The 70,611-nt window shown below is 51.4% G+C and overlaps 1 protein-coding gene across 1 annotated transcript; it reads left to right on the top strand.

Moving 5' to 3' along the window:
• The first annotated feature begins 10,518 nt into the window (after window positions 1–10,518).
• Window positions 10,519–44,550, top strand: LOC142019967 (Krueppel-like factor 5). Its single transcript, XM_075007419.1, has 5 exons — window positions 10,519–10,746; window positions 30,311–30,355; window positions 33,609–34,503; window positions 39,492–39,551; window positions 43,776–44,550. The coding sequence occupies exons 1-5, from the start codon at window positions 10,579–10,581 to the stop codon at window positions 43,952–43,954; spliced, it is 1,347 nt and encodes a 448-aa protein (XP_074863520.1). The 5' UTR covers window positions 10,519–10,578; the 3' UTR covers window positions 43,955–44,550.
• The last annotated feature ends 26,061 nt before the right edge of the window (window positions 44,551–70,611 follow it).

A 70,611-nucleotide genomic window follows, 5' to 3' on the forward strand; every position in this document is an offset into this window, starting at 1 on the left:
TGTGGTTTCATTCTTCTCATAAGCCAGAGGCATTCATTGTCTTGGGGAACTGAGCTCTGAGCTGGAAGCTTGTTCACAACTGTTATGTCTCCTGGATCCCAGCCATGGAGCAGAGCCCTTGCCAACAGCTCCTGTTACAACACAGGCCGGCAATGCTATCTGTGCTAGTCAGTGAACCTGCTAGCCCTACCCTGCCGAGGGGAGGCGTGGGCCATCTGTCCCGTCAGAGATTCTGCGGCCAGAAAGAACCATTGGAACCTTTGTCTGACCTCCCGTGTGACACAGGCCAGAGACCCGCCCTGACAGAGTGTAGAGTGGCCGAAGCCCTTTTCATAGAATCATAGAACACCGGGACCGGAAGGGGCCTCGAGAGGCCATCGAGTCCAGTCCCCTGCCCCGACGGCAGGACCGACCACTATCTACACCATCCCTGATAGACATCTATCCAAACTGTTCTTAAATATCTCCAGCGAGGGAGATTCCACAACCTCCCTTGGCAACTTATTCCAGTACTTGACCACCCTGACAGTTAGGAACTTTTTCCTAATGTCCAACCTAAACTTCCCCTGCAGCTTAAGTCCATTGCCTCTTGTTCTCTCCTCAGAGGCCAAGAAGAACAAGTTTTCTCCCTCCTCGTTATGACACCCTTTAAGATATCTGAAAACCGCTATCATATCCCCCCTCAATCTTCTTTTTTCCAAGCTAAACAAGCCCAATTCTTTCAGCCTTTCTTCATAAGTCATGTTCTCCAGACCTTTTATCATTCTAGTTGCTCTTCTCTGGACCTTCTCTAATTTCTCCACATCTTTCTTGAATTGGGGTGCCCAGAACTGGACACAATATTCCAGCTGAGGCCTAACCAGCGCAGAGTAGAGCGGTAGAATGATTTCTTGTGTCTTGTTCACAACACACCTGCTAATGCGTCCCAGAATCATGTTTGCTTTTTTTGCAACAGCATCACACTGTTGACTCGTATTTAACTTGTGATCTACTAGAACCCCTAGATCCCTTTCTGCTGTACTCCTTCCTAGACAGTCTTTTCCCATTCTGTATGTCTGAAACAGATTATTCCTTCCTAAGTGCAGCACCTTACATTTATCTTTATTAAACTTCATCCTGTTTACTTCAGACCATTTCTCCAATTTATCTAGATCATTCTGAATTATGACCCTATCCTCCAAGGTAGTTGCAACCCCTCCCAGCTTGGTATCATCTGCAAACTTAATAAGCGTACTTTCTATGCCAATATCCAAATCATTTTGCCTCTTATTGCGGTGTTCCCCATGCTCCACCAGCGATTCCATGTCTGAACGTCTGTCTCCATCCCTGGGGAGTCTCCTTTGTCTCCAGGGACGTCTCCATGGCTCCTGATCCAGCCACGGTCCTGGCCTCCTTCAGACCCCTCGTCTCGATTCACCGCTGCTGTGTGGCTGGGTTTGATGGCATCAGGGTGCCCTGATTTTCAGTCACGCCGTCAGTTAAGAAGTCATTGTTTTTCTCTGAGCGTTCTTTTGAGATCACCTTTTCACGCACGCCTCTGGCCTCTGTGCTCACCTGAGTGTCATTTCACCAGGGCCCTTCGCTTTAACTCGGACGTGTTGCGGCATACATTCTGTTTTCTAATTCGCTTGGAAGCACTTCGGGGAAGGGGGCAGGCCTTCTCGCGTGATTGTGCAGCACCTGGCGTAACAGTGCTTCTGGGTGAACGCTAACACTCAGTATATTGCTCATGCCCTTGTATTACGAACATGCATCCTGCTTCTGCTGCTCTGACGGGTCAGAGGATTTCATGTTAATTACAGCCTGGCCTTTCCAGTTGTATACGCTTGACTGATGATCCCAGGGTCTTCTCTTCCCTGGGATCCAATGCTCGGCCAACACGCATTGGGGATTAGAGTCGATTTGCATCAGCTGAGGAACTAGACATTGAGTTTCTGCTTGTAGACCACACTGCTGTCTGCAGCCCCAAAGCTGTTCCTGGGCAGGCTACTGGCTTCCTTCCCTTCCACCCTGAGTCCGCCCGGCCCTCCGCTCCTCCTGTTCCATATTGCACAAGGCAGCGCAGGTGTGTGGGTTTACATTCGCTCCTTGACTCTTGTCAAAGTGGATTCCTGGAGCGATTGGACTGGTTGGTGACCGGAGGAGGGAGCAGGGTTCCTGTGGAGTCATCCAAAGAAGGACTTGTTGGATGCAAATTTCCCAGAGTGTGGTGAAGAGGGGAAACAGATGGCTGGCTTTGTGTGTCCGTGGCAGAGTTGGTGCGGGAGGCGGGGTTGGCCTTTCTTTGTTGGGTAAGTGTTAGGAATCCTTCGTTCTAGTTGTGATGAAATACACGCCCTACGGGTGAAATTCTCCCCAGCACGTACACCTCATGGAAGCCCCAGATCAGTCGTAGAAAGATGAGGGGACCAACGTGAGTTCTCTTTTTATGCTGGTACAAACCTGGACCTCTCATCTCAGTGCCAGGGGATTGCTGTGGGCACCTTCACCCAACAGAACGTGGAGCAGTATGTGCCCCCTACACAAGGATTTAGGGGCAGAGGCTCGTTTGCAAGCCAGGTGGCCCCTCTTGAGCAGGGTAGAGAGCACCCCCATGTTTCTGCAGAATTGTGGCACTCCCCAGAGACGGGCCCAACCCATACAGCAAGGACTCACACACAACGTGCCGGCTGCGGCCTGCTCAGGAAGCCCGTACGCTGGCCGAAGCAAGGATCAGTGTATCTCTCGTGAGAGTCTCACCTGTTCCCGGAAGCCCTCTGTTGTGTGTGTGTGTGTGTGTGTGTGTTTTTTCCCTACCCAACACAAACACTGTGGAGCAATCTCAGGGCCGGTTTGGATCCCGAAGAGCTGGGCTCACTAACCCTACACAACGCACCAGGGCAGGCTACGTGCATGCTGCCTTCAGACTGGTTTGTGGCGGCTTCTCGCACGCAGTACAAGGTGAGCATCATGAAAGGGCTCAGAATTTATTTAAAGGGATATTACTTTATTCGCAGCTGCTTCTAGGACGCTGTCCAGGGAACTGGTGGAAGGGGAGTAAATTGGTATCCACTGCCTTGTCCCATGGGCTGTCCTCCACTCCAGAGCAGAGTGAATCATTTTCTCTCTGTGCTGGAAGAAATTGACACTGGATTTTCACTCTTGGCCCCATGCAAGAGAGCCAGGCCCTGTTGGAACCAGACCGAACTCCCCTGGATGTTGAAGTAAACCCTCCTGGTGACTTGAGAGCCTGAAGGTGGTGGATCAGGCTTCTGGGGGGCTGTAGCCTCTCTTTAGGAGCTGAGCACCCTGGGTGCATGTTTGTTCCAACCCCCAAGAATAAGGTGTGTGACCACCAAGATGGGAAAAGTGTCCCACACAGAGCGGGGGCCTAGGAGCAGTCTGTCTATGGAGGAATAGCATAAACACTGCTGAGTTGTCTCAGCCTGGGAAGGGTGTTGAATGTAGGTTAAATCCTGCCCCTTGTGTGAGCGGTGCCCCAGTCACAGCCCCCTGGAGAGACTGGTGGGCAAGAGACAGTAGGGATTTCAGGTATATCTCACACCGGTGGGTGGCTAAGTTAGCAATAGAAGGTGAAAGGGGAGCCGAGCCCCAAATTCTAGTCCAGATCTAAATTCATAATTCCCAAAGCTTGGGAGCTTCATGGGTTCATAGATGTTTAAGGCTGAAAGGGGCTGTTATGGTGATCTAGTCTGACCTCCTAAGAGCAGCCACATGGGGTCAGACCATGGGAGCCGTTCCCAGCCTCTGGCGGTCAGAGGGTTAGAGTCGTTCTGGGCATCCCTGCACATGCTGGCTAACATCCATAGGTGGACCGGTTCTCTAGGCGCTTGTGTAGTTCTTGTCTGAATCAAGTTGTTTATTTGGGCTTCACAACATCCGGCTGCTGGGAGTTCTGCAGCTTCATCGTGCGTTGTCCCACACAGCACTAGCTTGAGAGCCTCACTCGGTAATTCCTTCATCTAGCTCAACAACTTGTGGTTGACCCAGGGCTCCTGACTTGCGATTCCCTCTGCTTTGCTGGCTAGATTCTGTACCCTCCCCGTGCCAGCCAGGAGTTCTGCTTCCCAGATCGCTTCACGCCAGCCACTAGATACCATTTCTCCTAAATGAGTATTACAGGCAGACTTCAGGTGTGGAGTCTTAGGGCCCATCTCTGAATACAATTCAGGAGTCATGCCAAACAGTGCTAGGAAAATCTCCGGGCCATTTGGGGGTGGACAGTCTTCACCGTATATGCCTTTGATCTAAAAATCCTCCCTCCTTTCTGTATCAGGTTTGCATGGAAGAAGGGATTTTACCAGCACTGCTCCATGGCTGGTGACATACAGGAAGACATCCAAAGTACAGTGACAAGAGAATGTTCGCGCCTATTTATTCTTTGTTGAACACAGACGTTGTCCTTATTCACAAACCTGTCAGTCAGCACTTTAAAGGAGTGGGCCATTCTGTTAATGACCTGAAAGTTTGCATCTTACTGAAGAAGAATTTTCATAGCAGTTTGGAAAGAAGCTGCTGAACTCTCTTTTATATTTAAATTCGACACATTAGCTTGTGGTTTGAACTGGGATGGGAATTTTCTAGGTCATTACAGGGGCTCTTATGCATACTTGGCTTTATCTAATTCTTGACTCCCCCCGGCTTTCTGCTCCTCTACTCTCTGATTTGCTCACCTTGATAATATTTTTCTGACTTGTCAACCTGATTACTATTTTTGGTTCTCTGTGCCTTAAATATTGAGTCTGTTCTGGTATGGCTATGGTCTGAAGAAGTGGGTCTGTCCCACGAAAGCTCATCACCTAATAATTTTGCTAGTCTTTAAAGTGCTACTGGACTGCTTTTTTGTTTTGATAGTATACAGACTAGCACGGCTTTCTCTCTGTTATGTCCTTATTGCTGTGTGAGTCACAAAGATAAAGGGCTTTCAGAACAACAGCTCCAAGAATCCCTAGTCTTCGCTTAAATAGAATCAGGGCTTATTCCTCAGAAGCAATATCTGCTTTTAAGTTGAAAGGTGTGGTGCAAACCAATGACACTTTGCATTTAGAGACCCAAGGCCATTTCCTTACAATGGACTTGATGCAGATAAGAGCCGTGCAGATTGCTTTGTTGTAATGCTGAAATCAAAAGCGCCTCTTGCTGGGAAATCATTGACAGGAATCAGTGTGGTCCTGAAGGAGGCTAGAGTTTGACTGAATGATTGCCAAAGGGAAATGCCTGCAGGTTTTGCCAGATTCCTAGGGGGGCCCAAATGTGAACGAAATGCGGTGGGGGGTGGGGGGGAGCAGGGGAAGGCGAGTGGACAGGGAGCAATGAAAGATCAATTTCCCTGCATAGCAGAATGTCATTTAGCCTTTAAATGCCAGGACTGATACTGTAATATCAGACGAGTGTCTTCAGGTGTGTTGTAGTAAACCTTCTAGTCTAAGAAATGCAAGAAATTTTAAAGCTCGAATTTGCTTTGAGCTGTTTATGCTCTTTGTCTACATTTCACTTGTCCTGCACAGGGGAAATAGACTGGTCAGTTTCACCTACTCAGTTTCACGTCCTCAAATTCTTAAGTAGGGCTGGTTCACCCACGTTCAAAAATTCAAACGTTAGGTGAAAATTTTTCACAAAAAGGATCAAAAATCATCTGTAGAAAATGTTTGGTGTCTTACCACCAGCTTTGCTTCTTGTGCAGTTCTGGTGTTCTCAGACTAGCATCTTGGCTTCCTGGTCTATAACAGGGTTTCCTAGGTGTTACAGCAATACGAAGAATTATTACTGATGAGAACAATAATCGCAGATCCTACAGGGGAAGGTTTTGATTGAAAATAAATGTTTTTATTGATATAAAAAAGCCCTGGAAACCTTTCTGATGATAATCGCTTTTATGCAATGGTTTGGCAGTATCCAATGCGGTCTCTGTAATATTAGGACTTTGACTTATTTAGCAGACTGGATTCAGAGTTCTTTAAGAGCGTATAAGTCCGCTGGTGAGTGCACTGCAGTACAAAGTCTTGCATGTGGTATGAGCTATTTGTTTTGCATATTTGTTGTGTGTTCTGGCGAAAGCCTGGGGCGCTAATAAGGACAGAGGGATTGCTGGTGCTTTTTGGAAACCTTTACTATCAGTGTTTGCACTAAAGAACTGATCTTGTGAGGTGCTGAATGGTCTCCATTCCCGCTGAAGCTTTTGCCGGCAGTGCGGAAGCGATTCCCGTCTGGGATCTGTCTTTTGTCCATGTCATATGCAAAGTAGCAAAGGTCATCTTCTCCCTTCCCTTCTTCCTAAGTCTGGCCCCTGAACACAGAGCTTTAGGGACTTGATTCCCCTGCGAAAATAACCTGGCCAGAGCCTCCACTGGTGCCAAATGGGGCTACACTGATTGTGGCCCATGAATTGTGCTGATTTACACAGTCTACAAATATTGTGGATGGCCGAGTCTGAGCAGGGGGTAGAGGCACAGCTGCCACAAATTAGTTGCGGCAGTGAGGGACACTACAATCACAAGACTGAGCCTCTGGGTACGTTGACGTGGAGCTGGAGGTGCAATTTCCATCATTGGTGCTAACTTTGAGTGCATTTGAAATAGTGCAGTTATGGCTGCGTGGACGGCAGGATCTAATGTTTCAAAATGGGATTGTACTTGGGGGTGGGGGGTGAGTCCTTCCCACCGCTTGCACTGCTATTTTTAGTCTCTTAGCTTGATCAGAGCTAGCGCAGGTATGGCAACGTGTGCTGGAAATTATCCCTCCTGCTCCAGTATAGACAGACCCACTTTGTCACAGTTCCCCATCCAGAGCGAGTTTTCCTTCATCCACGGTGCTGGGGGGATGCACGCTGCATTATCCCAGGGACATGCCGCATGATGCAATGTCAGAACATGACAACATGATGCAAACCGGATAAACCTCTAGTTTCCTTGGAGTTTCAGTTTGTCGGACAGGGCACAGAAGTGTGAAAATTGTGATCGTTCCCAAACATTGTATGGCAACGGATGACTGCACCTCAGCAGCTTTGGGGAGGTAGTTCTCAGAAATGTTTGTGATCATCCTCTCTTGTGGGTCTGCAAGGCTAGAGACCTTCTGGGATGAGGATTTCCTCTTTCCTGGGAGAATTCTGATGCTTCCTGTTTCCACGTGAGCTGGAAATAAGGGACAACAGCCTTGGTCCATGTGGTTCATTGCGCTGTTCCTGCTTCTGCTGCTAGACACAGCAGAATAGGAGTGAGAAACATGGCTTCATCTTGAATAACTATCATGACTGTAGTTCCAAGGAGGCTGAGCCGTGGCTTGGGGGAGAGGAGCATGAGGGGTGCCCACATGTGGGGTCTAGCCTCCCCTCCATCCAGGCTAGCTGCCTTCCCCACTCTCCCCACAGCTTTCCACAAGGTCTGCCCTCAGGAGTTGGGTGTAATCCACCTCCCTGCTGTTCCCCAGTGTGCGGACTCACCGGCCAAAGCTGCAGTGCTGCAAGGTTCCCCAAAATCACTTTTTTTCTGACTCCAACACCCTGGCTTTTGTGAGTCTTCTTCCTTCTACTGCATGCGTCCGCGCGTGGCAGTGGTCTGCTGGGTTTGATTTCTCGCACCTACAGCAGTCGACCCCTGTACGTCTCAATATCAGGAAGAGTAAGGGAGGTCGACAGAAGAGTTTCTCAAGTTGACCTGCTTGTGTGGGGACGGCTAGGTAAGTCGATCGTAGGTAGGTCGATTTGTAGAACAGTCTAGTCTGACTATGCAATTAGTGTAGCTAGACTTGTGTATCTACAATCAACTTGCATGTCTACTGTTGACCTGGCCTGAGATGAGGCACAAGTAGATGCCAACAGACCAATGGTGGTGCTCAACAGTCGTGGTAGATACTTACTCTGTCAGACTAGATTGGCTTATATCTGTTGTGGTGAACTGGGGAGTCGATCAGGGCTGTTTGAAACGGTGGGTTCTGAGAAAGGAAGAACCGTAGTAATTTGTAAGTTTCCACTTTCTTTACCCTTTTTAAAAATGATTTTTGACATGAAATGTGTTGGAGCAACTTGGGAGAACGTGTTTAAAAATCAGTTTCTTTTGAGATGTTTCGTTTTGGGTTTGGATTTTCTTTCCTCTGTCTGTCCCTCCACTTTCCAGTGGAAAAGAGAGAACTTTTCCCACACTTCTGCACTGAAAAAATTTTGAAACTTCAAAAAAGTGTCCCCCATCCTCACTCTCTCTTTTAAAAAATTTTTCCAACTTTTCTGGTGGGGAAAAAAATTAGTGTCTTTTCTTCCCCCTTTTTTAACCTTTTCCTCCTCCTTTTTTTTTTTCCTAGTGGAAAAAAAGTAGGAAAGAGTTTAAAAAAAAAACAAAAAACCAGAAATCAGAATTTTCCCATTATCATAAAAGAAATTTCAAATCTTTCTGTAGGGTTTTATGAATGATGGCCAGGAAGGACTAATGCCTCTCTGCACATCTCTACCCAGTACCCAGCCACTCTGATTCCTAACCTCTGGCTGAGCTACAGAAGTCAGATCTTGATTTAAAGAATTCATGTTACACAGAATCCACTTTTGCAATTCTGCTGGAGAATTTGTAGAGAAATTTTTTTTTTGGAAAACAAAACATTTATTTTTACCTCCCCCCACCTTTCTTTTAAACAAACCCCCATTTATTATGAAAAGTCTTTTGGTCAAAAATTGTTGGCCATTCTTACTTAGTTAAATGACTTTGCGCTACAAGATCTGCTGTGTCGTGAATCCCCCAAAGACAGGATGATGGCCTGGCGCATTGCTCTGCTGGAAGCCAAGCATCAAGTCCCAGGGCTTAGGTCTCAAAATCTGCAACCTGGTCGAGCATTCAGCACCCAAGGATGGAACTTGGGGCCTGGCTCGGCTAGCTCCGCTCACTCAAGGAGTTGCATCTACCGACAAGTGAGTCTTTTCCTGGCTGAGAGAGTAGACCTGTGCTGCTGGACCAGGCAGTATTTTCATGGAATCACAGAACTCAAAGCAACCTTGAGAGGTCATCAAGTCCTGTCCCTGCACTCAGGGCAGGACCCAGCACCATCTCTTCTAGACCATCTCCGACAGGTGCGTGTCTAACCTGCTCTTTAAGGATGGTGAAGATTCCACTACCTCCCTAGGCAATTTATTCAAGTCCCTAGCCACCCTGACAGGAACCTGTTCTTAATGTCCAACCTAAACCTCCCTTGCTGCAATTTGAGCCCGTTGCTTTTTGTCCTATCCTCAGGGGTTAAGGAGAATATTTCCCCCCTCCTCCTTGTAACACCTTTTAAGGTATTTGAAAGCTGCTATCATGTCCCCGTTCAGTCTTCTCTCTTCCAGATTAAATAAACCCAGTTCTTTCAATGTTCCCTCATAGGTCGTATTTCCTAAAATTGTAATCACTGTTGGGATGATAACACCAGAACTAAGGGTCTCCGAATGAAATGACCAGGTAGCGGGTTTAAAACAACAACCCAAAAGAAGAATCAAAAACATTGAACTATTTCTTCATACAACACACAGTCAACCTGTGTAACTCCTCGGCAGAGGAGGTTGTGAGGACCAGGGCTTCAACAGGGTTCAAGAAAGAGCTAGATAAATTCATGGAGGATGGGTCCATCAGTGGTTATTAGCCAGGATGGGTTGAAATGGTGTCCGCTACCACTGTTTGTCAGAAGCTGGAAGCAGGTGATAGGGTCACTTAGTGATTCCCTATTCTCTTTGTTCCTTTGGGGCATGTGGCATTGGCCCCTGTTGAAAGGCAGGACACTGGGCTAGAGGGACCTTTAGTCTGATGCAGGGTAGCTTTTGAATGGAGTACACACAGAACTGGAAGGGACTTCAGGAAGTCATCAAGTCCAGTCCCCTGCCCTCTTGACAGGGCCAAACATCATCCCTTTTTCTTAAATCTATTTGTCCTCCATCCCTAAATGGCCCCCTCAGGGACTGAGCTCACAACCCTGGGTTTAGCAGGCCAGCACTCGAACCACTGAGCCTTTCTTATGTTCAGTTTTTTTTTAAGGTGGTATAGTGTATAGCAGTTTCACAAGTGAAAGATGTTACACTAGAAAAAGGACATCTTTGCTGGCACAGCTGTGTCTACATGTGAATGTTTTGCTGGCATAAAAATGCCGTGGCGAATCACAGCCCGAACTGACATGGTTATACAGGCAAAAGTTTCTTGTGTAGCTCTGGCCTCAGATTCTCATGAAAGCGTTTCTCTCCCCCCCACCCTTTCTAGGCAGACCCGCTACAGGTAACATGGCTGGTGGAAAGATTCACAGCTCTGTACTCATTGTTATCTTCTGTTGCCTTAAGGAGATGTCATCTTGCTCATTGGTCAGAGCAGCGTTAGCTCCACTCTTGATTGGCTCAGGCAGCCTGTCATTGAAGTTTTCCAGGTTAGTGTGCCTCCTACTTCAGGACAGGTAAGACTTTTCTGTAACAGATCAGACTTCTTAAGGCTACAGTGCACCTGGATTCCTAAGGATTAGCACCGGGCTTGCTTCCGAGGTCTTGAATCTCTTTCAGCTTTGTCCAAAAGCTTTTATGATTGTTGAAGATTTTGCTTTGTAACACTAAGAAGGGGAGTGGAACAGGGGGCTGCAGGAGGGATGAGCAGCCGTGGGCTGGTTTTGAGCACCCCAAACCTTGAAGAAAGTACGGTGTTTGCACAATTAAAACCAGTCAAAATGTCCGGGGAGTCTGCAGAAGACACCTCGGTCTTTGAAGACATCAAACCTGCTATAAGGATCTTGGAGAACCAACATGACCTGTCACAGGTAAGCGAAACCCTTTGCTGTTCTCCTCACACCTCAGTATCCTGACTGATGTGGAATAATGAGGCGTTGGATTACCCTTTTTCAGAGGTTGATTTTTATTATTTGGCATTGTGTGTGTGTGGGTGCGCGTGTGTGCGTGTGGGGTTCTTTTTTTTTTTAAAGAGGTTTTATAAATGATCAGAGTAAAACCAGATCCAAATGCTTGCAATGAAGTCTGTTCTTCCCCAGAGATCGCAGCTTGCAAAACAAGCCCAGTGGGGGGAAACAAAAGCCTGCATCCTCCCCTCGTGCAAATTGGTGAGGATCCAATTGAAGTTCTCAGATGTGCCCTGATATTTACCAGACGAGGATCTGGCCCATTGGCATTTAGTTATGAAAACTCCCCTTCTGTGAGTGCTAGGCTGGAAGGATTTTCATGGCATGTCCTTTCATCAGAAAGAATCTGTCGGTCACTAGGTGATAGAGACACGGGTGGGATTTTTAAAGAAAAAAATTGCTGTTGGATTTTGTTCTGTTTTTGCTGCTTCGATAGAAAACTCCCTCACCTCCAGTTTCTTCCAGTTTTTTTTGGGGGGGGTGATTTTAGGGAGTGTTTTCTGCCGGGTATGGAAAAAATGGCTTGTGAACAATATCCTGGAACATAGTTCCTGGTCGTTGCTGTCTGATAGGAGGAAGTCAGTGAGGAGATATTGAAGTTCTGTAGGAGTTTGTTGAAGTTGATTTTTGAGTCAGAGGAGCAGTAAGAGTGAGAGTCCTGTTTGTAAAACAGAAAGGGTCACTCAGGAAAGGCTCCTGGAATGGAGACTTTTCCTGGAGCTGAGGCTCCTGATTTTTCAAATCGCACTAGTGGAGACAAAAATTGAATTCTCCTTAAAATTCCCCATCCCTGCTGTTTCTCTCTGAACAGCGCAGCCAAAGATAAAGCAGTGGAGAAGCAGCCTGGAAATCAGCCCCGGTTTACCCTCCCCAGAGCCACAAGCCAAGATCCCAAACACGGAGAAAATTGGGAAGAACTCTGGGGGCAGCTCGCTGTGATTGCGGTGATGGGGGGCGCAGTTGTGAAACGCAAACACGGGCGGTGTCCTGCGACAGGCGGGGGAACCATTTTACAACAGTAGTTTTGCCATCTTGCTCTTTGGAGGGGGAATGCGTTTCCTTCGGTGGCCTTTTAGGAGGGTTCGCATCATCCTCGTTGACCGTCGGAGTGGAAATGAGCGAGCCTTTTGGAATGCTCTTTCAAGGAGTTCTGGGAAAGACGCGAAACCCAATGGGGCAAATCTCCCCAGGTGTAACCCCCCTAGTGGCAGTGGGGCTCTACCCCAGGGTCAAGTTGTCCCCAAGGAATGAGCCTTTGTGGGAAGGTGAAAGGAACCCTGGGACCTGAATGACTTTGGCTTGTGGTTTTGAGGCTGGGATGGGTCACTTCTTGGTGCCGTGTCCCCGGTTAGTGATTTGGCCCTGTTCCCTGGTGGCTCCCAGCAGTGGGGAGGTTGGCCCAGCTTTGCGTTGGCTTGTTAAGTCAGAGCGCTAACCCAGCTAATGATTAACCCTGGTGCACGCCTGCCCAGCGCCATCTTGTTGCAAGCACTGGGAACTAGACCGGGTCTCTCTGCTGGACCGGGGCTGGAGCTGGCGGGAGGGGAGCAGGAAGGCTCTTAGCGCATTTGGAGGGCGAGCGTGGCTCTTTCAGGACAGGGCTCGGTGCACCGTTGCCTTGGACCTGACTTTGCGTGGGCAGAGAGGGAGAGCTGCGGAATGCGATGACGGGTCCAGCGATCCCCTGGGCGGGTTGGATTTTCCCCTTAGGCTTGCGTCAGGATTCCGGCTGGGGACCCACTAGCTCAGGATTGCTGGCGTCAGGACAGAGCGTGGCAGGAATTTCCTAGGAGGAGTGGTCGCCCTTCACAGCCTCTTCCCTGCAACCCGGTGCTCGGGGAACCTTGTTTCTCAGCAATAGCGAGAGGGACCCTCCCCTGCATCCCACCCACCGCCCAGTTGGGGTGTTCTGCAGCCAGCCCTGGCCTGTGCCAGTGACCCCTCTGCTGTCTGAGTGGGCACAGCGCATGCCCCCTGCATCTGTTGGGCCAACCAGCCTGTGATCCAGCCCCCGATCTTAGTAATGGTGGCGCCCCGGCCAGGGTGGGGCCAGGAAGGTGGGAGGCAGTTCAGTGGGCCCAGGAAGGGAACTTGGTGGTGAGAGCACCAGTTTCATGCCCCCAGCGGTGGAACGTGCGCCAGAGCAATGGGCCGGAGGCTAGAAAGCAAAGGGTGCGTCTGTGACGCCGTTCAGACCCCAGCACAGCTGGGAACAGAGGGCAGGGGGCAGCCAGGGGGTGATTTCGCTCCCAGGGAGGGTGGCTGATGCGATTTCCCTCGAAGAGCTGAGTTAAGTAAGGGCTGAGGCCCTGCCTGGCCTCTGCAATTCACAGGCGGCCTGCTGTCACCCTTTGGCAGCGGGATGGGGGTGGGGGGTGCTGCTCAGTGCCCCCCTCCAGCAGTGGGACCAAAGGGGAACCCAGCGAGCTGGTCTGATCTCACACTGGCTGGTGGGGAGCAGCGTCGCCCTTCAGCAGCAGGACAGAAGGGAGGCTGCAAGGTGGCCCTGGCTTCTCCTTTGGCCTGGGTATGCCCAGGGCGGGCCCAGCCTCATTCCATTGTGGTTATAACTGTGGCCCAGGCCAGGCTCGCTTCCCCTCTGGGCCAGCCCGGATGTGGCTTAGCACTAAGACAGTGGGGGGGCTGCCCGAATGGTCTGGCTCCGGGGGCAGAACCAAAAGCGGGAGCTGTCAGCATCCCACCCCCGCACCTCTGCGGCAGGCCGGGGACCCCAAGATCCTGGGCTGCCCCGGCTCTCCCAGCCGCAGACAGAGCCGTGGCTGTCCCGCGGGCTGACCGCATGCCGCCCCTCAGCAGGCTCCCCAGGAGGTACACTGGGGCACAGGCAGGCGCTGGTGACCCTGCAGCCAGCTGGGGAAAGCAGCAGAGCGAGCACCCTGGCGAGGTGTTACCTCTGGCGCAAGCTTTCCTCAGGGCTCTGCCCGGAGAGGGTTTGCATGCACGTGTATACCCAATGCACAACGTGTACACGTGCTTGTTCATGCGCTTCCACCCGTACCTCCTGCGTACAACGTGAAGGCATTCCCACAGCCCCACGCCCCCTCCCACACACACCCATTCTCCTCCCACACAGTGTGACAGCACCTCTGTCCAGTGGAGTTTTGGCACCGACTGCAACAAGAACAGGATTTCACCCAGGAGATCGCAGCTTAGCAATGCCCCAGACAGAGCGGTGTCTGCTTCTCCCTTCCCTGGAGAGCCTGGCTGGGGCGTCCGGGAACGGGCTTGGAGCCGCAGCGAGGAGATCTGGAGGGGAGGGGAGACCAGAATTCAGGGCGATCTTGCTAGTGACGGGCCCCAGCTGATAGCTAAGTAGTGTGGATCTTGGTCTCATGTATGTCCTGTTGTGGAAGCTGTTTAAAGCCCAGCACAGCTGGGAACACAGGATGGGACGGGGGCGGGGCTGGCAGCTGTGGAGTTGATTCTTCTGTCAATGCTAAACTGCCAGTGGACTTCAGATCGGCCGGGAGTGCCAAAGACACTAGAAGGCTCGAGCGCTGGATTCCCGTAATGTCTGGTGAACTAGAGCACCACTAACGGGACGTACTGTGGGGTGTAGCCTGGGGAAATATGCACCGTATGTTCTGATACCACCTCAGGCATGGTGAGACCAGGCAGGGCTGTGACTGTGCTGCCTCACCAGCTCGCATGGTGCGGAGAAGGGAGCCCCACCCTTGGGAAATCCAGGCTCAGAGATGTGTAGCTGGGGAGTAGCTTTCTACCCTCCCAGCTCAGTGATGTCAGCGAGGACACGCGTGTGTCTCCGCCCTGGGCCCAAAGGGGTCTATGAACGAACCGTAACGATGGAGTAGAGAACAGGCCGGGTTTGCCAGCGAGGGAGTCACAGAACCACAGAACACTAGAACTGGAAGGGACCTCACGAAGTCGAGTCCAGTCTCCTGCCCTCGTAGCAGGACCAAACAGCATCTGGACCATCCACGTTAGATATTTATCCAACTTCTTAAATATCTCCAGTGATGTAGGTTCCGCAACCTCCCTAGGCAATTTATTCCGGTCATTATCCACCTGGACAGTCAGGAGCTTTTTCCTAATGTCCAACCTAAACCTCCCTTGCTGCAGTTTAAGCCCACTGCTCCTTGTCCTGTCCTCAGAGGCCAAGGAGAATGATTTTTCTTCCTTCTTATAATCCTCTTTCAGGTACTTGAAAGCTGCTATCACGTCCCGCTCAGCTTTCCCTTTTCCAAACTAAACAAACCCAGTTCTTTTAATCTCCTCTCCTGCGTCATAGTTTCTAGACCTTTGATCATTTTAGTTGCTCTCTGGACCCTTTCCGTTCCTCCACATTTTTCCTAAAATGTAGGGCCCAGAACTGGACATGATTCTCCAGCCGAGGGAGGCGATTCCCAGCTGGAGGAGACATACCTATGATAGCTCTTAGCCATCTGTCCTTCTAACAATAGCAATGTGCAAAGAGCACTGGGGGTAGCTGCCCAGGGTACAGTCCTTTCCAAGATGCAAGGCTCATACTCGGAGCCGTTACCCCCTCATGCTGCTTGCACCATCATGGCTGCACTATTTCTGGTGCACTAGCGCAGTCGTAGCTAGCACGGACACGTCTCCGCAAGCTGGGAGTTGCACTCCAGCTCCAGGCCAGACATACCCTTGGCTGCAGGAGCTGTTCCTGCTTTGCACCAGTGTAAGTGCCACCTCTCCCTTTCACATGGGCTGTCTGGGGTTGACTCCTGGCATGAGCTTTTAGTGCGGGGCCTGGGAAGGAGGCAGATACAGGCAGTGGTTTGTGTGCTGCAGTGGAGGAATTCAAGGAAACCTCTCTCCCATGCACCTCAATCCCCTCTCATCCATCCATTCCCTGGCACTAGCCATTCAGTAATGGCCCAGCCAGGGAATGTGTGCCCTCCTGCCGTCTGTGGTCTGGAACGCGATAGCAGTACACAGAACGCTCGTCGTCTCTTTCCTAAGTAAGGACAAAGAATTGGCTTCCTGTGAGATGCATGGCGTATACACACCAGAGTTTGATTAAAACCAGAAGTACTCTTGCTGGAAGGATGGAACCTAATACAGCTGAAACCTCTCTAGTCCAGCACTCTTGGGACCTGCCCAGCACTGAATGAAAGAAGTTGGAGGACTACAGAGGGTCAATATTGTCTAGTAGCATTGCCAACACTTTGACTGCTCACTGGGCTCTTAGAAGACATTTAGGGGTAAATTACAGCTAAACAACAGCACAAAACGCTGAGAGCCAGGACTGGGGACCGTAAGCAAACTTGACAGGACCACAGGAAACTTGGCCACACCCATGATAAGTGGTTGTCTGGCTAACTAAAATCATGCTGGATTACGGAGGTTGCCAGATGAGAGCGTGCCAGACTAGAGAGGTTCAGCCTGTATTGTGTTATTTCTGAGACTTCAGAATGGTAACACAATCCCCCCTCCCAAAGAAAATCGGGGAGAGACAAAGCAGACTGCTCTCCTAGGGTGCAATGGCGGAACTCATCTGTCCTTGCTCTACACTTGCTGTCTGCTGACTGTTGCACGGCGTGGAAGGCGGGCTGTTTCCACAGGCATGCCACCGCAATCAGGGCTGGCTCCCAAGGGGCAAAGCAGCTGTTGCATGGAACTTAAAAGACCAAAGCTGAGCTTGGATCCAGGTGGTGTCCCAGGGGCTTTTGAGGATTCCTGGGGCCCTTGGCAGGAGGAGGCTGGGTTTGGCCAAAGGGGAAGGAATTTTGTGGGCTGATTCATGACAGGTAGCTCTGCCTGCCATTGGTAATGGTGGCAGTGTAACTGCTGACAGGCAGACTCAAACCTGGGATCTCTAGAGCTTAGGGCAGGAGCCTCTCCAGGTTGAGCTAAATGCCCCTGTGTACTTAGCTACAGAGGAAATTAATCTTTTGGCTTAGTAAGTGTTCTAGGTGCCTCTCCGTGGCAGAGTGCACCCCACCCCGAGGTGTGGGCATTACAGCAGCTCAAGGCCGGCCAGGGTCCCTGCATTGCACAGTGGGGACCCCCTGTCAAAGCCAGGCTGGAAAACACAGGCATCAGCCCTTGGTTAATTTGTTCTTTGATCTCAAACAAGCCAGGAGTTTGCTCTTCATTAAGGGGCCATAACCCAAGTGTTAAGATGATTAGCCAGCCGGACTCAAGGTTACTCATCAAGGGGGCTACCAAGGAACCACCCAGGCAAACAGAGCTAGCCACTCTGACTTGTTTTACATTGAATCTCATCATCTCTATATCAGCACTGGGCAGAACGGCTGCCACATCCCCTTTCATGACCTCTGGCTCCTGCCTCGTTCTGTCGCTGTGGGGCTACAGTCAATCAGATCTCCTGTGTGGAGCTTCATGCACATTTTCAGGGCTGCCAGCCATCAGGAGACTGCAGAACAGTGTGACTCTTGGACCGTTTGGTCTATTTTTCTGTCCCCCACCCATGTCAGATCTCTGGGCAGTCAAACCCTGTGGATCCGTCTGCTCTGCATGCCAAACCGTCTCATAGCCCAGGTGTTCCTATGCAGATTGGACTTTGGGATCTGAGAGCCCCGATCCTGGATTCAGAGCCTGAGCGCCAGACAAGTGAAAACATCTTCATGTCTAATTGTACTGCCAAAGCTGAGGACCCTGAGACTCTCGGCCGTGGATGGCTTTTTTTTCTTTTGCCACGCAGAATTTTCCAGGGTCTCTTCTCGAGTGACCCAGAGGCAGATGAAAGGCAGAAAGGGTGGCCTGCCCAATGGGGCATCATACTAGTGTATAGAAGCGGTGCGTTCCGTTCCACTGTGGCTGTGGATGGATTGTTTCCTGTGCATTGGTTTCCCCACCTCTACAATAGGGATCACGCTTCTGTTCGTGGGAGGGCTGCTTTGAAGATGAAATTCATTAATGGGTCTGAGTTGCTGGGACACTGTGGTCTTAAAAGGAGAGAGGTCCCTAGATCTACAAAATCCTGGTTAGCCTTAGTGACAGAGAGATAGACGTGTTAGTCTGTATTCTATCAACACAAAAAAGCAGTCAGCTAGCGCTTTAAAGACAAACCAAGTAATAAATTATTTTGTCAGTCTTTAAAGTGCTACTTGACTGCTTTTTTTGTTCCTGTTACCCATGTGATAACAGCGACATGGCTGTGAATTCTGAGCATCCCTGTCTCAGCCTGGTGATTAAAATTCTCCCGTATCAGGCTCTGGGATGTCCCAGGATAGGCTGCTCCAGGAGGCAGCTGTGTGTGGAGAAACACTTCTGTTTTATTAGCTCTAAAAGAGATAGGGTTCAAAGCTGCCTTTTGATGATAGCTGAAGGTCTGTACAAATAGGAGTCTGGGAGATTCTTGCTTGGAAGAATGGAGTTTTCTGAGCTATTTGGTGGGAGTTGATTAAAAAGGTTACTCCCAGTGAGTGACTCACCAGGGACTTAAGAGACCCAAGGCACTAGCCTAAAGGGCATCTCAGCACATGCAAAACTAGTTTTCCCCATGTCTCCTCTGTTCCCGACACTGGACAGAAGTTAATTTTCTGGTGTTACAATCTCCCTAACTGTGGCCAAGGGTGGTGGTCTTTTTCATTCAATAGTTTGCTCGGGTTTGTTTTTGGTCAATATGGAAGTTGTTGCAAAAAATGTTGGTCGGTTGAACCGATCTCCTTCCCCTCTCTCCATCCACACAAAGCAAAAGTCCGTTTGATCTGATTTGAATGGACTCAAACCCTTTTTTGCTGTGCTAATTTTGTCCCCTGTTTTTCATTTTCACTTGAATGGGACAGACTCGAAGGGGAGCTCTGTTGTAAATCAAAGTGTCCGTTTGGATGGAAAAACCGAAAGAGTCGGTGGAAAATTCCAAACCGACTGACAGTTGTTTCTTCGGTTTCTGCGTGTTTTGGGGGGAACCAGAGCAGTGAAAATTGTCAGCAGGATGGCAGCGTGTTTTGGGCTCTGCCCAGATCTTTGCAGCTGAGATCCTGTGGAGCTTGGCTCAGAATCCGGATCCCCCTTCAGCTTCCACGGCGTGAGCTATCTCCCATGCCATCCCTGGCTGGGCTCAGCCCAACACAGCATAGCTGAGTCTCCTGGGAGCTGTGGTACTTTGGTCTAATTCTGGCCATTGGGCTTGAGAGACAAGTTCTGGCTGGCCTGGGAGAGGCAAGTCAGACTGGATGCTCTGGAGGGCCTCTGTGGCCTTAAGATCCGCTGGCCCTTCCCAGCAGTCAGCACCCACAATGTCGGGGCCCTTGTAATTAGTAGCAGACGCCCCCGTTCCACCTGCCCTATGATCCACACGTAAGCAGGTCAGGCGGTGGCGCCAACAGCTGCCTAGGGCAAGGTCGGTGGTGGGGGGGGGGGCTGTCTCTGCCCCCTGGAAGAGCAGAAGGGCCGGGACCAAGAGCCGTCCGCTCTCAGGGCCACGTGGACTGGGGTGCCGTCTCCCCTCCTCCACAGCTGCGTACAGCTGGAGCAGTGCTGCTGCGGCATTTCAAAGTGACACAGGGGCACCTGGCCCCTTGGCTCCATCCCTCTCCGTCAGCAGACCTGAGGTCAGGTCACCCCCTCAGCAGTCTGCTTGGGCTGGCCTTGCTCTGCCCTTTCCTCCTTGCTGCGCTTATGCCATCTACCACCTTGCCGAGGTGGATCAGACGACCACCCAGGCGATTGTCTGTCTGCATCCAGGGCACCTCCTCGTCCACGCCACTGCCGTGTAAGCCCAGAGGTAGCAGAACTCGAGGGGCAGATCCTGGGATTGTTACCCTTGGGTGCCCACATTCATTGGTCATCCAGGTAGGAGTTGATGGAGCCTGTATCCCAAACTGGGGCTCCAGCATTTTCACTGTGTTATGTGGGTCTGAGTCCAAGCACCCAGATCCCAAACTGCCTTAGGCCCTCCCCAGATGTGGCTGTCTTTGCCCTTTGGTCTGGGTGCCCTGTGTGAAAATGTGGTTATCTGTAGGACAAAGGAAGTCAGCCCTTGGGATGGTGGGATACTTCTGGTGGAGCTTGGTGGAGTGGGGTTGTGTCTACCCTGCAAAGCTTGAACCCTGGCTCCTGGCCTGATTCAGGCCCTTCACCTCTATGGGGTGCTGAGGTCTAAGCCCAGCGTTAGCATGATGTGTGTAGACGGAAGGAGGGTTAGGCTTGAATCTGTAGTGCTCACACGCCTGAAGAGTGAGAGAGGAGGTCAGTCCCCACCTGGTCTCTTCCACCCTTGGCCTTCCTATGGAGAGCACAGCACCTGCGCTGGTTTGGGGGATGTGTCTAGAGACCAAGCCACCAGAAGTCATCCTGAGACACAGCCATGTAAATCACTGACACACATCAGATGGCCCCCTGCTGGCGGTCTCCACCACCCTGGGCTGGGTTGAAACCGTATCTCCTTGCTGGTCTCCAGGATGCCCAGCTGCCATCCTCTTCTCTTGTCTGCGTGTTAGGCCCGCTCCTGCTCCTTGTTGAGCGTTTTCTGATGTCTCCCACAGGAGGGAGCAGGGAGCAGCCCTCTAGCTGCCCAAGAAGCCCCCCGGCCCTTTTGTTGCCTTGTGGGCTGATGCAATTCCTTGCTCCTGTCCGGTGTCAGCTCGGACCCTGCCCTGGAATCGGCTGCGTCCGGGCCGCTGCCAGCAGGGATGAGATCATGCGAAAAGGGCTCAGGTTTCCCTGCTCAGACAAAGCTTCCAGGAGGAAGTGAACATGTCCCCCTGGAAGGTCAGGCAGCAGTTTAACCCCTTCCATGCCACAGAGCAGGTGAGTCTTGTTCATGTTCCTGCACTGCCTTGATGGCTCTGCTCACCTGGATGGAGGCTCCAGGGGACACCACTGAGGACCTGAAGGGGTTAATGGCCCTGCATTAAAATAGAGTGGTTCCCGTTGTCTCAAGCTAGTGGATTACAGGAAGGAGGGAGGGAACCCAAGGGCTTGTGCTGGCTGCGTGGGGGTGTGCCGGGGTGCTTTCCCCTGATATCAGAGGAGTTAGTAACTAGGCTCACTCTGGATTACAGCCACGTAGGTGATGGCAAAGGTTCTGTGTCTACACAGCAGTCCGGAGGTGTAAATTCCAGCTCAGGGAGATGGACGTGCACTAACTCTGCTTTGGTTTTCCCAGTGCTAGTGGGAAAGTGCTACCCCCGGTGCCTCCAGCTCTTTTGGTGCAGTGCCTGGAGCTCCCTGTGGCTCCCACCTTAGCTGCCCTGCACTCCCCTTGTCGGATCCAGCCTGAGTCTCACTGCTTCCCTGGTGCCCGGAGCAGGGTCCTTCTGCTCTGCAGGAGTGCCGGCCTTGTGAAACATGGGACAGAAAGGAGCGGCCCGGGAGCAGGAAGGAGCTCAAGGAAATGGCGCTGGGACAAGATGTTCTCGGGTCGTCTCCTTGGCGGCTGGGCTGAGCCATTATTGGCGCTCCAGATCAAGGCGCCTGATAACGGGCTTTCCCAGGCCCTTTTCACAAAAGCCCTGGGCAAGGTGTTGCTGATCAGTCAATGACTTCTAAGCTGGCAGGTCTGTAAACAATGAGGCAAGATTGACCCCAACCCCTTGATCCTGTCCCAGCTTTCACTAACCATTCTGCAGGCTTTTTTCCTGGTGCCTACATTAAGTGTACCATGCACGGCTGCCTTTTGCAGCCTTTGGTGTTGGGGGCCAGTGAACGGGACGGTATTTTAGTGAGGGATAGATTGTAGGCTTTCTGAGATAAGGGCTCATGCATCTGATGAAGGGGGTCTCTGCCCATGAGAGCTTAATCTGTTAGTCTGTAAGGTGCCCCAGGACTTCCTGTTGGTTTTTGAACACACAGACTAACACAGCTACCTCTGTGATACTCGAGATAAGGGCTGTCTCTTTTTGTATAGCACCTGGCACAGAGGGAGCTCTGGTCTGCGATGAGGGGCCTGTTGGTGTTTTGGCAATACAAAAGATAATCATAATAAACGACGGCATTATCCACAGCATCCTGCTGCCACAACCTGTGCAGGGCAGCGGATGAAGCTGTCGATGAAATGTGGCACAGTCACATTTTCAAGGTTCTGTCTGGTTTGAAGGATGGTTGAAAAGTTGCCGGTTGACTTCAGAGGTCACGATGCCTCAGCGTTGCTTCAGCTCATATGCCACGGCATTGCCATATCACGACCTAGCAGGACTACTTGCTGAAGCAATGGAAAGTTTGATTTATGCATGAGAGTTAGATAAACCAGTGGTTCACGATGATTTGTAAAGGCCAAATGCTGCCTTTGGTTACACCTAAGTACTCCCCTCCCTCTGCAGGATGGTAGGTAGTGTGACCCCAACGTTCCATCTGGGAACACAGATTTGCACCGATGTAAACATGGGCAAAATTTGGCCAGTGAGAGTCATTCCCAGTGGATGGGTTTCTTGGTCTGTTGTTTGTAAATGCCATTTCATCTGCTAATGTGCTTGGCACTGTCGTGTGAAATGGGTGTGACTGTGTGTACTCCCTGGCTGAGAAAGTAGAGTTGTAGGTTGCACAAGCCCCAAGACTGTGCTGCAGACACATGCAGGCATTTGCAATGGGTGTATGCAGCCATAATGTGCCATAGAGGGGGTACATTTCAGATTTCATGTGTGGTGCTGGCTGTCCTTGTCGGCTGTTCCCATATGGCCTGGAGCAGATCCCAGCTGGGTTGAGATGGAAACAAGCACCGGGGAAGGGATAGAGACCAGGTAGCCAGTTATCTGACAGCACAAATTGAGTGGCTTTTTATTTTGCTGTTCTGAACAAATGTTTGTAGGCCTTATTCTCCTGTCATACTGGTGTAGACCAGGAGCAGAGCTGGACGGGAAATGTTTTTCCCATCTTGCAACTATTTTCAGCATTTTGGAAGCATTTCCACTCCCAGAAGGGAACGAAAAATCCAAATTTTGAAAATGTTAATGAATGGAAAATCTCAGAAAAAATTGGTTAAGGTCAATTGAAATGTTCTGTTTTGACCATTTCAGAACATTTCACTTTGGTTTCAATCACGTACAAGTTTTTTGCCGTATTCTTAGCTAAAATTTCAAAGGAAAACAACAGGAAGTCCTGTGTGGCACCTTATAGACTAACAGCTATTTTTTTTTCTTTTTCAAACAAAAACTGTTTTGTCAGAAATTTCCAGCAGATATCTATTAGTCTATAAGGTGCCACAGGACTTCTTGTTGTTTTTGAAGATATAGACTAACTCAGCTACCTCTCTGACACATTTCAAAGGAAGTTATTCAGAACAGGAAAATTGAAACGATTTGCTTAGAAAATGTCAAACCATCAAATTTTGGCAACTTTGACATTTTTTCAACATTCTTTTTCAAGCTGGAAAGTTAGTTAGCCCTGAGCTTTGCTTGCAAAATGGTTCTGGTTCCCCAAATTGTTTTTTTTTTTTCCTTTTTAAAACTAAAAACTGTTTTGTCGGAAATTCTCAACTGCTGTAATGAGGAGTACAGCCTGTGCAAGGGATGGATTTAAATGCAGGGTGAATCAGGCCCTCGAGTTCAGCTCTGAGCCAATCTTTAGGCTTCTGTTCATTCAGCACAATGAATGTAATTTATTCATATTGAAATATCGCCAAGCCAAACCATGACCCGTGAGCCATAGACACTTGTCCAACGGTTACAGGGCAGACCTTGTCTCCTTCGGTAGGTCTGGACAGCCCCATGCACAGAGGGGCTGGTGTACTTCTCCTACTTTATACAAAGCACCATGAATTTCTGCTCCATCCTTCAACACTTCAAAGAAACCTCCACCTTTCCCTGCAGGCTGGGCGCCGCACTGCAGGAGCATGTGTTAGGAAGAGGAGCTAGGGGGTCATAAAGGTTCTTGTTGTAGTTCATGGCTGGCCTGGATCCAGCTCTCACCAGAGTCCTCAGGAGCCTTTCTGTTGCTTTCAGTGAATGTCCCTGGAAGCGCTAGCTGCTGGTTAATGAAAGAGGCAAAAGAAGGATTGAGAGAGAACAATTTTAAACTCTCTCTCCCCTCCCCTGGCGTTGCCCCTTTCGGGCCATGCTTCCCATGCAAATACTCGTCGGCAGCTCTGGAATTCTGTTTGCACTCTGCAAAATGGGGGCTGGCAGAGGCTGGTGTGTTGCTAAAGGTGCCTGAAAAAGGCAGCCAGGCTCAGGGCTGGAGGAGATAAGGGCCCACAGGAGCTCGTGGACCTGAGAGGACTAAAGGCCAGGGAAAGTTCGGGCAGAAAATTAAACGCAGTAGATGTTGTGACAGCTGCCGAGAAGGGGAGGAGGCAGATTCTGCTCCGTAACACCAGTGTGACTCCAGAGAAGATACTCCGGGCTTGCTCTGGGTCAGAATCTGGCTTCCCGGTCAGCTTCCCCCACCTACGGTTTATTTTAGAGTGGTTCTTCCCCTAGGAACTACTTTTCAGAGCGGAAGGGCATGCTGCCCGGCTGACACTGAAAGCGGCATTCAAAACTGGGCTTAAGAGCAGGGTAGTTTATGCCAGCTGAGGAGTCAATCCATTAACATCAGTGGAACTGTTCCCAGTTCCCACCCCCTGGGGTCTGAGTCCATTGATTGTCTTGGCACCATGGGGCTATACCCTGGCTGCATGTCTGGCCCTCCTTGTGTGGGGGGTGTTGTTTGAAAGGTTGAATCTCAGACTTTTCTCCCAGTAGGCCGGGCTGCCCGTGCTATCGCTAATTCTTATCCTCGGAGAGTTCTAGAACAAACGAGGTGACAAACAGAAACTGCCTTCAGTTGAGGTCAATATCAAGACTAAATGATCAGAGGTGCAAATATTTGTCCGGGTCAATATTTAACTAGAGGGACAATAAATGCCCATACTGAACCAAATCTGTATATAAACACCTTCTATTTATAACATGCATACTTAAAGGGACACTGCCAAGAACTTGTCATGGTCTGGGATTGATGTCTTTCCTTCCGATTGTTGGCAATTCCTTTTTTGGAGCTTGGAAACCATTCCAAGCAGGTGCGTGTCTGAGAAAGGAGGGGGCCTGTGCTGTAACCGATCCACGCCTGCAAAGAGCAGACTTGGGCCCAGGTCCACGAAGGTGATGAGGATGTCCCCGGACATTATACACCTTCGTGGAGCTGGAATTGGATTGCTGTCAGGCACGTGCTTGAAGAAGTGGGATTAGAATCCAGGTCCTTCAGCGACAAAACAGGAACTAAGAAAGGGCCTTCTCAGCTTGCACTGATCCTCGGTCTTGTATGTGGTACAGCCAGTAGGGGGCAGCCTCACCCACATGCACAGAGTCCCAGAACCTGCCATTCATGCAAATAGTTTCACAGGTCTCAGTAACGCTTAATTGATTATCTGCTATGTCCCGTGGTGTTCGTGATCTGTTGAGGCTGAAAGCCCTTTGAGGCTGGGGCTCTTGCTTGGTGTTTGTCCAAAGATTAATATAATAGGGGTTCATGTCTGTCAGCCCCAGTACTTCCGTAAGAAATCATCATCACCGTAAAGGGCCAGGACTGAAAGCCTGTTGATGACTTCTCATTGGCTTTGTTGGGCTCCGAGCCACTTCTGAAATGTTTGCAGGAGCACATTCAAAGCGGGAAGCCCAGCAAGTGCCTGGCGGCGGATGTGTAGCACTGGAGAGGTCAAAAATCGAACGGGTGGCTGCTGTGTGTCTCTCTCCCCTGCTGCTGGTATAATAATCCCTCTCTGGTTTTAGCAAGCATTGATTCCCTCCACCCTGCCTGAGTGCTGGAAATACCTGATGTGGATATGGCTGGTTGATACTTAACAACCTCAGTGTACACCGCACCTAATCAGTCGGGGAGCACAAGCCCCTGTTTTGAGGGTCCCCTTAGATCAGTCAGTTAGAAAAAACAGAGAGGTTTCATGACGAAAGGATGCTTTTAGATTTTCTTTACTAAAAGAGATTAAATTGGACAGGCTGGCCTGCCTTGCAGAGAGGCCGGGATCTGGGTTTTATGGCATATTTGTTACCTCTAGGGCAGCATTAAGCTGTTCCTCCTTTTTTTGGGATCTGATCTGGTGGCCCAAGCCCAATGCATTTGGATTCCATTCCTGCCTTGATAACAAATCTGCTGCATAATCTTGGGCAAGTCAATTCACCTCTCTGTGCGTCAGTTTCTTCTAGGAAAAAATGGTTCGGATACCTCCTCACTGGAAGCTTTCATTTATCTTGTGCAAAGCTTGGTGATCCCTGATAGGAAGTGTTCTGGGTGTAATCATTTTTGGAGCGGCTCCCCCTGGAGTATCCAGACATCCCTTTTTGTTTCTGGCCAAAGCGCCCCCCCCCCCCCCCGCAAGCTAAATACTTGCCAGCGAACCAGGAAAGGGTTAAATCTTTTTTTTTTTCTCTTTGTGTCAGCAAGAGCTGCGATGATTGACGGCGATGATTGACGTTAAAAGCATCAGGCCCCTGGCTTTTAATGGCTGAGGAAAACCTAACGAGTGCTTAGATTAGCACCTCCCTGAGTCCTCACCTGCCCTTTCCTGTTAGCCAACGGCCAAACATAGCTATCGTGCCTATAAACGGCCAGAGCTGGTCCAAAAATGGCTTGCCCATCCCACCCCAGAATCTCCAGACGCTAACTTTTTTTTCACCCTAACTTGGGAAAGGCCCAAATGATGATCTCTTAAAAGCAAAAATAAAATTCTAAAAAAAACCCCCAAAAGAACCCACGGGGGTGACTGAGAACATTTTGACCTTTCTTCATTTTGTTTTGTTTAAAAAATAAGTCCACAAAAGTCGGCACAGCATCTGCGTTGGGCCCCTTGATGGTGGGCTGGCAGTGCACACTCATCATGGGATTTCTGCTGCGTACGTGTCCTGAGGTTGGCTTTCTCATTGTCGCGAAGGGGCTGTTTTGTGCTGTTCGACTTTCCAGCGCTCTTACCGGCAGTTCTTGTCCCTCAAAGAAGTCAATCAATGTAGCAGCATCCTGTGCCCCTTAGCTCCCCCCAGCTGGTGCTGATCAGGCTGAGGAGTGACAGGAAAGGGCAGGGATGGACTACATCCACCTCCCTTGCTGGGCTGATTCCAGGGCTGCATTTGTTTCTCAGTGCTTTGCCGTGCTGTTGCCTTTCTCAGGTAACTGATCCCCTCCTGCAGGCCCTCCCCGTTCGATCTCACGTCTCAAGTCCGCACCGTCCTCGTAGCAGAGTCACGTAACTCTCTGTCCCTCTGGATTTCAGGCGCAGTTCATCCTGCCCTTGCCTGGGATTGCCTCATTGGGTCTGACACCCGCCTGTTGTCTCGGGGACAATGCCAGGGTTAGCTAACAAGTGATCAGCCAGCCTGCACAAAGCAAAGTCCTGTTTGTTCAGAACAAAGATGTTCCAGGGAAGACCTACCATAAACATAGCAAACAACTTGGATGCAGGACTAGGGGGCAGGCACACTTCTTCTACCGGGAGACCCTTCACGCCTTCTCGCAGGGTCTGGTCACAAGCCGGCTGGAGGCCTGGCGCCTGTCCCTTTCCATTAATGCTTTGGTGGAGCTGCACCAGGTCTGCACCTTACGGACTAGACGGAAGACTTGTAATCACGCTATGCCACCCTGGACTCGGCCGGCCTTTCTAGCCAAGCCACACTTTGCTTCTTCCCAGCTATTAACAAGGGCTTGAATTTGCTGCATCCACCTGTTCAGCTTCCCTCCAGAAAAGGGCAACGTTGGCTTGTAAAGCTGGGGGCTTGAAGGGCTCCTGGCTCAAAGTAGCTGGTGTTTTCCGCTGCTCCCTTCTGAGCCCAGGACTTGCTTGGGGATAGCTCTGGGGTTTCACTGAATCACGGGGTTGGAAGAGACCTCAGGAGGTCATTGAGTCCTGCTCAAAACCACTAGGGATGGAAATTCCCCGCCCCACCCCCCAGGTAACACATTCGAGTGCTTTGCTGACTGGTTTGAAGATATCGTCCCAGCTCACGATTCCTGGCTCACAGCACCAGGCCAAAATTCTGAACACAGAGCCCTGACTTCTTCACCAAAAGCCAAGGTTAGGGGCTCTCACCTTGGGGATCATGATCACTGCATTATTCATGTTACTAAATGGGGAGATGGAGGGTTGCAGCTGGATGCACAGGAGAGGGATTCTGGAGTGCTGCTGGCGTGGAAAAGGACATCCCTGTGTGCAAAAGAAGCATTGATCTTCCTGATTCCTGACCACGGTCTTGAACTGTGAAACCTTCCCCATAACAAACAAGCAGTCAAGTAGCACTTTAAAGACTAACAAAACAAAATAATTTATTAGGTGGTGAGCTTTCGTGGGACAGTCCCACTTCTTCAGCCCATAGCCAGACGAGACCAGACTCAGTATTTAAGGCACAGAGAATCAAAAACAGTAATCAAGGAGGACAAATCAGAAAAAAAATGATCAAATTATTACAAATGATCAATGATTACTGTTTTTGGTTCTCTGTGCCTTAAGTATGGAGTCTGTTCTGGTCGGGCTATGGGCTGCAGAAGTGGGTCTGTCCCACGAAAGCTCACCTGATAAACTATTTTGCTAGTCTTTAAAGTGCTACTTGACTGCTGTTTTGTATTGATAGTGTAGAGACTAGCACGGCTCCCTCTCTGTTGCTCTTCCCTATCACCTTATTGTTTCCTTTCGACTTACGTTTCATGTGCTCCTGCAGAAAGTGAAGGTTTTCTTCTGTCGTTTGGCTGCAGGAACAGGTCTTTGCCCACAAAAATATGCTTATGCTCAAAAATATCTGTGAGGCTGTAAGGTGCCACAGGACTTTGTTGTTTTTGTGGCTGCACGCTAATACAGCTACCGCTCCCATAGGGGTGAATGTAGGGACAGTTGTGATTTCATCACTGGCAGAATTTCCCCTCGTTCCAATTCACAGTTTCTTGCGAAAAAGAAATAAAAACCTTTAGAGCAGTTTCCATTGTGTGTGCTTGAGAACTGGGAGCTCGGCTCAAAGCATTAGGGAAAACAAAGGCAAATTGACCCCAAATGCTTTGGAACAGTTTGCAGTTTAGCGTGGAGTTGCAAAGCAACAGGTGTTAAAGAACAGGACATGCAAATTACAGAGGAGGCTTTTCCCCCTACCTGAGCTAGGCTTAGGGTCTGTTTTGGGATGTAAGAGCTTCCAGGAGGCAAAAATCCAGTACTGCTAAAGAAAGAGCTAAAACAACTGCAGCTGCCCATGTGAAGCTCTGGGGCAGCTCTGCTCCCTCCTGCTGCATGGCTCGGAGGGAGGAGAGGGTCCATCCTTACAGGCTGAGCTGTGCTACAGTCTGACTGCCCTAGGCCCCCGCTTCTGCCCTTGGCCTCCCCACCGTTCCCGATTGGCTGTTGGGCCCACCGTGCGTGAAAATCTGTGACTGAAGCTTTGTGGATCCCAGCACCTGAGCAGCGTCTCTGCTGACCCCCAACTTATGGAGGGTAGGGAGAGCACCTGGGCTCTCTTTGTGCACCTCAGAAAACAGGCTGAAAGCATCTGCTGGGCGCTAGGATAATGCAACTGTACTTAATGGGGCTATATTCATCCCAGGCATGCACACTTCCCATCTTGCATGTCACCCCTTGTGGTAGGGACCTTTGTATCAATTGCCACCGGGGCCGTTTGAATCGGAAACCCTCGGGCTTGGTACCGTATGGGCAGGGGAAGCAAATTTATCCCAGCCTGGGGCAGGAAGTGAGGTTGCAGCTGCGTAGTTGTTGGCTGTTTGTCAGGCCACAGGGCAGCGTAGCCTAGTGGACTGAGTGGGGAAATTGGGATACAAGCAGCGGTGGGCTCCATTCCCAGCTCTGCCGCTGTCTCAAGTCATTGCTCAGTGTCTCTGTGCCAAGCTTTTTTGTGCACAGGGAAGACAGTGATACCTACCCACCAGCGCTGTAGTCTGAAACCAGACTAAGACCAATGTCCCCCTCCGCCGCCCCCTGGGTTCTGTCTTGGCTGGGCTTGGCCAGGGGTCGGGGGTAGAGAGGGATCTCTACGGGCCTTGATGAACTTGTTGGCTTCCCCAGAGGTGATGCCTGTGCAGTTGCACTGCCTGTGCTGCTGGGGCGCTGTTGCTACGGCTACCTTCTCAGGGATGCAAGCAGAAAGAACCGCTAGCCCTGTGTTGCCCAGCAACAATCTCTAAGTAACAGTGGGAAGTAGACCCCTATCCCCTGGGAGCTGAAGCAACTTGGGGGGCTTGGCTGCCAGGACTGGGCAGAACCTGTGACAGTGGTTGGGATCGGAGTAGCCAGAGTCAGCAGCCAGTGGGGTTATTAAGCAGAGGCAGCAGCTCTCTAGCTGGCTGGTGTGTGTTTTTCGGGCTTCTGATCGGTGCCAGTCACACCAGGAGAGGGCTGGTGAGGCACAGTCAGACATGGAGGGGCAGGCCTGCTGCACTGGAAAATGGCAGCCAGCCTTAAGAAGGCCCCAGCCTGTTCCCTGGGCCACTGGCTCTGGTCCAGTGTGAAAAGGGTTAATGGAGCTGCGCACATCCGGGTGCACTCCTTGGCCCACTGGGGATAAAGTGCCATAGGACACCGAGTCCCGTGTTTTTTGTGCACTGTATCATGACTGCTCAGTAACAGGCTGTGTTTATTCCACAGCTTACCACACTGAGGATGGAGCAGCACATGCCACTTACTATGGAGGTGAAGGTTTTTTATTATCTATGCATGTCTATTTCCCGCCCCCATCCCCTTGCTGTTGTGGGCAATGATCCCTCTTCATTTTTCCCATCCAGGCATGGAATAAATTTTATGCACACTGATGCATGGGCGGATGTGCACCACCCATAGAAAGACGTCCTGCCGACGGCTGCCACCTGTGTGTGCTGTGCTGATCAGCCAAGTGGCAGTTTGAATCTCTCCTGGGCGTCCTCCCCAAGCGCTCAGCTTACAGGGAGCAAGGGGAATGGGTGTTTTCGTTAGATGCAGCTGGTTTCTCCTGAGCTGATGGGTCTTCTCTGGGGACAGTGGGTGCTGTCTGGCGTTCTTTATTACCATTTGCAGTCTGGTGCAGGCTGCAGGACTGAAGGGGGGTTTAGGGAGTCACTGTTTGCAGTCCCATAGGGTTGAAAAGAGCCGCATGGAATTCATGGGCAAAAACACAGCAGACCAGATCCTAAGAGCTATTCAGTTGCCTGGTTCCTATTGATTTCAGTTTGAGTTCAGTGCCTAAATACCTTGGAGGATCTGGGACATCCTCGTGGAAGCCTCGTAGGAAAACTCCTTTCCCGTAAAGCGAAGGCAGGAAATCAAAATACCAGAGATAAGGGAACCTTAGAAGTAAAATACGTCTGACCCTTCCCCCTCTGCTTCCCTCCTCCGTCCGCCCAGTGAGTGGGTCGTTTCATTGCTCAGGTATGCGCAGCATTCCAAGCTGCAGGGAGAGCCCCTGGTACTGCCTAGCAGTGAGCTGATTCCTGACCCTAAACGTAACTGGATGGGGTGGCCTGAAGCGCAGAGAAGATCAGGAGAAAGCAGGCAGCGCTCTGAGGGCTCCACGCAAGCCTGCCCCGGGGAGGAGCCCGAATCGGAACCACAGAGCCAACGTGGAAGTTGGGATCGGCTCCAGATTGCAGCGTGGGCATGTCTTTAACCTAGACCCAGCCCAGTACTTGAGGGTGAATCAATGTTCCTGCTAATTTTTTCCATCCGTGGGTGGAATAAATTTTGTTATGTGCACCCAGGCACGCACAGATGTGCACCTCCAGTAGAAACACAGGCTGCTGGCTCTGGGCAGCTGTGGGTTCTCTGCTCGTCAGCTGGCCAGCACTGGAATTGCTTGCCTCAGCCCGCAGCTTAGACGGAACAGTGGTGCGAACACCTCTGAAACGGTGGGAGAGTTCAGGTTTTGATCTGATTCTAGATTTGCACCTGGAGGTTCTGGTCCATGTTGCTTGCCACTAAGATAGGACAGTCCCACGTTAAAGGAGGAGGAGTCCAGAGCGCCTGGGGGAATAAGTCAGGCAATTTACTCCAGCTGAATTGATTGGGGCAACTCTGTATCCCTCAGCCCCTTGCTTTGACCACACCCTCCCAGTGAGAGCTGGGAGCTTTCCAACACGTCTGGCTTGACAGGGAGGGTTTGTTCTAAACTCCCTTTAGAACATAAGAACAGCTGGACCAGGTCAGACCAAGGGTCCAGCCTATATCCTGTCTTGCAAGTCAGGTGGCAGAAGATCATAGAACAATAGAGCTGGAAGAGACCTAAAAAAGCCATCGAGTCCAGCCCCCTGCTGTAAGCAGGGCCAAACCCATCAGATCAGCCCCACCAGAGCTTTGTCGAGGCGAGACTTAAACACCTCCAGGGCTGGAGACTCCCCTACTTCCCTGGGGAGACCATTCCAATGGTTCACCACCCTCCTAGCGAAAGATCCTCCAACAGAGTTGGTCCTGCATCAGCCAGTGCTGAGGCAGCTTCAGGCCCTTCTCAGCTCAGTGAGTTATACATTGGCCTTTTAAAGCCAGGGTTGTGAGTCCAATCCTCATGGAGGCCATTTCAGGGGCTGGGGCAAATTGATTTAAAATACATCTCTCAGAGGTGGTGCTCAGTCCTGCCCAGAGGACAGGACTCAATGACCTCTCAAGGTCCCTTTCAGCCCTATGAGACATGCAAATCTTCTCCCAGGGCTCTAGCAATGAGGGAAGATTGCATGCTGGGACATGTTGTGTCAAGAGGCCACCTCCATTTTAAAGAGACAGTTGGCTACAATACTTGCTCCATTAACTGCAAATTAGGCGTGATCTGAGTTTCCTGGCGCCTTGCCAGTGTGGCTCTGAGTTGGGCGAAGTCTGGGAAAGAGACGCGGGCGTAACTTGTAGGGCGGAGAAAATGTTTTTGGCCGAATTAGTCTGCGTTGGCAGCAGACGGGTTGCACGGGGGGGGACTGACGCAGAGCAATGCGGTTCTTTGGTGCAAGGCCCTCTGGTGGAATGCACCATGGGTGGTAATGAGCTGAGCGTAGGTTCTTGCTTGTTCAGTAGGTGCTGCCAAGCCATATCTGCAGGGCCCAGGGAAACGGGACTGTTCTGCCAGCTCTGTTACCTGTGAATGTGTATATGAGGTCTATGTAAAGAGAGAGACACATAATTAAAGGCTGCAGCTCCATTAAGGAGTATTAGTGGTAGCATCGTTAACCACGAAGAGCAGAGCGGCCCTTGGACGGGTGAATCAATGGGAACACATCCAGAGGATACCGTCTGATAGGAATCATGAGGGAATGGGGATGGAATTTGATGATATTCAGAACCAGAACTTCAGTTATTTTGGAAGAGTTGCATTTGCAAAACCACACGTCCAAATTCCTAGCACTGAAACCCGGCTGTGTTGTATTACAGATGTGACGGTTTCACGGGCAGGGAGAAAATCCACTTCTTTCCCTTATGTTCCAGTTAGTTTCAATTACGCAGTTTACAGGAGAGCTGGGCCCCCACTCAAAAGTTCTGATCCAGACCCTGGAACCTGACTCCCTCGAGGTTTGAGGGCGCTTGGATCTGCTGCTCTGGCTTAGGCTCCACTGCTCTCTCTCGCTCTCTCTCTTATTATTTATATAGAAGAAAATCAAAGTCCCGTCCCTTCTTTATTTGTCAGCATGCCTTTCACTGTTGTTGTGCTCTCTTCCAAAATACTTATGCATACCTCGTCACTGTAGCATCTAAGCATCATTATCACAGCAGATCTTGTGCCCATTTCACAGGTCAGGAAACTGAGGCACAATCGTGATTAAGTGGTTTGCTTCAGGTGGGTGCAAGGTGTCAGTGGGTGAGCTGTGCTCCTGCATCCCAATCCATGGGAATTCTCTGCCCCGGAGCCACCCGCCTACGAGATGTTTGTAGAGTACATGTCATCAGAGCGTCTGAACTCTTTACTCAACAGCTCTTTCTTTGTTCATCCCCATAGGCACGTTCCGAAATGGACAAGTACCTCTCCAGTCAGGTGCCCTCCCTTCCCATGGTGCTGGACAAGAAGTACCGCAGGGAGAGTGCTTCTGTAGTGGATGAGTTCTTCTCGACGGAGAAGCCCTCCTCCACCCCGTACAGCGTGAACATCAACGTGATCCTGCCTGACACCACGCACCTGCGAACCGGGCTCTACCGGCCGGCCAAACCCCTCGCCACCTTCCCGCACATCAAAACTGAACCCGGCACCAGCTTTGCCCAGCCTTGCTCCTCCACGGCCGGCCCCACCCAGACGCTGCCAGACTTCACCAGCGTCTTCAGCATGCCGCAGTCGGTGGCGGTGAACAATATCTTCATCAAGCAAGAGATGCCCTCGGAGATCCCTCTGTCTGGTGCCCCGCAGCAGGCCTCGTTGTACCAAATGCCCATTGGTAGCACTGATGCCGATGGCGCCACCATGGCGCCCTCTACTGGCAGTACCACGTGCATTAACACCATCAGCGGCGTGACCATGTCCACGGGGAGCACCATGCTCCCCCGACCCATCCAGTCCAGCGCACAAGCGAAGCACTTCCAGAACGTCCCCCAAGGCCAGGGGAGCTTCAATGTCACAGGGCAATTCTATCCTGTCCCAGGACTGAACCTACCCCCTTCACCTCCAAACTCGCAGCCTGGCAGCCCAGAGAACCAACCCGAGCTCATCAACACCATCTCACCCCCACCCTCCTATGAAGCCACGTTTGGACTGAAGCTGGTGCAGTCGTCCCAGATCCCCACGCTCCCAAACGGCCTCGGGACCCTCTCCCCAGGACACATTATCATGCCCACCCCCAAATACAACAGACGCAACAACCCGGAGCTGGAGAAAAGGAGGATCCACCACTGTGATTATCCAGGTATAGCCATGGCTGCTGTATTGGTTTGGTGTCGAATTTCTTGCGTGGCTCTGGCCTGTCTGAAATTTACAAAAGGCTTCCGCTCCTGAAATTGTCTCATGTAGCTGATTGACACCTTCTGCCTCAGAGGTGGCTCCCTGGCAGTGCTGGGCTGTGTGTCAGATAGATACCCTGCAATATCTAAGGGAGGCAGAACATCAGTAATACCTTATTAGCGTCAGTGCACGTGACAGACGGCTCACCTTGGCAATGGCCATCAAAGGAGTTTCAGACTTTGGAGCCAGCATCCTTTAGATGCAGATGGCTGTTAAGCCTGAATATGCGCCGTTATTTCCCATGCAGGAAATTGTATGTTGAAGAGGAGGGGATGTGATAAAGAACAACGTATTCTTTAATGAAGCCCTGCTATTTACCTGTGGCTATGTCTAGATTAGAGCGATCTGTCGACAGATGTTGTTGGAGGAAGATATCTTCCAAGGAAACATCTGTCGGCGGATCGCAGCCAAACCGCTCTTTCGCTCCACTCCGTCGACAGAGAGCAGCCGGACTGCCCGGCCGTTCTCTCGACAGACTGGCCAACGGGAAGCACAGAAGACAGGGCTGCCCGGTGTCCTGGAAGCCCTGTCTGTTGCGAGAGGGGCCCCCGGAACATCCAGACTGGATTTTTGTCGACAGCAGCGTTCTGCCTCCCGGGGGGAGCAACAGAACGCTGTCGATGATAGTGCCATTTTCTGTCAGTTTCCTGTCGACAGAACGCCTTGGGACTCTGGACGCGCCCTGGGTTTTGTGGACAAAACTCTCTAGGGTAGATGTAGCCTGTGTCTGTAAGGTGGCGGGGGTTCAGAGGGCAGCCAGGGGGAGGATTAAAGGGTTAGATGACATGCCCAGTAGGGGGAGACTCTAGGAACTGAATAGCAATGGCCACGCTAGCCCCTCCTTTCGGAAGGACTGTGGTTTTGGGAATAAGGGGCTTTTGAAATCAGGGGAGTTGTTTCAAAACCACCCCCCCCAGCTACACGGGCGGCGTGTGTTTGGAAACCACCAGTTGCAAAGCACGTGTGGCTGCCACGATGCTAATGAGGCGATGAATATTCATGGCAGTGCCTCATTATCATCTTCCAAAGTGCCACATTACCATAGCCCTTCCGAAAGGAGGGGCCACTGTGGCCATGGCCGATCTGTTTGGCTTCACACAGAAGGTTAAAGGTTGACGTGATTGTAGTTTCTAAGGACCTCCTTGGGGAGCAAATATGTAATAAGGGGTTTATCAGCCTAGCAGAGAGAAGTCTAGCTAGGCAAATTCAGGTGGGGAATTAAATATAAATGTTTAATGGTGAGAGTAATTAAACATTGGAAGAACTCCTCGTTGGAACGTACTCACCAAGGCCAATTTTTCATTCAGGGTTGACTCTTTTCCTAAAGGATCGGCTTTAGGAATTCTTCAGGAAAGTTCTCTGGCCTCTGTTATACAGTCAGTCAGACTGCATGATCACAGTGGTCCCTTCTAACCAGAGTTCCCCGTGAGCGGCCACCCAGGAGAGATTCAGGTGCTGCCTGGCTGATTAGCAGAGCGCTTGCAGCCGGCAGCGTGTTTCTATTGGTGCACATGCCTCGGTGCACATAACAAAATTTATTCTGCCCACAGATGGAAAAAAATTAGAGGGAAAGCTGCTTCTGACCCTGGAATCTGTCACAAGAGCATGGGGGCATTTAAGGAATCTGACAGCCAAGACATGGGAAACTGATAGCAGGAAATGCTTGTATTAACACAACACCAAAAATAGCTTGTGGAATGCATTGTCCCAAGCTCTCCTTGAGGCCCAGGTGTTAGCAAGGTTCAAACAGGAATCGAGGCGATAAGACTCTCTCTAGAGTTCCAGCAGCAGTGGGTCAGAGACAGCCAAGAGTTTTATGACTGGGCACTCCCAGGTTCAGGGGTGTTCGGATCCATGGTTTTTGTGATGGGCTAAAGCCCGTCACAGAAGGGCCATTAGTAACATTCAGTCATGGATCCAGTTTCCCTCAAAGTTAAAGGGGGGCTTTGGTCTGGCCCCATCTCTACCTCATTGAGACCATAAGAGGTGTCGTGTGGACCTCAGCTGCAGAGGTGGCTCATGTAAATATAAACTCCACTCTAAGGCAGGGGACTCCACTCATCAGCTACGTTTCCCTGGGCTATCTGAATGCCAGGCTGGTAGACAGGCTTGTCACTGGCGGGGCGTGTGGGTTAAAAGGGGCAGTTGCCTTGGGGCCCAGCAATTCAAAAGGTCTTAGCTAGTGCAGGAGCAGCTGGAGCCCCGGAGCCTTTAAATTGCTGTCCCAGCCCCTCTCCTTTCACCTGAGGCCCTGTGCCTTTGGGGTGCGCAGAGCTGCCCACCCCTCCGCTTTGCCCAGGGTCCCAGGAAGTCTGTCGGCCCTCTTGCTGGTAGATGCAAGATCGCAGATTCTCGGGCACATTCGTTTTGTATAGCAAACTTCAAACAAAGAATGAATCTGCTCTTGATCAAACCGATCCCTGGCAGAGGAAGAAGTAGACATTGCCTTTCAGTGCAGCTGAGCCTGACCTCCAGAGAGAGCATTAGAGAGTGGGGAGGCAGGAGAGCTTGTGACGAGGGTTGGGGGGAAGTGAGAGAAACCAAAAGAACTTGGGGGTAGCGTTTCCGTTCTGATGAACACCAAACAGCTGAATGAAGGTGTTCTTTAGCTGAGCTATCTGCACGTTGTGAATAAAGCCAGTGGAAAACCAGAATTCCCACTGCCAGGCAGGTTCTGATCTGTCAACGCCGGTTTCTCTTCCCATTCGGAGAAGACGAACGTGAAAGTTTTTCACAGACTCAAAATTCCTGGAAGTTTTTCATATCGAAACGTCGATATATTTCAGGTCCATTACGTTGTATCATTTTGACTCATTGAGGAGGTAAAGATGTTTTTGTTTTGGTAATGTCAAAGCATTAGAATATATTAATGACACAATGTAATGCCATATTAAAATCAATCTTATACTATAGACGTTGAAAGGAAAGTTTCCTTTGGATTTATTATCAAAAAGACACAGTTAGGAATCATAGAAAGGAAATGAGATGGTTGAAATGATTCATTTTGAGACTTTTCCTCTCACCTATCATTGAAATTAACACAAAATGGGCTGATTGAGATGAACCTGCTTTTTCTAAATGAAAAATGCTCTCGACTATTGAAAAGTTGGCCAGCGCTTCACAAAATGACCAGTGCTTGCTGCTTTCTCATACATCGTCATCCTCTGCTGGGGCTGGAAAGACCACAAAAAGGCGCCTTTCTTGCCCTAGTTTGGTTGGTTCTGATTCTGTCTAGAATCCAGAAAGTCCGAGACACCACAAAGCCATCAAATACCACTGTGAAAGTTAATGTGTGGATGCCACCAACATAAAAGGTTCAGTTTGCGCTTGGGACAAAAGCCAGGGTCTGCTTTTGTCATATTTTAGTTTAGTTTAGTTTGGAAAAGAGAAGATTGAGGGGTTATATGATAGTGGTTTTCAGGTATCTAAAAGGGTGTCATAAGGAGGAGGGAGAAAACCTGTTCTTTTTGGCCTCTGAGGATAGAACAAGAGGCAATTGACTTAAACTGCAGCAAGGGAGGTTTAGGTTGGACATTAGGAAAAAGTTCCCAACTGTCAGGGTGGTCAAACGGTGGAATAAATTGCCTAGGGAGGTTGTGGAATCTCCATCGCTGGAGATATTTAAGAACAGGTTAGATAGATGTCTATCAGAGATGGTTTAGACAGTACTTGGTCCTGCCATTGGGGCAGGGGGCTGGACTCGATGGCCTCTCGAGGTCCCTTCCAGTCCTAGTGTTCTATGATTCTATGATATTCAGACTGGTTTTCTCATCCCTAGTGAAGACACACAGGCATGAGGATGGCACTAAGGAATGCAAATCGGGGATGATGCAGTGATATCTGTGTGTGCAGCGTATATCAAAGGCAGGCAAGATACAGCCCCTGGGCTGGATCAGGCCCACCAACCCCCTTAAACTGATCTGTGACTGGGAGGAAGGCTTAGCCTGCTGCCCCACTGCCCCCCCCCGGCCGCCCCAGCAAAATCTCTCAGCTCCTATTAGGTAGGTACTGGTCAATGGTAATTGAGAGAGTTTGCTGGGGGTGAGCAGAGGGGCGTGGAGTGCAGGGCAGTTTCTCAGCTCCCCTTGGCTGGAAATTAGCCAATAGGAGGTGAGAGACATTCCCGCGGGCTGGGGGGCGGTGCAGCGCATGAGGTCTGGGGCTGCTGGAAAGCACGGGAGCCTGTCTTAGAGTGGAGGTGCTTAAGTAAGTGCCTCCTGGCCAGAGCCTCCCTCTGGCACCACAGCCCAACCCCCTCCCAGACCCTGCAACCTCTCCTGCATCCGTCTCCCAGGCCAGCCTCTTCCCTGATCCTCACTCCAAACTCTGCCTCATGTCGTCTCCTCCTCTTTCACCCAAACTCCCGCTCAGACCCCACCTCTTCTCTTACCCCCCCAGTCCCCTGCCCCGAGCTCCCTTCTGCCCCCAAGCCCCATCCCAGACCCCACACATCCTCCATAGAAAAGTGCAGCCCTTGACCACTCACCAAAAACCTTGGTGTGTCCCCCCGCATCAAAAACTACGGCCCACCCCTGCTGTATGTGGAAGGTGATATGGAAAGTTTGGATGGTACTGCGTGTGCCTAATTTGCCAAGGTTGCCCGCGTGCCTTGCTGCAAAAAGCTCTCACGCTTGTGGGTGAAGGAGACTTCTCCTCTCCCACTGACGCATGCAGCTTTCAGGCTGAACACACGTCCTTGCTTGGCTGGAGCAGAAACAAGCCTGACGCCCGGCCTGATTTGCAAACTGTTACCCACACATCTTTTCAATCCTCTTTACTTCTGGCAATTCAGAGTTGCTGCATCTCACCATCACCTGGGGGGTGGGGGGCAAGTTTTAAATCTGCATGACAATGAAACATTTTTCACACCTTTTTTTTTTTTTTTTAAAACAGGTTGCACGAAAGTTTATACCAAAAGTTCCCACCTGAAGGCACATCAGAGAACTCACACAGGTAAGGGCGTGCCTGAGTATGCTCAGGATCCCCCAGCCAAATTATTTTTATACCGCGCCAATGGTGGATTTCCATGGCGCTTTACTCCAGGTGCGACGTGACCCTAGCACGGTGAATGCAGTTCCATAAACAGTGTTTGTGGGAGAACCAGTCCCAGAGCTCTGGTTGTGTTTGGAAGACCAGGGGTCTGGTAGCTGTACCCTGCAGTGGGTGCTTGCCGCTTTGCGTGCGTGTGAGGCCCATTGACTGCCGCACAGGATCTGAGTGGATGAGCAATGTAGACATGCCCGGGGGGCCTTAGCTCTAAAGCACGCTGAGATGTTGAACAATAAGCGGTGCGTGCAGCCCCTGCTGGTGCGCACGAAAAGTTTCCGAACGTTCCAGCCTGTGCACCGGTGGAGCAGAGTGGGGGTCCCGAGAGCGCACTGGCAGGAGTCATTAACGTGTGACGCCTCAGCGTGTTTTGCAAATCACACCTGTACGTGGTCCCCCTCTGTAGACATGCCCTGCACCTGGCTCGGGTTTTGGTTCACTACAGACTCAGAGAGGAGTCCCTCCTGTTGCATCCGGTGCCCTCTGCATTTTCCCTGGGGGCCTCCCATCCAAGATTTAGCCAGGCTGAGCCAAGGGGATTGCAGCCTGCAGTGGTTTGGCCGTACAGGTGTAGCATGTGAGGAGAAAACAGCCCTCTTTGAGTGATTTCCCCTTTAACCCGCCGCGGGATTCGGTTCTCGAACAAAAGTGAGATGAACTAAATGAACAGTGCCCCAGCATTCCCTGCACAAAACAGTCCCCCGGCCCCTCCCAGCGCGGGCAGGCGGGGTCTGCTGGAAAGACAGCCCAGGCCCTTATCAGATCTCTGGCCATTCCCAGAACCAGAGCTCCTCTCATAAATCTCTTTTATGGAGGTGTTGATCTTTACTGGGTGCAATTAAGCTGTCCCTGGGGTCACTTTTCTTTTTTATGAGCAACGAACAAACCACAAAGCCAATCCCAACCCTGGGAGTTATTTCTCCCGCCTGGCTCTGCTCCTGTTTCCTCTTCTCAGGCTGGGGAACAAGGCACCAGATGCCCTGGTGTGGTGGAATGCCTCGGAAGAAGGTGACAGGAACGGCTAGGGCTGTGTCTGAGCTGTCATGGGGGGCGGGGTGGTAGCAAACTCAGGTTCCATCACATGGGCATTGAATCCTCAGGGAAAGAGCTTCTGGGTTGGAAGATGGTCACAACCTGCCCTTCTTTACAGCCAGAGCTCTTCTTCTGAGAGGGGGTGGACTCTCCATCCCTAGAGGTTTTTAAGTCCTGACTTGGCAAGGTCCTGGCTGGGATGATTTAGTTGGGGCTGATCCTGCTTTGGGCAGGGGGCTGGACTAGATGACCTCCTGAGGTCCCTTCCAGCCCCAGCCTTCGATGATTCTGCCCCAGCCATGCCCCTGCCCTCATGAGCAGCCCTCATGGGTTGCCTCAGCCTTTGTGCAATGGCCTGAAGCGGTAAAGCCAGCAGGGCTGACAGCCACCACGGGCTCTGGGGCAAGGTGTGGGGTGGCCCAGCTCGGAGCCACTGGAAAGGATGGAACCTCAGGTGGAAGGAGCGGGGCCAGGCAGCTCTCAGTGCCCCATCCAGCCCCAGAGCTCCTGTGACAACTCAAAGAGTTGTGGCTGGGAGCCCGAGGCCCCTTTGAATCACCAGGCCCTGGGGCTACTGCCTCCTTTGCCCTCCCCCCTGCCCCTGTCAATGGGCCTGGGCAAACCTCAGCCTCTCCGTGGAGCGATTTTATTGGCCCTGCTAATCCTGTGTTGGATGCAAGACCTCGTCCTTCTCCCCCCTGACTCAAGGTGTTCACTTCACGGGGCACAGGGCCAAAAGAGGTTGTGGCTTGCACTGGCAGGAGTATTGGTGGAATTAGCTCAGGAGAAGCCCAGGACTCCTGGAACTGCTCCCAGGAGCCAGCGCCAGCAGCTCCTTCTGGTTGCGTGGCTGCACCGCCCTCAGCCCCCGCGCCAGCTGTGTCTCCACGGCTATCCATGTCTGCGGGCAGACATTCCTGCAGGACTCCACGCAAGTTCACCAAAGCCAAAGGAGCACCCCAAAGTCTAGAGTGGAGAAGCCAGAGCCTGAGCCCGCATGGTGCCCTGTCATCCTAGGAGGAACTGCACTTCGGCAGGGACTTAGCCCCGCCACATGAAGGGTTAAGAAAGCCATCTGGGATAACCCACCCAATGGGCTGTAGCCTGGGAAGTCAGTTGGGCCAGTCGCTAGTACCTTCCCCTGTGGTTTGCCCGTTGCTATGGCCCGGGCCAAATCAGTCTCCAGGGGACACCATTCATTGCCTTGGCGCCATTGTGAGATTAAATATATAACCCACTGGCTGCTCACCCACCTCCCGGGGAATTGGAACACCAGTTGGGCCCATTGTTCCAGCCTGTCCTGCCGTGCTGTCCTGGGGGAAGGAGCCAGCTTGCGGGACAATGGAAAGCATTTTGTTTCCAACCTGGAAATCAACCTGTCATTGTTTGAAAGTAAAAGGCCTTGGTGGGACTGACCCAGCCAGATGACCTGGCTGGGACAATGGCTGAGCCTGAGCGCGGTAAACCTCGCCTTTGTCTTTCAGCTCAGAAACACTAATAAAACCGCCCACAGACCCCTGCGAGCCCGAGCCCGAGTGCACCATAAAATCTCCCACGTGCCGCTTGTAAATCCAGCTTAAACTCTTATCGACCCGAGCCCTAAACTTATGTCTCACACCTGGCAGAAAGCAGTTCGGCATGTCCCGCCTGCTGCCGGGTTCCTGCCACACTCTGCGTGCAGAAGTGCAAGGGAATGCTTAGGTGAGCCCACGCACGCTTGCAGACAGAGGCTTCTTGTGCAGGTGGACAGGCGTGTTTCTGAGCCCAGGTCGGATGTGCCTGGAGATTCTTGCCCCTGTTAGCTGGAAGTTGCCTGCACGCACGTCCCTGCATATGCTCACCTATGCATGCCTGTGTCTGCAGGCGCCTACAGCGCTCACCCGCCCTGGGGCAGACACATGCATGTTGCTTGCGTACGTGTGCTGAGTGGTTGTTAGGCTTTCCACAATTGGCCAATGCAACAGTAAATATTTGAGGTCAGGAAAGTCAGCACATTCCATGAACTCTGCCTGCCTGTTCAGGCTGTTCAAGAGCGAGGGCTAATATTTGAGGGGACCACGCCCTGCCACCCGTCAGGCTGTGGCACTCAGTCCAGAGTTCAGCTCAGCTCCCCGGGCTGCAGGGCGTGGCCAGCCTGTCCGCATTTGGAGAGGAGCCTGGGGAGGCTGGCGTGGGCTTTTCCACACACACTCCGGGCTGGCTGAGGCACTTCCCCATTTGAGCTGCAGTGTAAACGAGATGGAGATAGTCCGGCACAAAAACGCCAAGAAGGACCTGCAGGAGCAACTCCGTACCTCAAAGTGGCACAGTGTCGTGGGCCCAGGAGAGCTGGTTGGGTGACGGCGGGTAGGCGGGCAGCATTCCAGGGAAAAATTTAGCTGGGAAAAAAACTTTGGAATCTGAATGGAAAATGTTGATGTTTCATCAAAACTCAAAGCACCAGCCCAGGAACTTGCACAAAGCACCGCAGCGCGACCTGGCTGAACCGCAGTCACCTGCCAGCCCAGTACCCTCAGAATCAGGGGCTGGGGAGTGGCTGCTCAGTACAGCTGAGCAAGCAGGGGTGGGAGTCGCCCAGTGAGTGACTGCGCATGTCCTGGAAGTATATGGTGCCTGGACACCACAATGATTAGCTAGTTCGAAATATCCGGGGATGGATGGATGCCTAGATAGACGGGTGTGTACGGGGGTGGATGGAGGCCTGAGGGGTTACGTACGGGGGTGGACAGGGGCCCAAGGGGGCATATGGAGGTGGATGGGGGTGGACAGAGGCCCGGAGGGTACATATGGGGGTGGATGGAGGCCCGAGGGGGCGTATGTGGGTGGACGGAGGGTTCGAGGGGGATTATGGAGGGTGGATGGAGGCCCGAGGGGTGCGCAGGGAAGGCGGGATGCTTGCAGAGGTGGAAGGGACGCGTTTGCAGAGAGGAATGGATGGGAAGTCCAGGAGCGTTCGCAGGGCAGTGGGACGTGTGTGAAGGAAGGGATGGAAGGACAGGCGGCGGGTGGGGAGCTGGAGAGGGATGCTAGCAAGGGAGGCACTGGACACTGCCGCGCCGCTCGGGTGCGAGCTGTGACCTCTGCTCCGTTGCCCTGCAGGGGAGAAGCCGTACAAGTGCACCTGGGAAGGCTGCGACTGGCGCTTCGCCCGCTCCGACGAGCTCACCCGGCACTACCGCAAGCACACCGGCGCCAAGCCCTTCAAGTGCCTCGCCTGCGGGCGCTGCTTCTCCCGCTCCGACCACCTGGCCCTGCACATGAAGAGGCACCAGAACTAGTGCCGGGGCCCCTGCCTCCCCGCCAGGAGCAGCTGGGACTCCCTCTCTGGATGGATGACTCCCCTTGTACATAGGAACCAAAGCATGCTGTGATCAAAGGGCAGCCTGGCCTCTGTCCCCCAGGTCCTCGTAGTTAAAGGATGATTAAATGATACCTGTGCCCTGGCCAGGATCCTGCTCCCTGACCAGGGGATGGTCCTTAGACTCTACAACTCTCTCTTCCAGTGAATTTGCTATTTATTTTTTCAGTCGGAAGCAATTGTCCCTTTTGTCACGAGCTCTGCAGCCTCTCATTCCCTTTCGGGGGCTGCCGTGGTTGGGAATGGGCCAGCCAGCTGCACCGAGGGCTTTTATCAAGGTCCCCGTGGAGTCTCCTCAGACTGAGCTGCTCCATGACCGAGTTGCCACCAGCAGGGTAACCCGTAGGACCTCCAGGGCTTGCAAGAACAGCAGTGCATGCTGGTGGCTCATTTGGAGAGTCACATCTTCAGTCTTGACCCTTGTGGTTGCTTCTTGGCGGACAAGAAGTGTTTCCACGTCTGGGAGAGATCCAAAGCAGGTGACAAAGCCATTGTTCATGATCCACTGAGACCACCAAGCTTTGGGTCTTGAATTCCTCTGTTTCTTTTGACAGGCATGGCCAATGGTGGGTCCTTAGCATTTCTGCCTGGAGGATGGTTTGGACTTCTGCTTTGTTTGTGAGAACCAGTTTAGCCTGTAGAGGCAGGAAGTGGCCAGTCCCCATAGAAAAAAGACACACTGGTTTCTCAGAATGCACTGTGCCTTTGATTTGCCAGAATGCATCGAATGGAGGCTCCCCTCTGGGCCTCGAACACAAGAGACTGGTCATTACAAACCCCTTCTTCCTGGTGCCGCTTGTGCGTCTTATCATGTTTAGCAAAGCAACGTTGGAAACAAACTCAGTTAATCCCGCTAGCAGCCTCGCATCCTGTTACCTACCTCACTGGTTCATGGCCCTGTTCTCTTCAAGGAGCCTTCACTTGTCTTCCTTTGAACTCCTCAATGTGCCGCACACAGGGGAGCCTCCTGAGCGCATGAAAAGTTAAACACAGGCCAAGTGAGAACAGGCTATGCCCATTGCAACGGCACAACAGAGTAGATAAGACACAAATCCGGAACTGTAATCAGCTGAGCCTGTTCAACAGGACCTTAATTCTTCTGGCGAACAAATGTGAGTAACGGACGGAGAGTAACGGGTGATACAAAATCAACCAAAAGGCAAAACCACACAGGAGATTCTGGAAGCTTTATCCCACATGCAGCCTGCAGGTGAATTGTGCCCCATGGCTGCCCTGAAGGAAGCCAATCAAACTTCTGGTGAACATAGCTAGTCCCACACATCTGTCCAGGAAGATCCAAGGGAGGACAGATGTGAAGGCTCACTTGCACTGGTTACTGAGTTAGGTTTACGTGTTCCCTACTGTAGATGAGGTCCTGGGATTCCTAGCAAGCTGCCCCTGAAGCGTGGCAAGCTTTCAGTGACTGGGCTTTCAAATCAGCTTGCCTCCCCACTCCAAGGGGCACAAGTGAGGCCACATCAGTTACCCAAGTGCTGTGGCTCACTAGGATTAAACATCAGCGACCTCCCAGATGTGGGCGCAGAGAAGTTTCTGCAGAGCTTGGCCCTGGCTCTGGGAACAGGGATGCGGCTCATGTCTTGGCTTGCTGAGCTGTGCTTCCTGGGCTGGCTGGCTCTAACTTGATTCTGCTCTTCAGACATGCTGGCTCGCCTGAGTTCCTTGCCAAATGAGAAGCTCTGTTGGTTGTGGTTCTCCAGGCTGTCCCACACCCACACACCCTGTCTTTCCTCTGTTTTGACCCTGACAAACGGCAGCCTCCAAAACCGGCCTTGGAAAGCGGTCAGAGGATCATCAAAACTGGAGCCAAAATAAACGAGGAAGCGAGCCTGAGGGTGTGACTCTGAACACTGCACCCTCCCCTTCCTGGTGTATTTTGGAAGCTGCTTGATGCCCCACCACGTATTGCACGTATTGAATACAATGCCCTTGTTGTAACACAAGGATCCCTGGAGAATTGATATGTGCCATATGTTTAATGCTATAATGGATGTACTATTTTATTGTGTACCTTGTCAAATAGATGTATACGCACACATGCATGTGCGTGTGTGTGTCTAGAGTGTGTGTGTGTGTGTGTGTGCGTGCAGGGTAACATCTGCTTCCTTGGTGCAGATTCTGGGGTGCACAGGAGCATGGCATTGAGGGGGTGGTCCTGACTCTGTAGTGTTCCCATCCACGGGGTGGTGTTCGGTGGCTGGAAACGTACATGACGTCGGATTGGACGATCTAGGCCTTCTGGTCTTAAATGCTCTGACGCTGTGGGTCTCCGTGTCCGCAGCTTGTTTCCTTTTAGCTGACGACTTGCTTTAACTTTGCAGTAAGCGTTTAAACCCCAGAAATGTACTCCGATCCGCACAACACCAGCCAACACCGTGTCCCACCAGAGCACAGCCAATGCCAGGCTTGCCGTTTGTATGGGCTGGTTGTGCCCTGCATCCATGGAGATGGTGCTTCCTGTTGAGCTCTGTCAGCCGTGCCAGCACGTATCCATTTGTAGAGACAGGCCTGCTGCGTGGCCCTTGCGCTGTGATTGTGGGGTGAGGAAGTTCTCTGTGCACTGAGAAAGGTCTTGTTGCGGAGAGCGATAAGTCGTTCTGTACCCCCCTCCCCCACACACAGAGTGATTTGGGTGTCTACATGGGAAAGTCAATACATTTAACCAGTTGCATCTGCTGGTTCCTGAAAGGTAGGGTTGGGTGGATGGATTGGGTGGGACCCAGACCAGCCATGTTAGCGCCTGTCGAGCCCAACCCATTGTTGGCTTGGATGACAGAACATTGCAATATATTGCACTTACAAAGCCTTTCCCACCAGCCCAGTTGCTCGTGAAACTTCCCCACCCACATGCACACACCCCAAATATCTGCAAGCCAGGATGCTACCAAGGGACGGGCTGATTGCAATTCCATCGAGCAGGGCACTTGGAGAATGCAACGATAGCAGAGCAGAGACATGACTGTCAGGGTCAGGCTACATGAAACCACATTCTAGCTGTGTGGAGCCCTCATGGACCCTGGCAGAAGAGCCACACTTGGTCTTCGCAAGGCTGGTGGCAGATCTGATAAAGTGACACATCGGCCACACTGTTTGAGAGGAAATCCTTTATATTCAAAGGCTTTGCTGTAGCAGGTTTAACACTGGACTTTGCATGTTGTTCAGTGTGCTTTTATTTTATGCTAAACTTCAACAGAATCAAAGGAAAATTTCCCTGCAAAAGAAATGACAGGCAGGCCTTGGACTTCATAGCTTTAGAGATGAGTAAGAACCAATCTCACCTTTCTCGCTCCTAAATCTCTCACAACCACTCTGTCATTCTGACAGTGGAGAACTAAAGGGCATTACCTAATCACTGGAGCCAGTCAAAAAATGGCCATTTGATTTGTTTGGCGGGAAATGTTAATGTTTTCAATGTTTCTTGATGGGCCTTTTTGGGGGAAAAAAAAAGAGTTTGGTTTTGAAAAGCAGTTTTCAGTAAAATAGAGAAAAAGTGGGTCTTACCCACATAAGCTCATCACCGAATAAATAAATGTGTTACTCTTTAAGGTGCTCCAGGATGCTTGTTGTTAGTGAAATTGTTGATTAAAAAACCCAACAGTTCAAAAATCACAAGTGTTCCTTCAGAACTGCACCAAAAATCACTTATTTTAAATTGAAAATGGAATTTTTATTGAAATATTTCACTGAAAAAATGGATTTTATTATTTTTGGTAAAGAAAATAGAAAATATTATTTTTAAAAGTTTGGTCAAAGAACCATTTTTTTCATCAAAACAATGCTCTGCTCTTCAGCTTTGCCCGATCTCAAGAGAGATGATAGGTCTTGGACAGGGATCTTAGCATGTGAGGAATCTCCATATTCTAGAGTGGTTTTTGGATAGTACCTCCTTGCTAGCTTGAGCATCATTCTAGAAGGTCTTTGGCTCCCACAGCCAACTGGCATGTCCACATATAATTCCCAGAAGAAACGTAATAAGCCCGGACCAATGCATGGCCATGTCATGGGATGTTGAGAAGAGTGGACCATCAGAAAGTTTGGGTAGCCATTGGAGGCTATTTCTATATTCTCAACAGCTCAGGACCCACTAGCTGGATCTCCCAAGCATCCTTCAGAACAAAATTTTGGGGGTTAAATGACCTCTTTGCATTGTCACATGTGCTTCTGAGCATGTAACACGGCCGAGGGCTTTCTGTAAATAGCCGGGAATGTTGTACATATTTTTGTATGTGGATTTGAAGCAATTGTTTACTGTATAATATGACCATGCGCCGAATCGGGACCTAGAAACTTGTGGTGGAAGGTTTATTTTCTGGATATGTTTTTGTTTGTTACTTTTTAAAATTATACATTCATCTGCTCTTTTGTAATAAAATTATCCTGTGGGGTGGAATGCGCATTCTTCTATCCCCTCTCCAGACATGCTTGTAACACCCACCTCCTGCTACTTGCTCCCTGCCTTAAATACCCGTAAAAAAGTGCCTGCACACCTGGGACAGATCCCTGATATCAAGACAGATAGTTTAGGCTTGTAGTACCCCCAACTTACGCGGAGGTTGCCTTCTTGTGCAAGCCTGCGGAAATCAAATTGCGCGTTACTTGGGGCAGTCAGGAAACTGACCAGCCCAGCCAGACTCTCAGCTCCCCACCACCCACAGGTGATAGGAAACTGACCAGAGCTGCAGCACTGGTCAGTTTCCCCACTCCCCTGAGTGGTGGGCGGCCCAGAACCAGGCGCCAGCTCCCCGCCACCCTGAGCTGTGTTAAACCGAGATACGTGCACCTTGAGTGCGCGTATTTCGGGGTTCTACTGTAACTTCGTTGCTCTGCGAGTGCTTTGGGCTGGACTGTTCCACTCAACAAATAGTGGTGACAAATAACAGAGAAGGAAGTGCCCTGGCCTCTGGCTATTGAGAGGTATAAGCCAGGTCTGTTGCTGATACTTCAGAGGCCAGTGGTACGGCCTTCCGCCTGCAATGCACACGACAGACGGTAGCCTTGTGTAGGCAAAAGCAAAGGGGAGAATTCAGCCCAGCCCAGGAGATCTCATGGTACTTAACCAACCTTATTCTGGTTGGTGTAGCTATCTGGGTGGTTAGGTTTTGTTAGAACATGCAGCATGGAAAGGCAGCTAAAGGGTTAATCATCATTTTACTCCCACCCCAGACTCGGGCCCCGTCATGCCCCAAAATGAGCATATATGCCAGGAGGCTAATGGTCCCTCATGGAGCCAGATAAAAGACCTACCACCTGGCTCAGGCAAAGCTCAACAGTGCCCTGCACACACCCACTTCTCCCTGGCTCCTAGAATCCCACAGACAGCTTTGCAGGGGCCATTTCCTAAGAGTAGCTCTTTACTGCAGGCTGGGACGGGGGAAGCAGAGCCGAGTGACTAAAACCCTTCCCTTCAGTGGCCAAAAGACGCGCTCAAGCCTGAGCTGCTGGGTGAATGCTAGACGGGGCGTCCGGGTGTTTAAGCTCAATTTGTACGTTGTTGTTATTTTGTTTGTTTTGTTTGTTTTTTACTGAAAGGAATGAAATAAACCGATCTTTGTAAACCATGCCCCATGAGTGCCGTTTTCCTTCTCTCCTGGGAATGGGCGCTGCTTGGTCCCTCTGGGCTGGGCTATGCCGATGTGCTTGACGGGAGCCCTCCCCTAGTCAGTGTTTCAAAAGCTTGGCGTACACCTCCTCAGGTACTTGACAAGAGAGCAGACGTGCTGCCTGTCAGCGCTGCTTGCAGGCTGTCAAGCACAGCAGAGCCCCAGGGGATGTCCGTAGTGAAATTGCTGGGCCCTGGGTGGGTGTCGGGGGGGGGCTGTCTACCCCATGCTGAAGTGGCTGCAGAAGGCAGCGAAAGTTTGGCATTAAGAGCACCAGCAGAGTGGAAAGCTGGTCTGAAGATTAAGGTCCTAGACCAGGGCTCGTTACCTCTTATAGCCCCACTGCTGCTGAAGCTGGCCCGTGTGACCTTGGACAAGACGTTTTAGCCAAACATTTCCCCTGGGGCCAGTAAAGGTTGGGGGTCTTGGCTTTTGCATGCCTGTGGTTCTGACTTTCAGAGGTGTCTGGTGTCCATCACACAATCTGAAGTCAGAGGGAGCAATGTGGGAGGAGGGGAGTGCTCAGAGCCAAAAATAGAGGCCCTGAGGAACGTCGTTTTTGAAAATTTTCACTCTAATGGCTCTGTGTGTCAGTTTCCCCATCTGTAAAATGGAAATAATGATACCACACCCTCTCACAGTGGCACTAGGAGGCAAAATCCACTTATATTTCCGACACGCTTGGATGCTGGCTCCCGGGGCATCTGTTTTCATATCAGCCGGCAAAGCTGATTTCTATCAGCAGTTGTACTGCCGTGCTCACCAGAAGAGAAAGGATCACCAAGAGCATTCAGAGTGCAGTGAGGCTTCCTTCTCCCACCTGGCTTCACTGAGAGGCCAGAGTAGAGAACCGATTTGCATGCAAACTTCTGGATCTATCTTCAAGGTCTGCTCCTGCTTTTCCAGGGCACGGCACTGAGATTCCAAGGTGGGAGGCCTCACTGACGGACAACCAGCCAGCCAGAGGAACGGTCTGGGAGTAAAGGGCTTTTTTTACTCATCAGCTTTTACGTTTTGGTCTTCCCGGTGATGTTATGAACAACACTTGGGGGGGTGGTCTTCTATGGAGCCCAAAACTGAGGCGCTCATCGGCTTCGAACATGGATAGAAGTCCCATCTGGGTTTCATATAAACTTTTCATTGATACTCAGCAGGAGCATCGGCTTGCCTCTGCAGAGGGACACAGGCTCAAAGGGTTGGGTTTTCTTGGGTCCACAGAGAGCCTTGGTTACATGGTAGGGTTTCTGGGTCAGCCAAATCCTCCGGAGCTCTTGAAAGTCATGCTGAGGCCATGTGTAATTAACCAATACAATTTGCTTTGTGTTTTCCCTTTACTGGAGCTGAGACAAATTAATGAATTGAAATTTAATGCAAAACTCAAATATACAGCTGTTGCCTTCAGCGAAGCTACACCTATTTACTCTCTGCATTAGAGCCGGGAGTATTTTCAATATATATATATATATTTTTAACCTTTTGACCTAAAATGAGAGATCAAAAGCTCAACAATGTTTGTGAGACAAAAACTCCAACTGTTGGGATTGGCTTGAGGGAAACAGTTCCTTGTGATCATTTTGCATTTTTAAGTTTACTCCTTTATTTTATTTATTTATTTTTTTTAACATTCATTCAGATCAAATTAAATTTCAAAATGAAAATCCATTTGACCCAAACCACTCCAAGTGGTCATTTTGAAAATGTCAAAGCTCGATGTTTTGATGATTCTGAAACTTTTTTAGGAAAAAATTTGAATTAGGAAATTTGTCAAAATTCAGCCCTTCCCCACAAACAGTTTCAGTTTGACAACATTCTCCCAAATCCCTCTAAAAACAGGTTAGCTGAAGAAAACTCTTAACTAATTCTGCTCTGCCATGGTGAAGACTCCAGTCACTGGACCAGTTCGGAAAATAGAATTTCCATGTGCCAGAAAATGCTGACGTTTCAGCATTTTTGTCTCAAAATGGGACAAAAAGTGTAAACTTTCAAAGAATTTAAAAACATTTAAAAAGTCAATTTGGAAAAGCCAAAATGAAAAAAAATGTTACCATTTTTGATCAAAGCCAAAGGTTTGGTTGACACGTGCCAAAATTTTTTTGACATTTTTCATGTGATATGGTCGAATATAGATTCAGAATGAAACACTTCGTTCTGACTTTGCCAGACAAAAGATCAGAAAACAATGTAAAAAAACAAAACCCTTCTTTCCTACAAAAAATGTAGATCAAACCCTAACACTATTGCTTTGGGATTGGGGCTATTTTTGGTGAAAAATTTTCAAACACTCCAGTATTTCTGCTGGTTTAGCAGGAATCACTTTTAGGCCTCAAAAAGTAGCTACACAATCTTCATTGGTGGTTTTCATGGGCTTCTTCATAGCTGTCTGTTGCTTTATTTTTTTTTTCTTCTCATCTTTCTTGTTCTGCTGCCATTTCCAGCTTATGCAGTGACTTCAGAGTGACTTGAGGGGCAAGTGCTACAAAAAAAATTTAAGGGAGCATCTTTCAGCCCAAGGCAGGTGGGCAAACTCAGCCAGTCAGTTTTCTGGAATCAGAAAAGAATTTTTTCAAAGGTATTTTGGCACGATTGAACTCACCAGGGGCCTAAATCTCTTTAAGAATTGAACCGCAAACCCTCCTGTTTGCTTACGCTGCTCTTGTGAGCATCTCAGAATGACTGTAGCATGGAGTGGGATGATGGGCTAAGAACTGCAAAGAAACCACACAATGGCGCAGTATCTGGCCAACGAGCTTGCAAAGAAGCAGGGTTGTAGGGCAGGGAAGGCTCATTCTGCAGAAGGCAAGAGCTCTGCCTCTGGTGGGTTTCAAGGCTCCTCCTCAGGTGCTGAGTACGGCTGGTGGGTGGGCGAGCACGCACTGGAGCTTAACTGGCTGCCTTGCAGCAAGGGGGCTATCGTCTCCTTTGGCTGGCGTAGGGAGAATGGAGCTGTTGGGCGAAACAGATGAAAAGGAAACACAGAGGCAAGGTCCCTTTCTGGGAATCTGGGCCCTTGTGTTATCGTCCAAATCTGAGTAATTAAAAGCCTCCAGGCTCAAAGTTCTTCTTTTCCTGAAGGCCTCCCTTATCTGCACAGAGGGTTCCTAGCCTGTTTTCCCCAAGTGCCCTGGAGTTCCCAGAGCAACAGCTACTTCTCCAGAGTGCAACTGGAGGCGAGCCGCTGAGCTCAGATTTGCTGGCAGTGCCCTATGAGTGCATGGCCTGCCTGTGGCTGGACAACAGCCTGGACAACAGCTGAGCACTGGGTCATACTGAGGTTTGTGAACTGCTGACCCCTGTGATTCTCAGGAAAGCTGGAAAACTGGAAGGAAACAAAGCCACCAACCAGCATCTGTCTGCGCAGAGGCAGAAATTCCTACAGGAAAGGCAGACAGACGCATACGTTTCACTGGCGGAGACTGCGGGGGGCATGAACTGGTGACATGGAGTCTGGGGGCTTCATTTAGATGCTTCCCCAAACCACGCCACAGATGGAGCCATGCTGGGGCTGGCGAGGGCTCATTTGTGATCCTCTGGCAGAGCTGGGGATGGGCAGTGGCGTAGCTGAGTTTAACTGGTATCCTTTTGCCATGATCTCCAGCCTCCTCCTCTAGGGGCACTGGCAGCACGCCATCATGACATGAGCTCCCTGGTCTGAGCTGCGCATGGCTCCCATGCAGCTTCAGTAGCTGCGTTCCTGGTCCATGCACCAAGGAGCAAGGACACGCCCATGCATCCAAGCACAACATCAAAACTCCCTTTCGGGCTCATGGTTACTGTGGCACATCGTCCGTTTAGCAGCTATTCCGATGGCTTTATGCAGGCAGTTGTTGTTCTTGCTGAGCTCTTGAGGGCCCAGGAATAACTGGACGACCGCTCTTTTGTTTTGATAGTATATAGACTAGCACGGCTTTCTCTCTGTTACTGGACCGTCTGAGTGGAGGGTGAGATATATCACCTGTGAAATTGCCATGCTACAGCCTCCTGGAAGGGCACTGGCTTCAGAGCTGCCTCTGGCTCTTTATTGGTTTGCTAGGGACTTGCAACAGGCCCATCTTGCAAAAGATGGAAAGGGTCCAAGCTGGTGAGGGGGTTTGGATTGGATGTCCGGTTGCTCGTCCGCGGCCTGCTGAGATTGGCCCGGATCTGACTACCCTTTGGCATGTTGAGAAGGACGGCCGTCCTGCGGCATTCCCATTCACGTGGCTGGGAGAGCCTCAGGGAGTGGCGTGATCAGACCCATGCCCAGCAGAACGCCCATTGACTGCAGTGACTGAGACTCCAGCTGATTTTCAAAAGTACGCACTGGTTCCCACTGAGATCAATGGAGAATTTTCCTCTCCTGCCCTGGTGCCTGGGGTGGAGACTAATGGGAGATGCTGAGTGCCCAGTGCTCATCTACAGGGCTAAGAGCTACAGCTGATTGTCCCCAGAGCGCAGGGGTGAGCAGATCTGAGTAGTCCAGGGTTTAAGCCAGTGTTCCCAGTAAGCTGAGTGCTTGGGCGGTTGCCCAGGAAAGAATCAAATGCCGCCCAGCTGATGAGCAAAGCGGCCAGAGCTACCCGCAGCCAGCAGTGTGTGTTGCAACTGGTGGTCCACGTCTGCACATACCTTGGTGCAGGTAACAAAATTTATTTTGCACATAGATGGAAAAATAAATAGAGGAGACCCTGGTTTAAACCCATCCCACAGTGCGAAGGCTCAATCAGTGAAAACTGCCCCCTTTGAGAGCAAAGGGCTGTGGATCTGTCCCGTCCGCAGGGCTCGAAACATCAAACTAGAATAGATTTGCTGTGCACAAGTCTCCCTGTGAGCCCGTTTCTTGCGTTTTTCCTAGGTCATGCCTGTGTTGGAGAGGAATGGGGGGCCCTGGCGTGCTGCAGGCTCTGGCTGCCTTGAACTTTGGCAGTGGGAGGGAGTCTCTCCAAGGCAGGGTGGAGGGAGACCTACTGGTGAAGGGGTGTGTGTGTGTGTGTGTGTGTGTGTGTTGGGGGGTGGGGGGTGGGGGAGGGAATTCCTATTGCTGCGGGATCTGTGGCCAGCGGAGGTGTCAGTCTCCAGGGTGACCAGCCACTCGTCTCTGAAAATAGTGCAGCTGTTGACGGGCCTGAAGCCAACGCCCAGTTCCCAACAGCTCCGTTGTGGTGGTTCACCTCTGTGTCCGGCTCACCACCACCTGCAGCCCTGATGCTGGCCCTCCAGGTCTGCGGGGGGGCGGGGATTGTCAGCCATGCTCTGGCCCACCAGGGCACGGGCAAGGCACCCGGCCACCACACAACAGGGTGAGCTGAATGTTTAGCAAGAGTTGTAGTTACAGGGGCTGGTGCCCATATACACCGGCCTTTCCCTAGCTATGGGGCTTTGTGACTTGCTAGATACCGTTGCCCGAGGTTAGCATTGGCTTGGTTCCTGCCAATGGCTTGGTTCACTTTCAAAGTGATCTGCAGTGAATTGAATTAAGGCCACGTTAATTCTGATTTAGAGCATCCAGACAGGGCCTGAATAGGGTTTAACCAACGTGCTTCAAATTCCCTTTTTGCTGAATCCAGAGTAACACTGCTGGGCGGCCCTGTGTAGCCAAGCTCAAATCCCATCACAGCGTCTCTTACCCATGTGCCTGGAGCACCCCTCACTGAAAATGCCCAGGGCAGGGCAGGCTGCGAAAGAGACAGCAGATGCGCTCAAGAGTGGTGGATAACACTGACGTTAAATTAAACACTCCATCCAGTCCCTGACTATGCGCCTAATCCCCAACACTAGTCATCAAGATGCAAACAAATCAAAACAAAACCATGTTCCCCCCAAAAATCAAGTTCTGCTCATGGTCCTGCCTCTCCTGCTGAGTCGCAAGGTGTCTTCCCAGGCTCCTTTCAACGGGGTCCTTGTACAGCTGGTGACGCCGATGGGCCATCAAACAGGAGGAGGCTCTGGCTATGTGGGAGACTCAGGGCTGGGGCAGGAGATTGGGGTGTGGGGCTGGGACATGGGCTTACAGCCAGTGGCTGCAGGTCAGCAGTGCAGTGGAGGTGCTAAGGCAGGCTGCCTGCCTCTCCCGGCACCCTGGGCCATGTTGCGCCCTGGAAGTGACTACTCCTAGATGGAGGTGTGCTGCTCTCACCTGCAGGTACCACCACCCCAGCTCCCATTGGCTAAGAGCCAGCCAATGAGAGTGCAGAGGCTGATGAGTGAGGTACAGGCAGTGTACAGAGCCCTGTAGTCACCCTTGTCTAGGAGCCGGACCTGCTGCTGGCCTCTTCAGGGGCACAACGTGGTCCATGGTGCCAGGCCAGGCAGGAAGCCTAGCTGAGCACCCGTCACTGGTTACCCTACAGCAAGGCGACCCCATGCCTACCAGTCTGTGTGACCTGTACTTGGAACTCACAGGGCTAAGCCAATTGTCAAGCTGTCACCCAGTAACACAGCACGCACCCGGAAGGACAGCTGTACCGTGTGTTTCCATAACACAACACAAAGGTGAGCCGAACAGCTGCACAAGGAGCTGATACTTGGCAAATGGTAACAATTTCGCAAGGGCCTCACACCACTGAGCTGCTCAGATGCAGTGAGATTTTCTAACATGGGTCTGAATACCCCAAAGTGGTCCATATACAGGCTGAACCTCTCTAATGTGGCACTCTCCGGTCTGGCAACCTCCATCGTCCGGCATGCATTTAGCTAGCTGTCTGTCCACTTAACTTCGGTGTGGCCAAGTTTCCACGGTCCCCTGAAGTTTCATTACAGGCCCCCCGCCCCCCCTCCCCCAATCCTGGTTCTTAGTGTTCTGTGCTGTTATTTAGCTGTGATTTACCCCTACATAGTTTCTCAGAGCCTATAAGCAGTGGAAGTGTTGGCAATGGGGCTTGACAATACTGACCTCCCGAGGTCTGGCCAATTCCCTCAGTTGAACTTGAGGGAGCTGAACTACGGTGGTTTAATGTGTGTTCCACACACTGTCCTAGGACTTGCAGGTAGCTGTCAGTTAGCAATGATGTCAGCTGCAACATTGACTTTTAGGCCAATTTCATTTTCAAACTGACGTGCCAAAAACAAAAACGAACAAAAAAAACCACCCCAAGGTTGAGCTGGTTGATGTTTTAATGGCCAAGGCTGTAAAGTTATCCATTGACTTGGGAAACTATATTAAACTGTGATGTGAAGCGACAGCAGCTCAACGGGGTTCCCCCCGAACCCGCCCGCTTATTTTTTTTAAAAAATGGAGGAAGCTGACAGCTCTCAGCTGATGGCTACTGGTGCTCTGCTATACCTCTGTCTGGGCACCAGTGTTCCCTGTAAGCTGTGCGCTTTGGTGCCCTCCCATGAGAAATTCAGGTACACCAGGCAGTTTGTGTTTCTATGGGTGGTGCACATGAGCACATAACAAAATTTATTCCACACAAGACTGGAAAAATTAGAAGGAACACTGCCAGGCAATAGGCAGAAAATCATGGTTGGTCATTCACAGCTTGGCAGGACTATTTGCTCATGACGTCCAGGCAAGGTGAGCTGATTTTTTTTCAGTGCCTAGAGCAATGAGGTCCCAAGTAGAGTCTTGAAGTCTAACAGCCCGAGATGGTGGTCATTTGTGCTGCAGTGCCAGGCAGCCAGGAACTACAGTGGGCCACCAATGCTACCTTAATCAATCAGGCATTGTCTTAGGTGCCTGTTAGACCCCCTCCATGCCACCAAATTGCCTAACACAAGACTGAAACGTCTTCTGTGGTCCACATTCCCCGCTCCCATGAGGCTGTAGGTTTAGGGCAGCATTCCAGCTAATTTTTTTTCCGTGTGTGTGTGTGTGTGTGTGTGTGTGTGTGTGTGTGTGTGTGTGTGTGTGTGTGCGCGCGTGCGTGCGCGCGCAGAATAACTTTTATGCACACCAAGGCATGAGCAAATGTGAACCACCAGCAGAAGCAAGTGCTCTGCTAATTTGGAGGCACATCGCTCCCGTGTGGCTGCCCAAGCACTCAGCTTCCAGGGAACTCTGATTTTTGAGCTGCCGGAAGACGGGCTCAGTTCCTTTAAGGTAGAATAACCCAGAGCTTTGGCTGAAACTCCCTTAACCTTTATGTCATTTCAAATGATTATAAACCCTCGAGCCTCCCACCTGGCACCTGGACTTACTGCACCACCAACCCAGGGACTGGGCAGTTAAAGTTAACTATTACCCACAGTAACTTTTTATTTGGGGCAATAAAGCCCCTGAGAAAGTGAGGGAGAGGAGGGAAGCTCATTAATTTCAAGAGCCCTAGAGCCCTGCAGCACAATGCCAGCTCAGCAGCCAGTGCCTAAGTGCTGTTTAAACAAGATTAATGTTTAAGTAATAGGCAGTAAACAGTGTATTGCCTCCTCGGCTGAGCGCTCGCTTGGCCCTCTCGGCAACAGGCGGGGGAGGGAGTGCAGGGACCTAACAGAGTCTGGACAGCACAATCTTCCAGTAGTAGCTGCAGCACCATTTCACGGATGTGGAGACTGAGGCCAGAGCGCTGAAGCCCCTCAAAGATAAGACACCTAACAGCCTTACATTAGGTAGTTAAAAACCTTTCAAGGTCTGAGCCTGTAAGTGACCCACCCAAAGCCAAACAGGGAAGCTACAGTAGCACAGGGACCAGAACCCCAGCTCCTCTCATATGAGCATATTTCCCCTAACCATTCACCCACTCTGCCTCTCCTCTACTACTTCCATCTCAGGCCATGGCTGGCTAGCTGAGCATGCTTGCTGGTAGGGTGTGGCTGCAGCTTGCATCGACAGGCCTGAGCTAGTTATAATCTGCTGGTAGAGGAGGACCAGGTGCTCAGTGACAGTAGGCGAGGCAGGACAGACTGGCCAATAGGAGGGCGCAACCGCAACGTTGATTGGTTGGCCCTGCGGGATGAAGGAGGTGCCTGGGAAACGGCACCGTTAATTGGCCAGGAGGCTGGCGAATTACGGATGTTATTTTTATTACTAACGTCTGGCTGCAATAAACGATCCCCTACAGTGCAGGTTATGGCGGTGTGTATGGTTCCTGCTGCTGCAGGGCTTTGACCACATACCCTAGCCAGCTCCTTTGCAGCTGGCCAAAGGCTTCTTGAGTCATAGCAGGCCCCGTTCGAGTCACGGCCACACAGATGCAGGTCCAGGGCACCTCCCCCCCGGAGAGATGCAGGCGAGAGCGACCTACGCTCTGTCCACACCCGTGCTGCGTCGACTGGCGGTGCTCTCCCAGACACAGCGCCTGCCTCTGGCAGGGAAGGGGGGATCGTGCTGACGGGACCGCGGTCGCCCATCGGCAGAGAGTCTTCAGCAGCCGTGCTAGAGGGGCGCCCGTGGAGCGTGTCCCACGTAGCCCTGCCTTTCACCACCCTCTAATCTGGCACACACTGCATTAGCAACCCAGGCTCCCTGGAGTATTTGCAGGGGTGTCACAACGCGCTGGGGATTCCTTTTGCACTCGGTTTTTCTACGCCTCTGGTCACCGTAGCAGCACGCCTGCTAGCACACAGCCACAGATTTCCCCTCCCAGCCCCCTGCGAGGCAGAGAGTGGCCCTAACGCCAGATGGGGCGTTGAGGTGCAACAGCCAAGGGTAGCCAAAGTCACTGGCAAGTGTGAGGGCCCAGCTGGAAAGGGCCCTGCTCTCAAAGAGAACACACTGAAAGCTGGCAGGTGTCTCGGGATGGTGCTTAAAATCAGCAGTCGATTTGGAAAATCTTAACCACACGTATGAAGGGATTTGGCCGAGGTCCCACAGGAGTCGGGATCTGGGTTGAGCTCTCCTGAATCCCAGCCCAAGGCACTAACAAGCCCATCCGCGAGGAGTTAGCCGTAGAGGGCTAATTTCCTGCCCTGTACACTCGCCCTCCTCCTCTTTTTCTCTTCCATGCCCATCCTGCTGCCCCGCTCCCATGCTATTGCTCATAAGAACATAGGACCAGCTACGCTGGGTCAGACCACAGGTCCTTCTAGCCCAGGGTCCTGTCTTCCAACAGGGGCCAGTGCCAGATGCCCCAGAGGGAGTGAACCCAACAGGGAATCACCAAGACAAAAAAGCAGTCCAGTAGCACTTTAAAGATGAACAGAATAATTTATTAGGTAATGAGTTTTCGTGGGACAGACCCACTTCTTCAGCCCATAGCCAGACCAGAACAGACTCAATATTTAAGGCACAGAGAACCAAAAATAGTAAACAAGGGTGACAAATCAGAACACTATTATCAAGGTGAGCCAATCAGAGAGTAGAGGGGCGGGGGTGGGGGGAGTCAAGAATTAGATTAAGCCAAGTAAGCAAAAGAGCATGAAGTGATCAACCCCCTGTTGCCCATTTCCAGCCTCTTGCAAGCAGAGGCTAGGGACACCCACCATGCCCGTCCTGGCTAACAGCCATTGATGGACCCATCCCCCATGAATTTATCTAGCTCTTTTTTAAACTCTGCCACAGTCTTGGGCTTCACAACATCCACCGGCAAGGAGTTCCACAGGTGAACTGTGCGTCATGTGAGAAAATATTTCCTATTGTTTGTTTTAAACCTGCTGCCTATTACTCTCAGGAGAGCACCATGATGCCTTATGATGTTCAGTTCACCTGAATGCCCTATGGCCCTGCCCTTCCCTGGCTTAGCCCGATGGTGCCTTGAGCAGTGGATTCCCTTCCCATGGACCCTGTGGACTCTGGGTGAGGTTGAGGTTCTCTTTGCTGGGGGCGGGAGCGGGGCGGCAGGTGGCTATTTGAGAATCCCGGGATGGGGTCCATGCAACAGCTGATGCAGCCAACAGCACTGGGAATACACAGCTCAGCCCGCTGCTTAACACTGACCAACAGGGGCAGGTGCTGGCTGGGGTGGGAGCAGGGCGAGAGAAGGGGGCAGGAGCTGGCTGGGGTGGCGGGTTGGGGGAAGAGGAGGGGGCAGGAGCTGGCTGGGGTGTGAGGCAGGGCGAAAGGTGGGGGCGGGAGCTGGCTGGGGGGGCTGGGTGAGAGGAGGGGGTGCGAGCTGGCTGGGGTGGGGGGGGTCAGGGCGAGAGGAGAGGGGCAGGAGCTGGCTGGGGTGGGGGGGGTCAGGGCAAGAGGAGGGGGTGGGAGCTGGCCAGGGTGGGGGAGGGTGGGGCGAAAGGAGGGGGCGGTAGCTGGCTGGGGTGGGGGCTGGGCCAGAGGGGACTCAGGAGTGGCCTGTGGCCAGGGTGTCTGGGCAATGGGGACTTGTCCCTGGCACAGCTCCATGCCACTCCCAGGGACAGTCACCTGCAATTGCCGGGGTGGGGAATTACAGCTCCAGGCACCCCAGTGCTGGGGGACCCCCAGCCAGCTTTCTGCCCCTCCCCCCGCAGCCAGAGCCTGGGGGCCCGTTCCAGCCCATGAACGTGGGGCTCCACCCCCCCCCCCCCCCCCCCCCCCGCAGTGGGCTAGCGCCTCACACCCTGGGGGGCTGGGTGCGGGCTGCAGGGTGGGGGTGCCCCGGCTCTCCGGAGACAGCCCTGGGGAGACGGGGACCACCCGTCCGGCCCCGGTGCATGAGGAAACATGCCTCAGAGGCCCCCGGTGCAGGGCGCAGCCACTTGTCACAAAGGGCCCAAGGCGGCCGTGCCCACCGGGAACGGAGCCGCTGCACAATAGCAAACCTGAACCCGCTAATCCCTTGTCGCCAAGGAGACCTGGGCGGCTGCATTACCTGGTGCCACAGAAAGAGAGGGGCCCAGGAGCAGGCAAACCGGTTCCTGTTCCCAGCCCGATGCCCTTCCTGTCGCTCCCCTGAGGCCACAAGCTGCCTGAAATGCCCCACCCCCCGAGCAGCAAGGAGAGGGGGTGTGTGGGCCGGGGATGCCCTTGTGTGCATGTACCTGGGTGGGCCGCTGGGCACTGCTTCTGTAGGGGAAGCAGCCGACAGGGCCCTGCAAACGCCTCTGAACAGCGCTTGGTGGGCAACTCTTTCTGGGTGGTGGCTGATGGCCTTTCATGACCTGTCTCCCCCACGGCCACCCTTCTGCATGGGTGAGCACCGAGCCAGCCACCTCCGCACCTGAGGCAGATGGAGATTCCCGCCCCCCACTCCTCCGGACACCCAGATTTTTCAAGACAAAGAATTTTTGTTTCCTTCTCTCTCATTCCAAGGTGCTTCTGAAAGGTCCAGCCTCAGAAAATGCTCTCAAAGCCCCTGCTGGCTGGTTCTGTGCCTGCAGTGGGATGTCTCTGTCCCTTGCCCACACCCAGTATGGGCAGGCTGTGTCCGCGCAGGCAGCTTTACCGCCTCCAGCTGGATTGTTCTACAGCGTCTCCAACATAGCTCCACACGGAGGTTTGCATTTGGATAATGAAACCGGTTTAATGAATGTGCCCAGCTTTCTGCAGAGACGAAGCCTAAGCTGATTTCTCCGGCTAGTTGAAGGACGTGACCCAGCTGCTAGGGCCCAGACTGGGTCTCTTGGCAAAGCTGGGCAGGAAGCTCACACTCTACCCGCACACAACTCTGACTCTGGCGCTATGCAGCACTGAGCAGACGAGGTGGCTGATCCTGGGGCCGCAGGTGTATTTGAAGGTATGAGTCTTATGTACACACAGATTGAACGTCTCTCGCCCAGCACCCTCAGGACCTGGCCGGTACCAGACGAGACAATTTGCCAGACTATTCATATTGTCCAGCACATTAGCTACACTCCCACTGCTCACTGGGCTCTTAGAAGACCTTTAGGGCAAATTACAGCTAACTAACAGCACAGAACTCTGAGAACCAGGACTAGTGGCTGGAAACAAACTTTAGGGGGACCAGAGACTTGGCCTTACCCCTAAGTGCTCATGGGGCTAACTAAAATCCTGGGGGATTACGGGCGTCACCAGACTAGAGAGGTTCAACCTGTATTTGTATTCCAAACATTTGCTTCTGGGAGGACCTCAGCAGGAGGTGTGGCTGTCCTATTGTGAGAGGGCAGCTTGTCAGCTGAGTAGCAGTACTTGACGGACAAAGGGCCCTCGTAGGTGCCAAGCCACAGCTGCAGATCTTTGCTGTTTATGTTCAGACCAGCAGATAATGGCTGATTGTCACATGAGCAAGTCACCTGTCCGAGTCACCTGCATCACAAATCCATAGACAATACTCATGATTCCAAATACAAAAATGGGACACACACAAAAACAGCGTATCCAGGCCCAGCCACCTTTTGGAACACTACAAATGACAGCTTACAAGGGGTATTTTGTCCAAAGCATTTCCAAATTATGTGTCTTGATATTCAGAACCCATCTTCCGGCAGGTATGGGGGGAAGTCTGTCATCGCTGTTTACTGCCCTAGCGCAAACAATTTTGCAGCGCTTGGAGAGCTGAAGAGTGTCTTTCAGCTGGCAGAGAAACAATTTGTGCCCTGCGCTGAGACCACATCAAGGAGCAATTGATCCCTCTAAGTAGGAAACGAAACCGATTTCACTTTGCCATCAATCTCGGAGTTATTGCATTCAGAGCTTCTGCAAAGGCTCACTACAGTGCAGGCATCTGCCTTGCCGGTGCATTTCCCAGCGTTCACATGACCTGAGCAGGAAAACAGACTGAGGACCCGGGTCCAACTTCCAAGCCAACGTATACCAGAAAGCAACGTGGTAACTTAGCACAGCCTGAAGGAGACCGTCCTGCATTTCCAGTGTACGTGACTGGGGCCTCTCGCTCAAAGTCGTAGGTTCTAGTCTCCATTCTGCCACTGATTTACTGTGGGCCCCAAGGAGAGTCAAACCACCCCCGTGCCTCAGTTTCCCCTTTTGTAAAACTGGGGTGATGATGCGGTGTGACCATTTGGCATCACTGCTGCTCCTGGGGCAGCACAGCTGTATGCTTCCCCTTCCAGGGAGCGGGAGGGCAGGCCTGCAAGAGGCCAAGCTAACCCTACGTCATGAGCTTGCTGCATTTTGGTGTTGGAGGTGCCAGGTTCAGATCCAGCCGCTAGACCTCAGGTTGTCACATTTGCTAAGTGGAATGGAGCAAAAGCAGCAGCAGAAAGTATCACTTCCATGGGCATGAAGAGGGTGTTGTCACAGCAGTCTGAGAAGGGAGTAGCTGTGGCCCTTACGACCAGCTGTCTGCTTTATTGCCGGCAGAGCAGTGCACGCTTCACTGACAAGCTGCAAGGGAACGCGGCTCACTGCAGCCTGGGCTTAAGCACATTGTCAGCTGTGGGGAGGTGGGAGCTGGCCCTCCTACATGGGTGGGGATCACCTCTGCCTCACATCAAAGGCCACCCCAGGTGGAAGACGGTCCTCCCAAATGCACTGCAGATATTTAGCCACAGGGTTTAACAGCACCGGCGGAAGCCAAAACATATTTTTTTAGCCCTAGCACCTGCCACTGTAAAGCTCAATATTAGTCCCCAGCATCAGGGGGCCCTGTAATTTTTTTCCACCCGCAGGCAGAATAAATTTTGTTAAGTGCGCTGAAGCACACACAGTGTGCACCACCCATAGACACACCGGCTGCCGGCCGCGGGCGCTCTGCTAATCAGCCGGGCAGCATCTGACGCTCTCCTGGGCAGTCCTCCAAGTGCTCAATTTACAGGGAACACTGCCCCCTACCTTTGAGAGCCTTCCGAGGCCATCCTGAGGCTCCAACAAGTTGCAGATTGCATCACCAGGGCTTGGCAGCTGCTTCTGGTGTGGATCGCTGCAGCCATTCCGTACTGGCAGCCGAACACAACTATCATGCTGTTAGGAGGGGAAGAGCTCTTCTAAACTTAGACTGCAAGGGCCTTATAGGGAGGCAGACGGTGTGATTACATGAGCCGGAGATTGAGTGGGAATATAGGACCGGTCTTGGGAAAAGAGCAATGGGATTTTCACCATTCAGGTTCTTGATTTGACATCTGAGCAGAAGAATAGGCGGGACTAGAGCTCCACCTAGGCCAGGGGCAGGATGAGCACTTTATACGGGCAGTTAGGTATTGTTATCCCCACACAACAGGTGGGTAAACTGAGGCACAGACTGAGTCTGGGCTTCGCCTGATGTCACACAGGAAGTCAGTGGCCAATTTACAATTCCCCGAGACCAATGCCTTAAAGCAGAGCTGCGCTTGCTTCCCCCTTGTTATGGGTTATTATTGGACCTGCTGGTTGTATAGTTAGTCTCATACAACCTGAATTTTACATAGATCTTTCTAAGCACCTGCAGTCGGTCCCCTGCTTTAGGAGGCTGGGCAGCCCTGAACTGGGTTCTTAGCAGTCTGCTGCGCCCCCTGCTGTAAGGGTTCAGCTGCTTGACAGCTACATCCCCACCGTGGTGAACACCTGGGTTTCTGATGATTGCTGCTGCAGATGATGGGGAACTCCTACGGGGCTGGTATCCACTTTTAGATCGGCAGGGCCTGTTGCTGGAGAAGGAAAACTTCTTTGTGCATTGAAGGAAGCAGCTTTAGAATGTTCCTTGGTGTTTTTCACAGTCCCACGTGCCTTTATTTTATTTTATTTTATTTTCCCCTTCTAGGTTTTCTCAGCTATTTCCACACTGAAGAGCAACTTGAGGAGATAGAGATTAAGGGAGCTAGCAGCAGGTAGGGCAGGTTCTCGCATTCGGTCAGCTTCCTCGAATCAGGAAAGCTGCCTGTTGCACATATGAGACCAGGACTGGATTTAACTCTTCTGGGGGTCCAGGGCTACTAGATTTTGTGGGGCTAAACACTAGGGGTTTTGAGTGCAGGAAGGGGGGCTGCAGGTTGAGGGAAGATGCTGGATGCAGGAGGGGTGAGAGCTCTTGGGTGTGGTTGGGGATGGCGTATTTGGGGTGCAGCAGAGGGAGCCAGGCTGGGGCAGAGGGGTTTGGAGCATGGGAGCTGCTTAGGGCGGGAGGTTGGAGTGAGGGGATGAGAGCAGGGAGCTGAAAGTGGCTCAAGGCTGGGGCTCCGGGTTGGGGGAGGTAGTTGGGGTGCAGGGCGCTTACCTGGGTCAGCTTCTCTTTCTGGGGGAGGAAATGGGTGACTGCATGTGATCCCCATGCCCTGCAGCTCCCCCAGCCAAGATTTCTAACCAATGGGAGCTGTGGGGGCAGAATTTCCAGCTTAGGGCAGCTCGGGGACAGAGCTTCCCCATATTTGCAACAATGGGGCTCCAGGCAGGGGCAGAGAGGATGGGCGGCGTGTGGATTCACTTCCTCGCTGCCAGGAAGGGCTGGCCTGGAACTCAGGGGCTTTGGGCAGCAGCCCAGGGCTCTGGGCTAAAGGGGAGCCAAGTTTATCCTATTTTCTTCATAACCATCCTGGGGGGGTGGGGGGGGGGGAGAATTCATAGAATCCCAGGGCTGGAAGGGACCTCAGGACGTCATTGAGTCCAGCCCCCTACCAAAAGCAGGATCAACCCCAACTAAAACATCCAAGCCAGGACTATATCAAGCTGGGATTTAAAAACCTCTAGGGATGGAGATTCCATCACCTCTCTCAGTAACGCATTCCAGTGCTTCACCTCCCTCCTGGGGAAAGTTTTTGCTTATATCCAACCTACACCTCCCCCTGCGTAACTTCAGACCATTGCTCCTTGTTCTGCCATCTGTCACCACTGAGAACAGCCTCTCTCCATCCTCTTTAGAGCTCCCCTTCTGGAAGCTGACAGCTGCTATCAAATTGCCCCTCAGTCTTCTCTTCTGCAAACTAAATAAGCTCGAATCCCTCAGCCTCTCCTCACAGGTCATGTGCTCCAGCCCTCTAATCATTTTTGTTGCCCTCCTTGGGACCTGCTCCAATGCATCCACATCCTTTCTGTAGTGGGGGCCCCAGAACTAGATGCAATACTCCAACTGTGGCCTCACCAGTGCTGAATAGAGGGGAAAAACAACTTACCTAGATCTGCTCAAAATGCTCCTCCTAATGCACCCCAATATGCCACTAGACTTCTTGGCTGCAAGGGCACACTGTTGGTGCATATCCAGCCTCTCATCCAATGTAATCACCAGGTCCTTTTCTGCTGCAGTGCTACTTGGCCAGTCGGTCCCCAGCCTGTAACAGTGATTGGGATTCTTCCATCCCAAGCGCAGGACTCTCCACTTCCCTTTGTTGAACCTCATCAGATTTCTTTTGGCCCAATCCTCCAATTTGTCTAGGTTACTCTGGACCCTATCCCTGCCCTCCAAAGTATCTACCTGACCCCCCGCAACTCAGCGTCATCTACAAATTTGCTGAGGGTGCAATCCAGCCCCTCAGCCAGGTCATTAACAAGGATGTTGAACAATACTGGCCCTAGAACTGACCCTTGGGATACTCCACTTGAAACCAAACACCAACCAGACCTTGAGCCATTGACATCTACCCATTGGGCTCAGCAGCAGTTTTAAGTGTCTCATTAAATGATCATTCATTTTTCTCCACACCTGAATGGCCTGGGACTGGCTCCAGTAGATGATGTCACCTAAATAACCTCACTAACGACAGCAGCTAAGTTGAGGGTGGAGTAGAGAGTTGCGTTCTCATCACAATGAGTGACGTAGGCTGTCTTGTCTTGGATTTAATTCCCCAAATGTAACCGGGGACAGAGGTTTTCCCGGAGGGGCAGGAAAGGGCTCTTTGGGTGCGTTAGATGTTAATTTCCGCAGCTGTGCTACAAATAGAGCTGTGTGAATCTCCAGGGGAACCCCAAGCCAGCTCTGCACAGGTGTTGGATCAGAAAAGTAGTGGGGGTGGGGGGCAGTAGCCAGCCACAGCTCAGGAAAGGCAGGAGGAGACAGAGGACAAAGAGGTACCCTGGTGACATAGGCTGGACTTGACTGTGCTCATGAGATTTAACCGTTCTGTTCCCTGCAGGTCCCTTCCTGGTCTTGGAGAGATGATCGATTTCCCCCAGCCGCTTGAGCTCTCACACTCCACGCATCACTAAGGAGCCAGGCTCAGGCAGTCCTTGGCTGGGCTGAACTCACAGCTCAGCTGGCAAGGTGAGGCTGGATCCTGAGCTCAGTAACACTGGATAAACAGGAGTAACTTTCTGACAGCCCATACAACTTCCAAGCTTCCCGAGGAGATCCTGACCGGTGCTCCGATCCCAGCTCGTTACACCAGCCTGTCATGCAACATAATATCCAAGACAGGGAGGAAACTGCCCACTTGCTGGAAAATAATTGGAGCTGTTCCCCTAACAAAGCTCTGGCAGCAAGGCTGACCTCTGCTGTCTGGTGGTGCCTAGGGGCGAGGCTCCCCCGATGCACTGATTCCTTTTCCATTCCCACATCTCATCCCAGATCTCCTTGCCCCAGGCTGGACACAACTATCAGAAATCAGCTCACCAATGGTCTCTGCAGCTGGGCTGCAGGGCTGGGGCAGGCTGACAGAAGCTGGAATTTTTCTTGGAGAAGGGCAACGGACCAAAAGCCACTGAGACCTTTCCTCCCACGCTCTGCCCGCTCCTGGAGACAAACAAGCAGGAGGGCCAAGGTTGATCCAGAGAGACTAAGGGCCATGTCTCAGAATGCATGGGCTTTTGCTTCTCCCCATAATAATCACTCTCCCCTGCTATGGATCTGCTCCTCTGGAAGATCTTTTATCAGCTGCTAGTAGCAGCACTAACCAAATTAATCAGAACCAGTTAAGGTGGTTCTCAGGGAACTTCTGCTGAATGACGAGTCGCTGAATGCTAGCGGGACAAGAAAGGTGGAAGCAGGGGAAGAGGGTGGACGGAGCCAGAACAGATGGAGTTTCAAGTCTTCCTCCTTCCCCACTGTGCACCGGTTTATCAGGACCCAGTCCCATAGTTAGCTGGGTAGCTTGCAGAGTTTAGTTAGAGTGAAGGATAGGACTGTCCTTCTGGAGGCTGGCCAGTTGCTCCCATTAGGCGGGCTTTAATTAATACCATCAATCACCAGCAGGGTAGAGGCCTGTCAAGAGAAGTGATTAAGGTTGTACTTTGTTTGCATCCCCTTTTGAAAAGTAGGCCTGTCTCTGGCAATCTGCAATGTTTTAATTGGAAATTAAGCGCGATGGATCACCCTCCCTGAGTCCATCCGTCTTCCCCGAGAGCGTGCCCGAGCCTACTGGAAAACTTGAAGCAACATTTTGTTTAGAAAACGACTCTGCTGTCTGGCTTCCCATTGACCTTACTGAAAGAGCTCCCTGAGGCTCTGTGGACAATCACAGCCGGGGGCAGACAATGGAATCTGCTCATGCAGTCTCATGTGCCCATAGGGAGACCTCTGCAGTGGTGTCCAAGAGAAATTTAACAATCGCCACAGGCCCCCTAATCCAACCAGCGCTGCCCACAGTCCCCGTGCCCCAGGCCAGGCATTCTCTCTCCCTTGCCCCCCCAGAGATTACTTACGTTGGATCTGCCCTAGGCTGAAGCCTGCCTGGGCCAGAGGGGCTGTGTCTATACTGCCGCCACGCATCTTTCCCGCCATGTGGTGTGGTGGGGTGTGTGCATGGCACGGCCAGAGGGGCACCCCACACCTACAGCTCGCCTGAGCCACATTTCCCCACACTACACTGCCCCGTTCGTCACAGGGGGCAAACGAAGAGCATATGGGACAGCGGGGGGAGTAGAGGGTTCTGATGAAGCCTGTGTTCTGGGTTTGAAGAAACTGTTTAATATTTTGTTCCAGTATCTGTCTGGGTATCAAGGAAAGACGACTGGTCTCTCTAATTCCTCCTTTCGCCCCTTTTTGAAGGCAAGTTCTATGTTTGTCCCTCTCCAACCCTCTGGGATCTCAGCCCTATATTTTTGAAGATGCGGGGAGATTGGTTCCACTAGTTCTAGTTCCTTTAATACTCAAGGCTGAAAATCATCAGACCCCACTGAGACGAAGACACCAATTTTATCTAAGTGTTCTTTAACCTGTTCCCTGTTGCGGCATGAGACCCTTCCCACTTATTAATACAGGTTGAATCTCTCTCGTCCGGCACCCTTGCGACCAAACTGGTGCCTAACCAAAAATTTTTCTGAACCAGGGGAGGTCATTATTATTTATTAGCCACACCAGCACTTCCAGTGCTTAGTGCTTACTTCATAGAAGACATTTAGGGGTAAATTACAGCTAAACAGCAGCACCGCTCTAGACTCTATGATCTAGACCATGGGTGTCCAACCTTTTGGCTTGCCTGGGCTGCATTGAGTGAAGAGGAATTGTCTTGGGCCCCATATAAAATATATAATATAGTTAATGTATATAAATCACAATGTTAAAAGTTTACAATCTTGTGGGGCCGTATTACTAGCTGTCCAGGGCCGCATGCAGCCAGCGGGCCACGGGTTGGACACGCCTGATCTAGACTGTAAGAAGGAAATAGTGACTAGGACAGCGAAAGCAAGAGCGAGTTTGAAGGCGATGGATAAGATCTGGAAAAGCAGAGCAATTAGCTTAAACAATGAAGCTGGGCATCTTGAAATCGTGTGTATTCAGCTGCATGTTGTATGGATGTGAGACACAGGTGACAACGAAAGATTGGCAAAGAAGAATACTGGCGTTTGAAAGGAGTTGTTATAGAAAGATCCTGAGAATAGGATGGATGCAGAAGGTCACCAATGAGGAATTAGATAGGAAGATAGAGCTGAAAGAGAACCTGCTGCAAAAGGTTATAAAAAACGGAAGCTACAACTATTTGGACATATTTGCAGAATAAACGATGAACGACAAATCAAGACCCTGGTATTCGGCATAATGGACGGTTTGAATAGGAGAGGCAGACCCCACAGAGAATGGACAGATGATGTAGTAGATTGGTGCGGAGCTAGTCTACAGAAACTGAGCCACTCTGCACTGGACAGGGAAAGATGGAAGGAAATAGTGAGAGAGGCATCAGACACCAACGGGCGCTGAGCCCACGGTTATTGATGATGATGATCTTCAGAGCTCCAACTGTGTCCATCCCATGAGCTGATCACCTTGTCTCCCTTCATTGTGTAGCCAGTAGATAGTCAGAACTATTGAAGCAGGACACAGTCAGTCTGGAGACCACCCAACAGATGCAGTGAGATAAGTAAGGTGGGAGGAACAACAAGGAATATGAATTTCACCCATTCCAGTTGGGAATCCTTCTGAATTTACTTGGCACAACA

Source organism: Carettochelys insculpta, chromosome 13 (assembly GCF_033958435.1).
Source record: "Carettochelys insculpta isolate YL-2023 chromosome 13, ASM3395843v1, whole genome shotgun sequence".
Classification (NCBI taxonomy): domain Eukaryota; kingdom Metazoa; phylum Chordata; order Testudines; family Carettochelyidae; genus Carettochelys; species Carettochelys insculpta.

Excerpts from the sequence above, each read along its gene's own strand:
- LOC142019967 (XM_075007419.1), top strand. The coding sequence starts at position 10,579 with ATGAGCAGCCGTGGGCTGGTTTTGAGCACCCCAAACCTTGAAGAAAGT. Across the intron at positions 34,504-39,491 it reads CCACCACTGTGATTATCCAG|GTTGCACGAAAGTTTATACC; the intron begins GTATAGCCATGG and ends TTTTTAAAACAG. Across the intron at positions 39,552-43,775 it reads ACATCAGAGAACTCACACAG|GGGAGAAGCCGTACAAGTGC; the intron begins GTAAGGGCGTGC and ends GTTGCCCTGCAG.